Source organism: Salvelinus sp. IW2-2015, linkage group LG33 (genome assembly GCF_002910315.2).
Source record: "Salvelinus sp. IW2-2015 linkage group LG33, ASM291031v2, whole genome shotgun sequence".
In the NCBI taxonomy this organism is placed as follows: Eukaryota; Metazoa; Chordata; class Actinopteri; order Salmoniformes; family Salmonidae; genus Salvelinus; species Salvelinus sp. IW2-2015.
The window spans coordinates 31,664,694-31,736,366 of record NC_036872.1 but is presented as its reverse complement, the minus strand read 5'-3'; the positions used below and the strand labels follow the sequence as shown (position 1 = coordinate 31,736,366).

Sequence of the window (71,673 nt, the reverse complement as noted above, 5' to 3'; positions counted from 1 at the left end):
GGGTAACTACAGATCAGAGGCTTAGGTATGAACTTAACTAAACTTTATCATCAGATCCTCCTCTGTGAGAGAAAAAAAACTGAGAGAGAGAGAGAGAGAGAGAATAATAATAACAAGGTTATTAAACACCAGTGCATTAGATAAACACAATCATAACAGTGCTCAAATTAACCACACACTTTGGGACACCTATCCAATTGTGCAAGACCATTTTGAGCCAATCACATCTCTGTTACCAACAGCAAACAACCAGTGTTTGAGTTTGTCAGAGCCTGATTCTGTGATCTGATTGGCTGCTACCACTTCAGCACCTCCCCCTCTCTATCCTTCCCTACAGATTAAGTAACACCATCAAAACAAAAAGAGCTTATTTTGTTTTTCATTAGCAGCAGAGAAACCATAAACACCGGGCTTGTTTTGCTTGAACTAGCTGGGCTATCTGAAGCGCATGGGGGCGGGGAGGGGGGGGGGAGAGAGAGAGAGAGAGAGAGAAGAGGCAGATGAGAATGAGAAGAGAGAGAAGAGCGAGAGAGAGAGAAGAGAGAGAGAGAGTAGAGAGAGAGAGAGAGAGAGAGAGAGAGAGAGAGAGAGAGAGAGAGCCAGAGAGAGAGAGAGAGAGAGAGAGAGAAGAGAGAGAGAGAGAGAGAGAGAGAGACGAGAGACGAGAGAGAGAGAGAGAGAGGAAGAGAGAGAGAGAGGAGAAGAGAGGAGAGAGAGAAGAAGAGGGAAAGAGAGAGGAGAGAGAGAGAGAGAGAGAGAGAGAGAGAGAGAGAGAGAGAGAGAGAGAGAGAGAGAGAGAGAGAGAGAGAGAGATATGAAGCACTGTTGCTAGGGACACCTTGGTGTGTTACTAGGGCAAATGTGATGTGTTGCTATGGAAAAAGCACATGTGTAACCAAGAGGAGCAATTGCATCATTTCCTCCAAAAACCTGAAAAACATTTCTCCCATACTTTACCCTATAAGCAAAACACAAATGTTATCCTCAGTTTATCCTTTGGGGGATAATGGAATTCTAAATGTTTCACACGTCTTCATGCAGACTCTTAAAAACTTTGTTATTAAGTCATGCATGGGAGAAAATGATCAAATAAAAACACTTATTCTGTGTCTCTTGATATTGTCTTTGTCGCTAATACTAGTTTACTGTTATTGTTAAACGTCACTGTGCACATGCTCGTGGTGATAACTGTAGTCCACTGTTCTCCCGAGGGAAGGAGTGTGTGAGTATGAACACAGCTGCTGTTTGCTTGTCATCTCACAGTACTATGTGTAAGTCAACGGACTGTTCTGAAAGTTGATAGACCTGTAGAGATGATGTTGTTCACGTGGTCAGTGGGGCATAGCATCATTAATGTGATCATGTAATCATGGTTCAGGAGGGAATGTTTTCACCTCTTTGGTTATCTTCTGAAGATCATACACCCTTCCACACTTTATTAAACAACATGTGATGGCCCAGTGTTACATCAATCTATTTTGCATGCTTTCACAGTCCACACTTGTCACACTCTTGATGAAAAATAAGCTGTTTGTGTGAGGAGTCATCGCTCCCCTAATTGCCTATAGCAGGGATGGGCAACTCCAGTCCTCGGGGGCGGAGTGGTGTCACACTTTCTTCCCATCCCTAGTTAATACAGCTGATGAAACTAACTGCATTCTAACCTGAATATCGTGATTAGTTGATTGTTGGTGTCAGATGTGTTAGCTGGGGCTGGGGCAAAAGTGTGACACCAACCAGGCCCTAGAGGACTGGAATTGTCCATCCCTGGCTTACAATGTCACCTGAAATTACATTTTAGGAATGCCCATCTATGTGGTAGGCCTACCGTTAGTAAAACACAAAAAACAAAAGATGGCCGGTCCATACAGGACCAAAAAAAGACGTCCAAAAGACATCTGTGTTGATACGTCCTTACTGGGGTGTAGCCTGCCATGTTGGCCCGCAATAGAATTTTATGAATGCTTGTCCATGTGGTAAGCCCACTGCTTGTAAAACAGGCCGTTGCGTTGGCTTAATTAGTCCTGATTCCTGTGACTAATCAATTTCGCTATTTAAGCTCTGAATATAAGCTACCCAACTTTATCAGGAGGAGTTATCCTGAGCCTATTTGCAATGTGTTTGAACAGCGGGAAATGCAGAAGTATTTTCTCTTTCACAATTAAATTTACCGATAGACACTTAAAACTACTGATCACGAAACTCCTGGACAGCAGTTGTGAGTAGCATGATTGTCCATTCCATATTGTCCATTTTACTTTGACCTGTACTTTTTTTAGGATCTGTTGTTTTTTAACATGTCAGAGCGTTTTATATTTGATTGGGTGCCATTTACAGTGCATTCGGAAAGTATTGACCCCTTGACTTTTTCCACATTTTGTTAAGTTACAGCCTTATTATGAATTGGATTAAATAAAAAAACGTAGCAGCAATCTACACAATACCCCATGATGACAAAGCGAAAACAGCTTTTTAGCAATTTGTGCAAATTTCTTAAAAATAAAAACCAGAAATGCCTTATTCAGACCCTTTGCTATGAGACTCAACATTGAGGTGAGGGGCATCGTATTTCCATTGATCATCCTTGAGATGTTTCTACAACTTGATTGGAGTCCACCTGTGATAAATTCAATTGATTGGACATGATTTGGAAAGGCACAGACCTGTCTACATGTATATAAGGTCCCACAGTTGACAGTGCATGTCAGTGCAAAAATCAAGCCATGAGGTCGAAGAAATTGTCCGTAGAGCTCAGAGACTGGGGAAGGGTACCAAAACATTTCTGCAGCATTGAAGGTCCAGCAAGACTCTTCCTAGAGATGGCCAGCAGTCCAAACTGAGCAATTGGTGGAGAAGGGCCTTGGTCCTAGGGACGTGACCAAGTACCCGATGGTCACTCTGACAGAGCTCCAGAGTTCCTCTATGGAGATGGGAGAACCATTCAGGACAACCATGGTAGAGCGGCCAGACAGAAGCCCCGCCTCAGTAAAAGGCACATGACAGGCCACTTGGAGTTTGCCAAAAGGCACCTAAAGACTCAGACCATGAGAAACAAGAGTCTCTGGTCTGGTGAAACCAAGGTAGAACACATTTGGAGGTAACCTGGTACCATCCCTACGGTGAAGCATGGTGGTGGCAGCCTCATGCTATTGGTATGTTTTTCAGCAGCAGGGACTGGGAGAATAGTCGGGATCGAAGGAAAGATGAACGGAGCAAAGTACAGAGAGATCCTTGATGAAAACCTACTCCAGAGCGCTGAGGACCTCAGATTGGGGGTGAAGGTTCACCTTCCAACAGGACAACCCTAAGCATACAACCAAGACAACGCAGGAGTGGCTTCGGGACAGGTTTCTGAATTTCCCTGAGTTGCCCAGCCAGGGTCCAGACTTGAACCTGATGAACATTTCTGGAGAGACCTAAAAATAGCTGTTCATGCAATGCTCCCTATCCAACCTGACAGAGCTTGAAAGGATCTGCAGAGGAGAATAGAAGAAACTCCTGAAATACAGGTGTGCCAAGCTTATAGCGTCATACTCAAGGCTATAATTGCTGCCAAATATGCTTCAACAAAGTACTGAGTAAAGGGTCTGAATACTTATGTAAATGTAATATTTCAGTTTTAAATTTAAATAAATTAGCAAAATTGTCTAAAAAAACAGTTTTTGCTTTGTCATTATCGGGTAGATTGATAAGACGTAACAACGTAACAAAATGTGGAAAAAGTCAACAGATTTGAATAGTTTCCGAATGCAATGTATCTATCTATCCTTCCATCCATCCCACCAGTTTTTATACTAGCCAATCTGCCTGCCTGTAAGTCTGAATACCCAGACACCAGAACCTGTCATCAAATGAATATGCAAATGAAGCAACAGACTGCATCTGCAGGGCAGCTGTCTTCTACAGTATGTGGATGAGCCAATTTCATGGTCAACCGTTACAACAGCAGTCTATGGCATTACACCCCAGGACCTACACCTATGGCCATGACTGGCTGGGGACTGGGGATTCCTGGCATGTCCTAGAGACATGTGTTCCTGATGGGCTAGGGTCAACTATGTCAGTAATGTGTGAGGATTCATGCTAAGTGTTGCTCTGCATCCCATATCTGGGCGAATGCTTAGCATATCCCTGTCAAGGCATGACTGGCATCCACGATAAACTGGCAAATATGGGTTGCATGTGGGGAGAGGTGTAGGGTGGGGGTAAGGAAAGGGCTGCTGTTTTCTGCATTGTGGCTGGCACTTTCTCCTTCACAAAAATAACTGCTTGCCCCCAACTACGTGTTTGCACCACCCAACTCCATTAGCACCCATGAACATTATAAAACTCAGTTTGCAAAACTATACTGTATATCTCAGTTATGTATCCATTTTCCCGAATCTCTCCATGCTTCCGCTGCCAAGCTGTGTGCCCATACCAGGAGAGGCAGGCTAAACCTGGCTTGGCAGTGTGGCCTCCCTAGGATATTTAAGGAGTGCTCTCTCATTTACACTTATCTCATGTCAGCATACGTAAGGGGACAGGCCTGGACCCCCAGACTAATGTGATCAACAGGAGGGGAATGTGTTTTGCCTGACAGTACCTCAAGGTACTAGGACCTGGCCTACACTGGGTTGGGTTCACAGTAAGACATGTCTATCTCAATGCTTCACATTTTATTGTGTTTCATACCATTATGTTTTAGTTGTTTTAAATGTTTTAGATTTGTACAATTGTTAAATGGGTTGGGACCATGTATAAAATGCACTACGAATAAAAACAAACTTCAAATGTGAACGTGTACTGTTTAGTTGCTAGTGAGATTGTTTGAGGTTGTGTTATCATGTGTGCATTCTTCATGCATTTTGCTGTTTGCTTGTCCGCAGTTGGTGACCACTAATGAAGACTAGACCAAAGACCATGATCTAATACAAGACTTTCAGTATGTGTCATCCAGAGGAGGCTGGTGAGATGAGCTATAGGAGGATGGGCTCCTTGTAATGGCTGGAATGGCATCAATGGAACGGAACCAAACACATCAAACAGATAGAAACCACGTTTGCCTCCGTTTCATTAATTCCATTTCAGCCATTACAATGAGTCCATTTTCCTATAGCCCCCCCCTACCCCACACCCCCCTATACTATATATACCTCTAACTATACCCCTACCTCTATCTATACCTCTAACTATACCCCTACCACTATCTATACCTCTAACTATACCCCTACCTCTATCTATACCTCTAACTATACCCCTACCTCTATCTATAACTCTATCTAAACCTCTACCACTATACATTTAACTCTACCTCTACCTATACCTCTACCTTTAAATCTGACCAGCAGCATACCACCCTGCATACCACTCATGGTTTGCCTCTACAGCTAAACAGGGTTGCTCCTGGATGGGAGACCAGATGCTGCTAGAAGTGGTGCTGGAGGCCAGTATGAGGCACTCTTTCTTCTGGTGTTGGAGGGCAGTGAATGGGGACATTGCCTTGTGTAAAGAGCTGTCTGTTAAAATGGGTGTTCTGACACTCTGTGGTCACTGAAGAGCAAATGGCACTTATTGTAGGAGTGCTAACCCTGACATCCTGGCTAAAATCCCAATCTGGGCATCATCCACAGCTTCCAAATTGGCTATTCCCCAGGTTGTTGCTGTAAATGAGAATGTGTTCTCAGTAAATTTAACTGGTAAAAGAAGGATTAAATAAGAAAATATCTACTTAGAACCAGACAGTGAAAAGTAAGTAGAATCCCCAGTCCCCACCATGTTAACAGTGAAATCATTATTCCCTATCCAAAACAAGGAGCAGGGTAGTGAACCAGGGCCTGTACGTCAGTAAGCAGAGCTCCAGAGTACAGCCCCTTCTTTACAGTATGTGACACCTGCTTAGATTAGCAGCACATGAGCTCAGCCTCATGGCATTAAACCAGGGGACAGCTGGAATGCCACTGGCTTGGTGTTTAATGTCGGGAAGGAGGAGCAGGGAGTGGGAAGCCACTCTATTCCTCTAACCTGTCTGCCTACCTGCTCCCAGATGTCTATGTACTTTAGCCTAACCGATCTCACAAGAATGGCATGACAACAATAGTCAGTGAGGTTGGCTAAAGCACATATGAGAAGAACCAGGGTGCTCTACCTAGCCAAGAATACATACCAGTATTACAGTTGACCCCTGATATGTACAATGGTTTGGGGGTTTTCTGAATTCTAAACTGGAGCATGTTGTATATCCAGAGCATGCAGAATGAAGATAGATAGATAGATAGATAGATAGATAGATAGATAGATAGATAGATAGATAGATAGATAGATAGATAGATAGATAGATAGATAGATAGAAGATATGATAGATAGAGTGGGGAGAACAAGTATGATACACTGCCGATTTCAGGTTTCCTACTTACAAAGCATGTAGAGGTCTGTCATTTTTATCATAGGTACACTTCAACTGTGAGAGACGGAATCTAAAACAAAAGTCCAAAAATCACATGTATGATTTTAAGTAATTAATTTGCATTTTATTGCATGACATAAGTAGTTGATCACCTACCAACCAGTAAGAATTCCGGCTCTCACAGACCTGTTAGTTTTCTTTAAGAACCCTCCTGTTCTCACTCATTACCTGTATAACTGCACCTGGTTGAACTCGTTACCTGTATAAAGAACCCTGTCCACACACCTCAATCAAACAGACTCCAACCTCTCCACAATGGCCAAGACCAGAGAGCTGTGTAAGGACATCAGTAAATTGTAGACCTGTACAAGGCTGGGATGGGCTACAGACAATAGGCAAGCAGCTTGATGAGAAGGCAACAACTGTTGGCACAATTATTAGAAAATGGAAGAAGTTCAAGATGACGGTCATATCCCTCGGTCTGGCTCCATGCAAGATCTCACCCGTGGGGCATCAATGATCATGAGAATGTGAGGATCAGCCCCAGAACTACACGCGGCACTGGTCAATGACCTGAAGAAGCTGGGAGCCACAGTCTCAAAGAAAACCATTAGTAACACACTACGCCGTGATGGATTAAAAATCCTGCAGCGCACGCAAGGTCCCCCTGCTCAAGCCAGCGCATGTCCAGGCCCGTCTGAGAGTTTCCAATGACCATCGATGATCCAGAGGAGGAAATGGAAAGGTCATGTGGTCTGATGAGACAAAAATTAGAGCTTTTTTGCTCTAAACTCCCACTCGCGCGGTTGGAGAATAGAAGGTATGAGTACAACCCCAAGAACACCATCCCAACCGTGAAGGCAGGAGGTGGAAACATCATTCTTTGGGATGCTTTTTCTGCAAGGGGACGACGGACCTGCACCGTATTGAGGGGAGGATGGATGGGGCCATGTATCGCGAGATCTACACCAACAACCTCCTTCCCTCAGTAAGAGCATTGAAGATGGGTCGTGCTGGGTCTTCCAGCATGACAACGACCCGAAACACACAGCCAGGGCAACTAAGGAGTGGCACGTAAGAAGCATCTCAAGGTCCTGAGTGGCCTAGCCAGTCTCCAGACCGAACCCAATAGAAAATCTTTGGAGAGGCCGAAAGTCCGTATTGCCCAGCGACAGCCCCGAAACCTGAAGGATCTGGAGAAGGTCTGTGGATGAGAGTGGGCCAAAATCCCTGCTGCAGTGTGTGCAAACCTGGTCAAGAACTACAGGAAACGTATGATCTCTGTAATTGCAAACTAAGGTTTCTGTACCAAATATTAAGTTCTGCTTTTCTGATGTATCAAATACTATGTCATGCAATAAAAGCAAATATAATTACTAAAAATCATACAATGTGATTTTCTGGATTTTTGTTTTAGAATCCGTCTCTCACAGTTGAAGTGTACCTATGATAAAAATTACAGACCTCTACATGCTTTGTAAGTAGGAAAACCTGCAAAATCATCAGTGTATCAAATACTTTTCTCCCCACCGAGTAGAGTAGATAGATAGATAGATAGATAGATAGATAGATAGATAGATAGATAGATAGATAGATAGATAGATAGATAGATAGATAGATAGATAGATAGTACATCTTTAGATAGTTATTGTTTCGAGACCTTTAAGCTTTCACACAGGGAGGGAGAACAGTGTCTGGACTAACCAACTGGCTGATAACTCTCCATCTCTGTTTTACTTTCTCTCCCTCTCCATCTAGCACAGATCTCAGCATAGACAGTCAGTATGTGTCTATCTTAAAGGATGCCTGTTGCTGCAGGGGGTTTAGTGGAACAAAACGGAAAGCAGCACGAGGAGGGAACCTTTTAGTAAACCACAAAAACAGCCTGTCTGTCTGTTCTTCAGCTGGAGCTCTATATTCCAGCCAACAGACACTTCTTCCCCACACTGGCCACATGATGCACCTGTAAAGAGAGGAGCTGAACAGACACATTTTTTTTCTTGGCACAAAGGAGCCGTTTCTCCACTCAGCCAACAACAGTAGCAGTGATCCTTTGTTTTCATTTCACCTTGATAGGTCTTGTTAAGATACTATCTAATTTCCAAGGAAGGTAGCTTATTCTCCTAGGATCTAACATTTCATTAAAGGCAATCGTATACGGCCCCATCTAAACTGGGTCAGGGAGCTTTCCAACAATTATCAATGAAATGCTACTAGCCAAGGCCATTCTGTTTACCTAGAATATAATGCGAAATAGCCAGACTCTTTGATGTGGAACATTGTTTAGTGTCAGCTCAAGCCCACACCTCAACCTCCTTTCCTGTGACCGCCTGGCCCGCTTTCCAAGTAACATGCCCCAATCGTGACTCTAAAAACCATTTCCTGTCATGTCAAGGTGTGTGTTTTACTGGAACAATGTGCTGATTACTCAGAGCTACACTCACTTTCCCTCTTGAAAAAGTTTGAATCTTTCCTTGATTTCAGTTTTGTTTTACAATAGCTACAGCGTCTGTGAAATATGTCACTCAGGATGTACAAGTGTGCGTTGCTATTTCCTAAAAGCATTCAATCCCTATCAGTTATAGATAGTGTTTGCAAGTTAACTTCATGATTTCCTCACAAAATCCAGTTTGCACACTTTTCTGGACACACAATCCTCACCAGCCACACACACACGCACCACCAGCACCTCGCTGACAGTGCAGAAGCCATGCTCTGGAGACAAAAGAGAGGCCCGGGCCCAAGCCCCTTTCCCCCAGCCCTCTCATCCCCCCAGCCCGCTGGCCCACAGCCCTGGTTCCTGGCTCCGGCGGTCGTGCAAGCTGTCGCAGTAAGCAGCTGGTATATGGGATGGGAAAGGTCACTGTCTGTCTGAAAAAGCATGTATCTGAACTGCTATTGTGTTGCAACTTACTCCCTCCCTCTACCATTCTTACCCTCCCCTTCTGTTACTCGCTCTCTCTGTCACCCCACCCCCTTCCCCTCTCTCTCTATCTTGCTTTCTTTGCTGCAGCCTGGGGTTCTTTGTGCCACACTTCCTGCCTCAGCTATCTCTGTTCAATCAGAAGCCACTCTGCAGCAGGTTCATCCTATCAGATTCCACTCTATCAGAGACTGGGTCCAATGAGTGCAAACTGCTCATCCCTGGTGATGACTGCACAGGACAATAACTTTTGCACAGAACTTGAGTAAAGTTTAAAGCATTTATTAAGAAATTGTGTAAAATGCTTTTACAGTTTCATAACAAACAGAACAACGTTGCATGTGTTTTAGCATCATTTGACAGCAAACATAATAAAGAAAATAATAATGTTAAGAAAGTGAATGTTTGAGTTTCAATCCGTGCATTGCCCATTGGCTTTAGAAAAGTCCAATATTTTCCTTTCTCTTGTGTTATTCACCTTCTTTCACGTGTCTTTCTGCCACCACCTTACATCCAGCCATGTTACACATTTTCACTCATCCGTTTCTTCTCCCTTCTCCTTCTTTCTCTGACGATCTCCTCAGTTCACCCCTTACCATTCGCCCTTGTCAGGGCAGCTATAGGATCATGATCTATGTACTGCAGAGTCCAGTCCAGTTCAACTCCTCACCCTGGTCCGGGCTTTAATGACATGACATGGGCCCAGTCCACATACACCTGAGCCAGTCCACATGTGAGCCCTGACCCCTCCACAGGGTAATCCAAAACCTGCACTGCCATCCCAGACTGCACATTGAGTCCTGGGTTACAGCCACAGCCGTGTATTCCAATAGGCAGACTTCAAACCCTGAGGTTCCGGTCATTTTATGCTCTCTTCATCATCTTCATCATCAACAAATGAAGCATGCAGAGGGTTGGTTGTTCAGCGTTCAGGGAGAGTGATGGTGGGAACCCAGTCATATACACTGCGTCTCTCCTCACAAAACAGATGCAGTTTGTCCAGAGCAGGGTCTTTCCATGACTCAGCACCAGGGCTCTGTGAGAAAGAGAGGGAGAGATGATTAGAATCATGACAATGACATCAGATAGACAGCTAAACTATATAATATCGAATTAGATTGAATGATTGACATTCTGATTGCATTGACAGATTGCTTTGACAGCGCACATGGCGACTGTTATACGCAATAACTATGCGCACGGGGAAAATATGCTGACTGGATGACTCGTGTTCAAACCGGTAGATCAGGACGTACCGTGACAAGAATGCAATGTGCGTCCTTGGGTTCGCCGGCCTCTTCTGTGCCCACGAGGTCAGCCAGGCGCTCGATATCGTTAACGCGTACCACGTTTATGTCGTTATCGAAGCAGAAAGCCTGGATGAGGGTGAAGTGGATCTGGAGAGCGATGTCGCATTCGTACTCCTCGTCTGTCGCCAGAACGCAGAATGCCACATTGTCTGGATCACTGTTGGCATGAACAATAGTAGCTGTTTAGAAGCCGGTCCTATGCAATTGTAGACTTGGCTATGTAGCATATCTGTGCATGAATAATTATTCTGCATGACATATAAAACAATAGGAGTGTACTTACACATTCATAATTTTGGCAGACTCGTAGACTCCAACCGTAAGGTAGTCCTGCTTCTTTGCAGACACCAACAACTCCTCCAGGGCTGTGCCTGCACTTTGCACTCTGAAGACGAAAAAAAGACACCGGTATTATTATAAAGTCATTACATAGTAAGTAACACATTATCAAACATTTCCGACTACTGTAGCCTAGGTTTGCATTCGTATTAAGAATGTTAAAATGTGTATTTACCTATCAGTGGTGTCGAGTGCGCTCTCCTGTCCAAAGATCTCTTCCAGTTCCAGTGTCATGATTGTAATCCAAGTGTGTATCGGGATTGTTAAAGAATAGACAGATAGATACAGACAGATACAGATTCGGTGTTCACCAGTAGTTCTTGCGTTATTCTGAGGTATGGCAGTCCTTCAGTGCTTATATATCAGGACAGCGGAGTTTCTCGGCAAGAGGCGTGGTTTCCCCTCCTGACTGTGGTGATGTGCTTTGGGTATGTGACGACTCCAACGTGTTACAGTAGCGTTTCTTGACGACCCCAAGTGTGGGTAGGATTACAATGTTACAAGAAATCTCCCCCACCTCACTCTTGGCTTGTTGTCAACATCAGTACTGTGAAAAACTAAAAGTCCCCCTTTCTGTCGATTTGAAAACATATCACCGCAAAGAGCAACGAGCCTTGATGAGCTGTAACTGAATCAAGCTTCTAACCTGTTATATTTTGTTGAGTTGTATAATTGTTATGCACTCCCTGAACATGTGTGCATTTTAGTGCCTCTTAGCCTCCACCTTGTTTTATATGTGCAATGCTTTTACTTATGCAAATGGTCATGGACGATTTTTTTTACGATTGCACTAAAACCAAACGTAAAAATGTTGATATAGGCTACTTACAGCAATGTCAAATATAAAACTTATGCCATATCTAGTTCCACAAAGTTGTTATTGGCTCCAATACTAATTTTAGCAGTGTCGCTTACTGAAAAATATACGTTTTTTTTCACGGGACAATGACAAGCGGAGGACAACAGCTTGCACCCGGCACACGCCTGTGTTTTGTTTCGCGTCTGAGGGAGCAAGCATATAATTGCCCTTGGCGCGTGGCGTTTTATCGCCAATACAAAAGCGGCTCTGTCAGAATAATAGGCGCGTGCCCCACCTGCCTCCTGTTCTTTCAAGATGAGGACGGGGGCTTGGTGGAGACAGTGTGTGTGTGTGTGTGTGTGTGTGTGTGTGTGTGTGTGTGGTGGGAGTCAACTGAAACCGATGCGGACAGATGCATGCGCTCATTCTGATTGATTGTTTGATTGATACGTTTTACCTATCCACTCTTTTCAGTAATCTGTCAGAGCATGAAAAAAGACTCGATAGGCCAATCTCATTGGCTCGCCAAAGTTCAGCACTAATAGCATGCTTGAAATTTAAAGGTAATTTCCGACATATGCAGCATTTACCGTGAATGCAGTCTCCGCTAATGCGGGAACATTTCCTGTAAATATCAATCGCGCTACAAAGCTGATATTCAGCATTATGGATTGAATCGATCCCTAACTATTAGCTCTGGCCTACCGCACACTGCAATTGGAATGCAATTTACGGCTAATCCTATAGGGACTCCACTAGGACTATTTTTATGTTTTCTTTATAAATATTAATTTAGCCTAACCTATTCATAGAGTGCATCGTCAGTTGTCTCTGTCTGCGATTGCCTCCAAACACTTAGTCTACTACAGGCTACAGGCCTACGCACATTTAGTCTGATTAGGCTTCTCAAACGCAAACCAATAGAAAGTTAGATAATACATAGAATTAAAGTGTTATTATAATACAGTGACTATTACTAGATCTGATATACAATATAAGCTAACATGGGCAGGCCACCCTTTACACGGTGTTGGGCATTAGTCAAAGGATGCATAATGGTAAAACTGTGCAGAAGTCGCCCCTTGGTGGTAGTACATGAGAATGACCATTCCCCTATAAAACCAGTCAAAGTTTGCTGAATAACAAAGATGATGACACTCCATTGTGAGTCATGTTCCTTACAGAAAGTGATAATCATGTGCTGTTATTCTCTCTTCTGGTATGAGTGTTGAATCAATGATGCTATCACACACTATCCTTAATTCCCTCCATCCACCATCATACATCCTTTCATCACTCCATCATCTTTCAAGTGAAGTAGCCTACAAATGTTGAAAATTGGGCCAGCTTTAATGGTCCCAAATCTGTTTGTGCTCTTGCAATCCCTTGCTGACATGGTCAAACCAACCTTGAAAATGTTTGGCATGATGAATGGCAGTTGACATGATAGCCTCAATATCATTCTATTTGTTCTAACAATTTCTACATGTATACTGTGTTTAAAAAATGGAATTGAATGTCTAACTTAAAAACATAGTTGGCCCAATAGCTCTTATTTCCCAATTGATTAAAACAAAAATGGAACCATCAAATAATAACAATTTGTCAATGTCAATTCAAAGCCCTCATATTTGAGATTAGCAGCCCAAAAAGCAAATAGGAGCCAGGTGGTGGTGATAGGTAGCCTAAAGGTTAAACATAACGTCTCCTCCTGCCTCCACACCTTCCAGGGCCGGTTCCAGGCATAAGCGGTCACTTATGGAGTTCCGTCTGGGTCTCAACTTACTATTGAGAGTAAGAAGAGTATACACCAGGTGCAATTTCAAAATGTGGTATTGCATCAGCAGTTATCTTATGTCAGTAACTGATAGTCAATTAGCCATTTCAGCTAATCATTTTTTTTGGATTGGTAGTTAGTCTAGCCAGCTATGTAAACTTGTAGTAATTATGGCCGCAGAGGGCCCTTATTGATTTTTTAAAACATTCTCACATATATATTGGCATGAGTCATTACAAAATGTGTAGAATTGAAGGAATCTGGCTTTAAAACCGCAAAGCTTTCTCTAAACCCTGTGTAGAATTACAGGAAATTAACTTTAAAATTCTTTCCACCGTTAAGGGGGCCACTACATTTTTTTACTGGGAGGTGGGCTGGGTGGCATCCAAAAGGCAAGAGCCGGGTCCTGGCGCCTTCCATGCAGACCTGCGCCTTCTGTGGACGGCACAGGCTGAGGAGCATCTCCGTTTGGGCATTTTCATAGACTATACCAAATGATTGGTGCGCTCACCTTTTAAAGCTTTCGGTGGGTGTGACATCGTAACATGTACATAACGCAATTATTGTAGCCACACTTTAACAAAGCTCTTCTTGGGGGGGGGGGGGGCTCCGGTACGTGTCCTCCTGTGCAGAAACCATAGCTCCTGAGGAAGAGATCCAACAGAATCAACTAGGCATTGGGGGAAGCCCCAAGTAAATTAAGACAAAATCTCTCTCTAACCTGTGGTAACCCATTTCTCCTGTACAAAACGGCACACACAGGCTAAACAACGTTGCAGCATCACAGACAGTAGGCCTACCTGATCGGCAGCTTCAGCACCACTGCCACTGAACAGCGACCTTCCATGCAACACACCCAACTCAGCATGAAACTGGAGATCATTTGAATTTAAAAAAAGGGACTTTTAATGACGATCAGTGTCAAACAATAAGAGTTGAAAACGCACATTACAATCATTCTGTCCGATTTACATTTCAAACCGGGATTAGTGATTTCTTTTAACCTGATTAAGCCAAATTAAATCTCTTTGATAGGTACAAAAATAACCAAATGTTCCAATACCATTTAGACTTCATAAATCACTGATAACCCAGAAAATACACAATGTACTCTAACACTAACAAAAATGCCTCACTGAATGGACTGACAGGTCATTACATTTGAGAATAGTTAAACTGCAACACTGAATTAACATATGTTAAATGTTCACCTCTCCATATGACACAGACTTTGAAAGGTATCCAGAGGTGTACAGGGGTAAAAACAGGTCCAGACTGAACCACTGGATAAAGGACTGAAACAGCTCTTAACTAAAAAGGTCTAAACTTGTGAAAATGGTTCTGCCACTGGCTCCTGAAAATGGGGATTAATTACAGAGCACTATTTGTCATATTTAAATTTGTACCAAAAGCAAAACAAATCAAAGAACGCACGAATACCCTTGTTACAAGGGAAATACATATATATATATATATTTTTTTTTTTACACAAAATCTAAAATGGCCAAATGTCCTGCAATGGCTAAAGCAGTGTATACAGATCAACAGTTTTGATCTAGAATCATGAGAATGTATTTATACTATGGATGTGTACTGTTCAAACTAACAGAGAACTTAACTATACACTATGAAAGGAACTGGTAAATCGCTAGCAAGGTACATATCAACACATGCTGGAGATGCACCACACAGGTGGACAGAATTAACTGTTGTCAGTTTGTTTTGTTTTTCAATAGAGAATTCAGGTTTTAGAAAGTCTTCAGCAATCATGGGATGTCAACACATTACTACTCATTTTCATAGTGCGCTTTTTCCCCTCGATGAGAGGATGATGACTATGCATAACAATGGAAATCTCAGCAGTCCATTCTAGCACTTGAACAAGGCATTAGAACAAAGTGCTCCAAGAAGAACAGTAGTATTACCAGGAAAAGGAGGACAATCAGGTAGACAGAGGATACTGTAATAACAAAACGTCCCAACACCCTTTTCTCTTCATCCACCAAGTTTCAATTAACATGATCAATAACGACTGAAACCTTTAATTAACCCTCTCCCACCATTCCCTTCTTTAGTTCATTCACCACCAGCTCTTCTGTTTACATCTCGTCCGAGCGGTGTTGCTGTATAATGATGGATGTAGGCTTCCTGTCAGTCCAGTTCTCCTTGGTCCCTGGAACCTCATAAGCCACAGCCGTTCCCACTGGATCCCTGGATCCCTCCTGCAGGCCCCCAGCCCCGGGTCCGGCCCCCGGCTTCAGCTCGGCCTGACCAGGACTGGGGAAGTCTGCAGATGAGTTGCTGTTGAACCCACTCTCAGATTCAGACTGCTCCACTTTCTGGTAGTCTGGTGTGTGGTTCTGCCCACCAGTGAACATGGCCTTGGTGTTCTCCACCTTGGCCACTAGGAGGAGACTGAGAGGGGGAGGCTCAGCATCATCTACTTCCTCCCCAGGCTCAGAGTAAGCCAGGGGCAGAGGGTCTGGGGTGTCATCAACAGCAACAGAGCGCAGGGTCCTGGAGACAACTACAAGAGAGGGGAAAGGTTTAACATCTGCTTGAATCTTAAATACAGCACTCGTCTTCTTATGGCTGCAGGGGCAGTATTGAGTAGCTTGGATGAAAGGTGCACAGAGGTGCCCAGAGTAAACGGCCTGCTCCTCAGTCATAGTTGCTAATATTTGCATAGTATTATTAGTATATGATAGAAAACACTCTGAAGTTTCTAAAACTGTTTGAATTATGTCTGTGAGTATAACAGAACTCATATGGCAGGCAAAAACCTGAGAAGTTCCACTTCCTGTTTGGATTTTTTCTGAGGGTGGCAGAGTTTCAACCAAGCTCTCATTGAAATTACAGCGAGATATGGATGAGGTTTCACTTCCTACGGCTTCCACTAGATGTCAACAGTCAATAGAACTTTGTCTGATGACTCTAATGTGAAGGGGGGCCGAAGGAGACAGGAATTAGTCACCACTGCCACGAGCTGACCATGCTTTGACCACGGGCTTTCACGTGATAGGCAGTTCCGTTCCATCGCTCAACAGAAGTCAATGTAATTCTCCGGTTGGAACGTTATTCAAGATGTTAACAACATTCTAAAGATTGATTCAGTACATCGTTTGACATGTTTCTACTGACTGTTATGGAACTTTTGGACATTTCGTCACGTTATAGTGGACGCGCTTTGTGACTTTGGAATTGTTTACCTAACACGCTAACCAAAGTAGCTAATTGGACATAAATAACGGACATTATCAAACAAAATCAAGCATTTATTGTGGACCTGGGATTCCTGGGAATGCATTCTGATGAATATCATCAAAGGTAAGGAAACATTTATCATGTATTTTCTGGTTTCTGTTGACTCCAACATGGCGGCTAATTTGGCTATTGTTCTGAGCGCCGTCTCAGATTATTGCATGGTTTACTTTTTCCGTAAAGTTTTTTTGAAATCTGACACAGCGGTTGCATTAAGGAGAGGTATATCTATAATTCCATGTGTATAACTTGTATTATCATCTACATTTATGATGAGTATTTCTGTTGAAACGATGTGGCTATGCAAAATCACTTGATGTTTTTGGAACTAGTGAATGTAACGTGCCAATGTAAACTCAGATTTTTTTATATAAATATGAACTTTATCAAACAAAACATACATGTATTGTGTAACATGAAGTCCTATGAGTGTCATCTGATGAAGATCATCAAAGGTTAGTGATTAATTTTATCTCTATTTCTGCTTTTTGTGAAAGCTATCTATCGCTGGCAAACTGGCTGTGCTTATTGTGGTTTGGTGGTGACCTAACATAATCGTTTGTAGTGCTTTTGCTGAAAAGCCTATTTGGAATCGGACATTGTGGTGGGATTAACAACAAGATTACCTTTAAAATGATATAAGACACATGTATGTTTGAGGAATTTTAATTATGAGATTTCTGCTTTGAATTTGGCGCCCTGCACTTCGACTGGCTGTTGTCATATCGATCCCGTTAGCGGGATTGCAGCCATATGAAGTCAATAACGGGAAGAGACAGGAAATATTTGTTAAGAATTTTAGATGTTATTTATTGTTGTATACATAACATTACTTTAACCTCTCTGGGATATGTGGGACGCTAGAGTCCCAACTGGCCAACATCCAGTGAAAATGCAGAGCGCCAAATTCAAATAAATGACTATAAAAAATTTACTTTCATAAAATCACACATGCAATACACCAAATTAAAGCTACACTTGTTGTGAATCCAGCCAACGTGTCAGATTTCAAAAAGGCTTTACGGCGAAAGCAACGATGCTATTATCTGAGGACAGCACCCCAGCAAACAAACACAGACCATAATATATCAACCCTCCAGGCACAAAACGCAGAATTAAAGATATTTGCGCAACATGACTACAAAAGTTACCTGTAAGCTTTGTCCAAACATTTCAAACTACTTCCTAATACAACTTTACAACAAAATTTAAGACTGGATATACTGTGTTCAATACCGGAGGAAAACAATGTGTAACGCGCCTCTAACAAAGATTACACTTCCCTCTAGCCTTGTTCTGAACAGTGCTACTTTTTCATTTCTCAAAGGAAAAACCTCAACCAATTTCTAAAGACTGTTGACATCCAGTGGAAGCGATAGGAACTGAAAGAAACTGAAAGTCGATTAGAAATCTGGATTCCCAAAGAAAACTCATTGAAAAGAGTGACCTCAAAAATAAAATCTGAATGATTTGTCCTCGGGGTTTCGCCTGCCAAATAAGTTCTGATATACTCACAGACATGATTCAAAGACATGATTCAAACAGTTTTAGAAACTTCAGAGTGTTTTCTATCCAAATCTACTAATAATATGCATATCTTAGCTTCTGGGCCTGAGTAGCAGGCAGTTTAATTTGGGCATGCTTTTCATCCAAAATTCCAAATGCTGCCCCCTATCCTAGAGAAGTTAAAGAATAAAGAAGAGCTATTTTGAACAGAATAACATTTTATTCATATTATTTTTTAAACATAGCTTTAGCATTTCAGACCATCCTCGTTTTTTTAACTTACCGGAGGAGGGGGTGTATATCTCCTTCTGTCCAGGGCTGCGGCCAAACGGGTTGACAGAGGGGAAGACGATGAGGCAGAAAGACAGCAGGAACACCTGAGCAGAGAGAAGAGAAAACTGTAAGAAAGCTGACAAATGTGTGCAACCTAGGCTTACAAACCCAATACATGAGGTACATCTGTCTACAAAGAATTATGCAATAAGTATTTGTGTAATTTAAAAATATATATCTTCCATTAGTTTTTCTATGCTAAAATAAAATAGTCTTGTATAAGAATATCATTCTTCTCATTACAGACCCAAGCAAGGCTCCAGTCTTTATTAACTAAAGCGTAAGTACTTGTTGGTTTATTGTTCCAACATACCATTATTTGGCAGTGGGACAATATAATGGCTTTAGCCTCAATAGTACACTAGTACAGTACATCCACTCCTGGTCCTTAAGTGGGAGACACTTAAAACCAATGAGCTAAATCTGGAGCACCATATGAAAAACATAATCAAGCCTCAATCTGGGTTGATATTACTATAATGTCCCAACCATTTATAATAATGTCAACATACAGGCTGAGCTGGCACCCTGAAAGAACAGGATGTAGCAAGTCACCTCAGCACACACCGTGTTAACAAAGTTTAACTTCAGTTTGGAAAGGATTGACAACCAAACTGTCAACCAAATACATCTGCAGACAAACTTGTGTGAGATTCTTTCAGTACCAGTAAATTACTACAAGCTCTAATTCCCAGCATGCCAAACAGAGGCCATGAAGTGGTGTGAGGGTTAAGCTCTACTCTGTGTGTTAGTCCTCTTACCATGACACATGTGCTGGTGGTGGTTGTCTTCATGGTAGACATCTTCATCATGCCCTGCAGCTTCCTCAGCTGCTCTATTAGAGACCTAGACGGGGAGGAATAATAATAACCATCAGAAACATTTTTCTCAATGAACAATACTAGTCTACAAACGTCATTCATTCATTCTCAGATGCGCATCATACATAAGAACAGTTGTTCCATAATCATGGTAATGGCAATAGTGGCGTCTTACATGTTTTGCTTCTGCAGCAGTTGGACCTTCTTCTGCAGATCCTGGTTGTGAGCAGTGCAGATGGAAACCCTAGGGACCAATCAGCAATACACTCAGTCAACCAACCAAACTTTATTTAAAACAAACACCTTTTGACCCAATGAAGACACAGCAGGCTAAACGTTGGTGAAGTGAAATAGTCTAAATCATATAATGACTAATGTGTGTGTGCCTCTGATTTCATTTTCAGAAATCTCTCCATCCATTCCCTCTCTCACCTGTTCTCCAGGCCATCCACATACACCTTCTTCTTCTTCCTACTCTCCTGGGCCGACTGCTTGTTGCGGATCTTTCTCCTTACCCTCTTCAGTGTCCTCTCCTCAGTCTGAGACAGCAAAAGACAGACTACTCACTTGACATGGTAATGTACACAGTGCTGAGGAGCAGTCTGTGGTCTCACTGCTAGAGACAAACAAGCTGTCTGGGAAGTTCTCATTTAGTGTGATTGGAATTGTTTCTGCAGGAGACAGGAGTAATTTAATAGACATCTTCTGTTCACTAGTCATTGGCTATCCCTTGATATTAGCAGCCTCAATACTAAGGCAGCTACAAAGTACCTAGTGTCACATCTCCCTTGTGAAACTCATTAGCCATTGTCTGCCTGTCCTTGGATAACACCATCATCTGGCTTTGTCATTCTTAAGGAGTGTATGGCATTTGGACCAAAGTTCACAATGGTTTCGGTGGTCTCCACAGTGTCAACAAACACTTGTAATAACTGGAGGAAATGACCTTAGTAAGAGGCATGCAAGACGGTATGGCTGCTCCTTCTTTAACAAGAAGTCTCTTTTCCTCATCGGTCAGGATGATCTCCTTGAACTGGAACTGAAGGGAAGAAAACAGACATTTTTAAGAGATGAGGCCTTCAACAGATCTTCAGCAGTTACATAACTTTGCCACGGGGTGGCGACAAAACTGTAAGATTATGTCTTGTGAAATTTACATTTTTCATGAACTCAAGTACAGTTAATGCCATTCTTATTAAAACAATGGGAATAAGTTTGACAAGCATATTAAATTTGGGTTTGATCTTTGGGTTTGACAATAGTGCTTCTGCTTTTCTCGTCTATAATACCCATTTGATGATGTGAAACTAAGTGAAGCTCACCAGATCCGCTTGGTTGTCCTGTGTAGAGTCCTCTATGGAAAAAGTGCAGGGTAGTTCTTCACTGGAATAATCCTGTTCCATTTCCATCCCCTCACTGTCCAGGTCGTCTGATTAACACGAGAGAACACCAGATCTTTATTGTCTCACATGAACAGTAAAGTTATGGAACCTTACAAGGATATTTCTGTGAAATGTTCTAATCCAAGGATGAGTCAAGTGACTCTGAACTCAAATCGGCTGAAATTAATCTCAAAAGCATGCGAAAAAGAAAGACCGGCACCACCTAATTCCACCTAACTGATCATCTGATTGCTGATTGGCTGGCGTACTACATTCTTCAGGATTCATGACCAGCTGGGCTGGGGGCAGTATGGTTACACACCTGGGAACCCCTTCATGTGTAGCCCCCTAGAGTTAGTCTGCAGATGCTCAAACTACCAACAAACTATTCAATTAATTGAACTGTCAACGGCCATTGTTGTCATGCAACTACTCCTTCATACCACCCAAAGCTATGAACCTGTTAGCCAAGTATAAAGGTCTAGATCAACACTTACCCAGATCAATAAAGACATCCATATCCAGCTTCTCTGCCCTCACGCTCTGTAGAGCATCCATGTCCTCTTCCTGGAGCAGATAGTAGCTGTGGTCTGTCTGCACGGTCAGGGCTTGAGGGTTCTCAGCCTGGAGCTCCAGGGCAATCAGGCGATTGTTGGCGTAGTCTGGGCTGGACTGGGAGTACCCTGGGCTGGGCGCAGGGTCACCGTCACTCCCCTGGGAACTGGTGAAGGCCAGGAAATTCTGTCCGACTATGCCGCCAGTGCTGCTGTCTTCAGAGATGCCGCTATCGCTGCCCTGTGGAGAGTGGGAGAGACAGGAGGTGGCCATGTTGTTTTCTCCCTCAAGCAAGCTGGACAGGAAGTCCTCAGTGTCCATGCCTGTCAGCATCTACAATACAGCAGGAAGTTAGTGTCCATTCTATTCAACATGACTCGTTTATCTCACAAAGAACAATTATTGTAAAATAGAGTTCCTCTGCTTTAAAATAAGGAAGTATGTCACATTTTGATGTAATTCAATAACAAACTACTTCTGCTTTACTAGTACGACATGCCATTAAATGAAAGGTTTGTTTCCTGTCAATCAAACTATTATCGGTTAGTAAACATAAAACAGTGTTATTCCTGAGTGGGAGACATACATCTTGCTCAGAGAGCCAGTTTTCTAGCCCACTTCCATATGGGAAGAAGGGGTCGTTAACTCCCGTATCTCCCCCCTGGAACAGGATCCCCAGAAGATCCGCCCCATCCATATCAGGAACATCCTCAGTGACTGACATCTGGCAAACACAATCAGCAATAAATAAATACATTCTGGAAAAACAATGTGAGACAGAACTAATTGATTTGTTAAAGTAATAGGTAAATAGGAATATCCTACAATATATAACTGAATTATAACTATCGTTAACATGTCATTTCTGGACAGGAGGTTTTCTTAAGAGAGACTGCATTGAGAGTTGCCACGTCCTAGTGTTTGGCAGCTACCACACAGTACACAGCAGATGCATGAATAGGTCATGTCTAGATGATGCAGGTTTTGTCAAATTTTATGTCAAAAGTTGTTTTTATATATTTTAGCTAACTCCTTACCCTTTTCCTAACCTGCTGCGTAAATTCTCCTAAACCTGCTACGAAAAGTAAATTTTGACAAAAGCTGTATCCCTTCTAGACATCACTCCATGAACGTGCGCATTCCTATACTTCGCCCCGCCCACTTTCCCCTTTTGTCACACGAGAATCAACAAAACAAGCCGGAGTGAGCCCACAAATGTTAGTATAGAAGACACAAACATTGCACTTCAAATATGGATAAAGTAGTTTCATTTCAAGTTAATTAGCTACATACCATAATGCTGTCAATCGAGCTAGTAAACTATTTTAACACCAGTTTCTATGCTCAGTAGGCTGGAGGTTAGCAAGTTAGCTAGCAGGGTAGCCAGTTTACGTTACATTGTCAATGTCCTGGTAGTTTATCTTGCTAACGTTACCTAGCTAGCTACAAGAGCATTGTTTGCATAGACACGATGCACTGACAGTGACAGGCACAAGGATGAGTAGTTAGCTAGTAGGTAGGCACTGGGCAATCAGATTAGCTAGCAAGATAGCTAATCAAGAGTTTGTTTGAAAAAATATGATTTTCTGCATAGCTGACCAGCCAATGCAATGCACGCTCCATGGCCAACCAATTTGATAAATTACATCTCCATTAAATATGAAGAATCGATGGTCATAATTAACTGCACACGTCGGCCACAGATAGAACAATGAGCTGGTTTGTTTGAAAAAAAAGCAAACACGATAGATTCCTATGAGCAAATGTTGCTGAGAGGGCGTGGTCTTTGTATGTTTTCATTTACGAATCAAATAAAAAGCATCCATTTCTCATGCCTCAAATGTTCTTACCTTTCTCAGTATACAGCCTGATAAGGTAGGATAGCATTCGTGTGAGTCAGTGCAATTATTTTTCTTGTTGTCTCTTCGAAGTTTCTGTCTGGTACACAGATTAAATCACCTTCCAACAAGACAGATATTGCGTCATCAGTAAAGACAAGTGTAAAATTTCGCCCTTGTCCTTATGGGAAATGTAGTATGGTGTGTGCTGCTGGGACGAGATGTGCTGCTAATGAAGTGGATGTTGATATGACACAATGCCATTTCTCATGTTTGATATTTTAGTTTCTTCAAAAAAATATTGAGATGTGTGAAGAGAGCATACAAATTAGGCTTACGCTTCATGTCCTCCTCAGTTAAAGTGAAAGTAAGACAAGGGTCGTTTCTTATCACAGTACCTTCAGCATCTTTATTTTCCATAATATAAACTCATTAACCACAGAGGAACTTTACAAAAAGTTTAGTAAAAAACACAAGTCAAGTTTATCAAAACATTACAAGAGAACAAACGTAGCATTTCATAATTGTATTTAATATTTTAACAAGACATATAGGGCAATAATATGGCATCATAACAATCAAAACATCGAATCCTTGGAGTTGAGAGGTATGGTGTACAAAGTAACTTTCAACCCAACCAGCCCAATAGGCCAATGTGTTCATTTCAACCATTGACCTGGAGTTGTCTAGCCTGGTCCCAGATCTGTTTGTGCTCTTGGCAACTCCATTGTTCATCGTCAAGCCAAAGCATTTTAGCGCAAACAGACCGGCACTCAGGCTATATCATGATTCCTGGAAAACGAGTGCAAAGCATTACATTGACATGCATTTATGAAATAGAAGATCACATTTTCTATTGAGTCGTGGTGTTGGCCTAATGTAACTGGAAAGAAAAGCGAAGGCATGGAAAAGTGCAATAGAACATTCAAGACAGAAATCATCACATTCTTCATTCTCATTAGCTGAGACTCTTTCTGCATTCAACAATGCTACATCTGGGTTACCAAGGCTCAGTCACTTCATGTAGTGATTGGGCTCCCGATTGGCACAGTGGTCTTAGGCACTGCATCTCAGTGCAAGAGGTGTCACTACAGTCCCTAGTTTAAATCCAGGCTGTATGCCATCTGTCTGGGTTTGGCTTGGATAGGCCGTCATTGTAAATAAGAGTTGGTTCTTAACTGACTTGCCTAGGTAAGTAAAAAATATATATTTATGAAATTGCAGCATCAGATTTATGGGGTTGATTGCTGCATCATTGTCAGTATCCTTTTTTAGCATTATATGATATACGTAACATCCACAACAGGTGTGGATGTGATGAATATTGATGTACATTGTCTTAGCTTCAGAAGCTTGTGCATATCCCACATTTTGTGTGCTTGTTCTAAGATGTATTCTTCAGATTTTTACTGAAGCAATTGTTGTCGAAAATTATCTTCAAAATGATGTGTTCTAGCTAAGATTCTCTCAGAAAATATATTCTGAAGTGCATTTCTCATACATTTCAGTACTGTTTTATAGATAGAAAGATGAGAAGTATTTAGCAAAAATCTATGAATAGTCTTGAAGTGTCTTTTTCAAATGAAAGCCACCCAAAAATACTGACTTCATCAAGTGTTCAGAAAAGTGGATTGGCACATGTATATTGTTAAATTTGCATATTATATTGCAATATTTCAGAAAATATTCTACATTCAACTGGTAAAGGTTACTTTTGATATGCACTACCGGTCAAAAACACCTACTCAATCAAGGGATTTTCTTTATTTTTACTATTTTCTACATTGTTGAATAATAGTGAAGACATCAAAACTATGAAATAACACATATGGAATTATGTAGTAACCTAAAGTAGGTGTTCTAAAACTTTTGATCAGTAGTGTGTGTATATAAATATATATATCATACCAGTCAAAAGTTTGGACACATATGGAATCACGTAGTAACCAACAAAGTGTTAAACAAATCAAAATATATTTTCTATTTGAAATTCTTCAATGTAGCCACCCTTTGCCTTGTTGACAGCTTTGCACACTCTTGGCATTCTCTCAACCAGCTTCACCTGGAATGCTTTTTCAAAAGTCTTGAAGGAGTTCCCACATATGCTGAGCACTTATTGGTTGTTTTTCCTTCACTCTGTGGTCCAACTCATCCTAAACCATCTCAATTGGGTTGAGGTCAGGTGATTGTGGAGGCCAGGTCATCTGATGCAGCACTCCATCACTCTCCTTCTTGGTCAAATAGCCCTTACTCAGCCTGGAGGTGTGTTGGGTCATTGTCCTGTTGAAAAACAAATGGTAGTCCCACTAAGCGCAAACCAGATATGGTGTATCGCTACAGAATGCTGTGGTAGCCATGTTGGTTAAGTGTGCCTTGAATTCTAAATAAATTACCGACAGTGTCACCAGCAAAGCACCCCCACATCATAACACCTCCTCCTCCATGCTTTACGGTGGGAACCACACATGCAGAGATCATCCGTTCACCTACTCAGAAAGACACGGCGGTTGGAACCAAAACTCTCAAATTTGGACTCATCAGACGAAAGGACATATTTCCACCGGTCTAATGTCCATTGCTCATGTTTCTTGGCCCAAGCAAGTCTCTTCTTCTTATTGGTGTCCTTTAGTAGTGGTTTCTTTGCATCAATTCAAGCATGAAGGCCTGATTCACGCAGTATCCTCTGAACAGTTGATGTTGAGATGTGTCTGTTACTTGAACTCCGTGAAGCATTTATTTGGGCTGCAATTTCTGAGGCTGGTAACTAGTGAACTTATCCTCTGCAGCAGAGGTAACTCTGGGTCTTCCTTTTCTGGGGTGGTCCTCATGAGATCCAGTTTCATCATAGCGCTTGATGGTTTTTGAGACTGCACTTGAAAAAACTTTCAACGTTTGACATTTCCCAGATTGACTGACCTTCATGTCTTAAAGTAATGATGGACTGTCGTTTCCCTTTGCTTATTTGAGCTGTTCTTGCCATAATGGACTTGGTATTTTACCAAATAGGGCTATCTTCTGTATACCACCTCTACCTTCTCACAACACAACTGATTGGCTCAAACACATTAAGAAGGAAAGATATTCCACAAATTAACTTCAAACAAGGCACAGCTGTTAATTGAAATGCATTCCAAGTGACTACCTCATGAAGCTAGTTGAGAGAATGCCAAGAGTGTGCAAAGCTGTCATCAAGGCAAAGGGTGGCTACTTTGAAGAATCTGAAATATAAAATACATTTTGATTTGTTAAAATGTTTTTAGTTACGACATGAGTCAAAGGTAATTATTTTAATCTATCTTAAAACAATTACCTTTAGGGTGTGGTGCTGCCTATACTATTCAAGCTACCTGTAATTACGCAATCCCAAGGTACTATGCCTTCTGCTGACATTTTAAAAACATTCCAAATGACAACAAATGTGTTAGGATAGATTTTGATCAAGAAATCTTTAAGATTTGAATGTCTACTTCAGACTCTGTAACATCCATAACGATAAGTTTTCCACCCTAAAATAATCATGGAATTTGCAATCTTTTCAAAACTAGCGTTTTTATGTTCAGCCAAGCCTTTCCTTCGAAATGGCTATCCATGTTTTGACCTAAGACTTACAAACTCACAGAATTTTGCTAATGTGTTTAATCTTTCCAAGAAGCTTACCACTGGGCACACACTGGTTGAATCAATGTTGTTTCCACATCATTTCAAATAAATAGTTTTGAACCAACATGGAATAAACGTTGATTTGATGTCTGTACCCAGTGGGTTGTGCATTTCATGTAACATCCAGAACACTTCTTATTTGCTTTATTTCTCCAACATGCTAATATTTAGAAGTCCATTTTTGGGGGATTACATGGTGGGTACTATAGATACACACATCAAAATTGTATTTATATTTTGTTTGTCCATTCTGTGAGACATTTAAGTTGTGATTTTGTGAGCAAATATTATGCTGGAATCGCCCAGGTTCCTTTGAAATGTCTGCTGGATAACCATATGTTACATGTTTGCCTTTTCTGGTGAGATAAAATAGGGAAAGACTGGCACCCAGGCTAAAGTATATTCTCACAAAGACAAATTCTCACCTGAATCCCAACTTGAAGACTTTTTTAGTCTTTCTTAGAGCATCTGCGATGAATGTTTTGCCGATCAACATTCAAGACCCCCTTGGGTTGTGCCGTGGCGGAAATCTTTGTGGGCTATACTCTGCCTTGTCTCAGAATGGTAAGTTGGTGGTTGAAGATATCCCTCTAGTGGTGTGGGGGCTGTGCTTTGGCAAAGTGGATGGGGTTATATCCTTCCTGTTTGGCCCTGTCCGGGGGTATCATCGGATGGGGCCACAGTGTCTCCTGACCCCTCCTGTCTCAGCCTCCAGTATTTATGCTGCAGTAGTTTATGTGTCGGGGGGCTAGGGTCAGTTTGTTATATCTGGAGTACTTCTCCTGTCTTATCCGGTGTCCTGTGTGAATTTAAGTATGCTCTCTCTAATTCTCTCTTTCTCTCTTTCTTTCTCTCTCGGAGCACCTGAGCCCTAGGACCATGCCTCAGGACGACCTGGCATGATGACTCCTTGCTGTCCCCAGTCCACCTGTTGCTGCTCCAGTTTCAACTGTTCTGCCTGCGGCTATGGAACCCTGACCTGTTCACCGGACGTGCTACCTGTCCCAGACCTGCTGTTTTCAACTCTCTAGAGACCGCAGGAGCGGTAGAGATACTCTTAATGATCGGCTATGAAAAGCCAACTGACATTTACTCCTGAGGTGCTGGCTTGCTGCACCCTCGACAACTACTGTGATTATTATTATTTGACCATGCTGGTCATTTATGAACATTTGAACATCTTGGCCATGTTCTGTTATAATCTCCACCCGGCACAGCCAGAAGAGGACTGGCCACCCCTCATAGCCTGGTTCCTCTCTAGGTTTCTTCCTAGGTTTTGGCCTTTCTAGGGAGTTTTTCCTAGCCACCGTGCTTCTACACCTGCATTGCTTGCTGTTAAGGGTTTTAGGCTGGGTTTCTGTACAGCACTTTGAGATATCAGCTGATGTACGAAGGGCTATATAAATACATTTGATTTGATTTGAAGACAGAAATCAAACTGATTTAAAATTCACCATCTCATTCGTCATTCACAGTAACATACATTCTAATCGTTTGAAAAAAAAATACAATAAAGTTCAACTATAGGAGTAAAGGCTTTTCATCACAGAATCACACAGAGCTTGGAGGTGTGCCGTAAGCTGCGGTACGCCTTTAGCCGGTCCTTTTTACTCACTCTGGCCCCGACCACATGCGTAACCGCAGGCATGCTATCCACTGCCCGCCTATTGTGAGCACGGTGCAACAGAATCCTATAAACACCTGTTATAGAACTCCTACAGTCCTTCCCCTGATTATTCAAGACATGCTCCGTGGTGATCCCTAGTGTCTCCAGTGCCCCCCTCACCTCCGCCTCGTCCTCCTCCAACTCTGAAGGTGTGCTCTCGGCCAGATAGGACGGGTCCAGTTTAAAGGGCTCCATGGCCCGGGGGAAGTCTACACTCAGCAGCCACTCACAGCCCATCATCTGCTCTACACTGCAGCGATCTGAGGGCTGGGGCTGGAGGATGCCTCTGATCAGCCTCTGGCAGGGCTCCAGTATCCAGGAGGGCAGCACATAGGCCCCCTCCAGGATACAGCGCTTCAACTTGGCAACCGTGTCCGCCCTAAAGGGCATGCTTCCTGTCACCATGAAGAACAGCATGACGCCCAGAGCCCAGATGTCTACGAAGACGCCCAGATAATTTTCATCCCGGAAGAGCTCTGGCGCGGCGTAGGGCGGGGAGCCGCAGAAGGTGTTTAGAGTCTCGTCGCGGCGGCTCAGCGTGCTGAATCCGAAGTCTCCCACCTTGACGCAGGTGCTGCAGGTGTAGAAGACGTTCTCTGCCTTCAAGTCACGGTGGATGATGCTGTTGTCATGCTGTGGGGCAGGTCAAAGATTATCTGGTTAATACACCGGTATATACTGTAAATACATCTCAGACTCTTTAAATTACATTCAATCACAGGATGTTGGTGGCACCTTAATTTGGGAGAACAGGTTCGTGGTAATGACTGGAGCGGAATCAGTGGGATGGTATCAAACACATGGTTTCCAGGTGTTTGATGCCGTTCCATTTGCGCCGTTCCAGCCATTATCATGAGCCGATCTCCCCTCAGCAGCCTCCACTGCATTCAATGTTGCAGCACAGAAAATAGACAATGTTTTTAAGCACTTTGCATCTACGGATGTGGAGTCTGAATTGTTCTTATGACCCCAGCATAATATTTATTTGGGAAACGATGACACAAGTTTCAAAGAAAGCAAATGAGGTCAGGAAGCCTTGTGATATTACTGACTCAAACACATACAGTATGGACACATAATAAGCTATATTAAAGTGTATGTGAGCAGGACTGTAGCCCTGGGCCAGGAAAATACCATGTGTTTGACAGCTGAGAGGATCTGAGAGAAGACGATCTTGCTGTCGATGTCGGACAGTTTCCCCTCTGTGCTGATCTTGGTGTAGAGCTCTCCTCCGCCTGCATACTCCATCACCAGATGTAACCGTGACAATGTCTCCACCACCTGCCACCCACCAGGAAGAAACAGAGAGGATGGTCAAGTCATCTACTGATAATTACACTACTCTGTTTAATTACACTACTCTGTTTAATGACACTACTCTGTTTAAAAGTGCACTGCACTGATGACATTAGTTTCTGACCATGCTTTGTGTAACTCATTACTTATCAGTAATAGATGTTTAACAAGGCCTGGGAGGCCGTGTGTGTGTGTGTGTGTGTGTGTGTGTGTGTGTGTGTGTTGTGTGTGTGTGTGTGTGTGTGTGTGTGTGTGTGTGTGTGTGTGTGTGTTCGTGCGTGCGTGCGTGCGTGCGTGTGACCCACCTCGTAAAAGGCGTATGATGTTGGGGTGTTGCAGTCTCTCCATGCTGGATATCTCTCTAGATAGTAACCTCTGGGTCTTTTGGTCCAGCTTGGTCTTATCCAGGATTTTAATGGCCACCTTGTTGAAGGAGAACAAAGGGACATGTTCATTTATTTATTAGGATTCCCATTAGCTGTTCCTGATGCAGCAGCTACTCTCCCTGGGGTCAGCTTTAAGCCTTTGTTATATACCTGAGGTCAACATAGAATGTAGAAATAAAAAGTAGACATTGAGAGAAGAGTTAGGCAAAAATAAAGAGATATTCCTGTTTTAGCTTTTGGTGTTTTATTCTCTATAGATAAAACGGTGCAATATTTTGTGGATGTTAATACACACTTCATATTTATATATCTCTATGCATTAGCAAGCTATGTGGCTGATAAAACATGTGCGTTCTATAACATTCCAAGCCAAACATAAATAAACACAACGCTAGGTGGCTTGCTCAATTATGATGTCATAATTTACTGTTGATGATATCTGGAAATGTGCATGTACACCCTGGCCCATCTACTGTTGTAGCCCAATCAGACTTGTGCTCTGATATCTGCTTCACTGATTTCTGCTCTCGTAAAAACCTGGGTTTTCTGCATGTTATCTAGAAGCTTATTACCTAAAATGCATCAATTGAAAGTGTGGGTTCACAGCTCCAATCCAGATGTGTTGGTCATTACTGAGACGTGGTGGAGTGTTTTGAATACTGATGTTAACCTTTCTGGTTATAAACTTTTTCGATAAGACAGATCTTCCAAAGGTGGCAATCTTTACCAAGGATCAGCTTCAGTGCTTGATTGTCTCACAAGTCTGTCCTTAAACAATTTGATTTGCTGTTTTTAAGCATTAAACTTTCAATAGCTCTTTGTTGACTGTTGCTGGGTGCTATCGTCCTCCATCGTTCCGGCCTGTACCCTACCTGCCTTAAGCTCTCTCCTGGCCCCTTACACTAAGTCTGAATTTGTCCTGCTAGGTGACCTAAACTGGGACATGCTTAAACCACCTGACCAAGTCCTAGAGCAATGGGACTCCCTAAATCTTTCTCAGATTATTACCAATCCCACAAAATATAACTCCAAACACCCAGAAAGGGATAATCTCCTTCTTTTTTTTTTTAACCAGGCAAGTCAGTTAAGAACTAATTCTTATTTACAATGACAGCCTACCCCAGCCAAACCCAGGCCAAGTGTGCACTGCCCTATGGGACTCCCAATCACAGCCAGATGTGATACAGTCTGGATTCAAACCAGGTACTGTAGTGACACCTCTATGTACTGAGATGCAGTGCCTCTGACCACTGCACCACTCGGGAGCTTGTGATGTTATCCTCACAAATAATCCTGATATGTATCAGTCTGGTGTTTTCTGTAATGACCATAGTGCTCACTGTTTTAGCTTGTGTTCGTAATGGCTGTTCAGTGAAACGACCTGTCCTGATTTGTTATAGACGCTTGCTAAAAAACTTGAATGAGCAAGCCTTCCTTCATGAACTGGCTTCTGTAAAATGGTATAGAATCAGCTTGATCCCCTCTGTCGAAGACGCTTGGCTCGGCACATGCATACTCTGGCTGACAGGCTCTCGTTCAGGCAAATTAGAAATAAGTGCACTCAGGCTATCCGGAAGGCCAAAGTTAGTTACTTTAAGGAGCAGTTCCCTCTCTGTGGGTCTAACCTCAAGAAGTTCAGGAAAACGGTTAAAGATCTGGAGAATAAACCCTCCTCCTCACAGCTGCCCATGTCCCTTAATGTTGATGATGTGGTTGTTACTGACAAGAAGCACATGGCTAAGCTCTTTAATCACCACTTCATTAAGTCAGGATTCCTATTTGACTCAGCCATGCCTCCTTGTCCATCCAACATTTCCTCATCTCCCACCCCTTCTACTGCGACTATCAACCGATGCTTCTCCCTCTTTTTCCCCTGCCTCGCTACAAAGTTTCTCCCTGCAGGCAGTCACTGAGTCCGAGGTGCTAAAGGAGCTCCTGAATCTTGACCCTAAAATACATCTGGGTCAGATGGTTTAGACCCTTTCTTCTTTAAGGTTGCTGCCCTTATCATCTCCAAGCCTATCTCCGACCTGTTTAACCTGTCTCTCCTTTATGGGGAGGCTCCCATTGCTTGGAAGGCAGCCACGGTTCATCTTTAATTTAAAGGGGGAGATCAAGCTGATCATAACTGTTATAGGCCTATTTCTATTTTGCCCTGTTTATCAAGTGTTGGAAAAACTTGTCAATAATCAACTGACTGGCTTTCTTGATGTCTATAGTATTCTCTCTGTAATGCAATCTGGTTTCTGTTCAGGTTATGGATGTGTCACTGCAACCTTAAAGGTCCTCAATGATGTCACCATTGCCCTTGATTCTAAACAATGTTGTGCTGCTATTTTTATTGACTTGGCCAAAACTTTTGATATGGTAGACCATTCCATTCTTGTGGGCTGGCTAAGGAGTATTGGTGTCTCTGAGGGGTCTTTGCTAACTATGTCTCTCAAAGAGTGCAGTGTATAAAGTCAGAAAATCTGCTGTCTCAGCTACTGTCTGTCACCAAGGGAGTAACCTAAGGCTCAAACCTAGGCCCCACGCTCTTCTCAATTTACATCAACAACATAGCTCAGGCAGTAAGAAGCTCTCTCATCCATATATATGTAGATGATACAGTCTTATACTCAGCTGGCCCCTCCCCGGATGTTGTGTTTTTTCCAACAAGCTTTCACTACCCTTAACCTTGTTCTGAACACCTCCAAAACAAAGGTAATGTGGTTTTGTAAGAAGAATGCCCCTCTCCCCACAGGTGTGACTACTACCTCTGAGGGTTTAGAGCTTGAGGTAGTCACCTCATACAAGTACTTGGGAGTATGGCTAGACGGTACAGCGTCCTTCTCTCAGCACATATCAAAGCTGCAGGCTAAAGTTACATCTAGACTTGATTTCCTCTATCGCAATTGCACCTTTTTCACCCCAGCTGCCAAACCCTGATTCAGATCAAATCAAATCAAAGTTTATTTGTCAAGTGCGCAGAATACAACAGGTGTAGTGAAATGCTTACTTACAAGCCCTAACCAACAGTGCAATTTTTAAGTAAAAAATAGGTATTACGTAAGCAATAGAGAAGTAAAGAAAACAACAACAAAAAAGTTTAAATGACAGTGAAAACAATAGCGAGGCGATAAACAGGTGGTACTGGTACAGAGTCAATGTGCAGGGGCACCCATGCCAAATCTTTTCAGTCTCCTGAGGGGGAATATATTTTGTTGTGCCCTCTTCACGACTGTCTTGGTGTGTTTGGACCATTCTAGTTGGTTGGTAATGTGGACACCAAGGAACTTGAAGCTCTCAACCTGCTCCACTACAGCCCCGTCGATAAGAATGGGGGCGTGCTCAGTCCTCCTTTTCCTGTAGTCCACAATCATATCATTTGTCTTGATTACGTTGAGGGAAAGGTTGTTATTCTGGCACCACCAGGCCAGGTCTACGACCTCCTCCCTATAGGCTGTCTCGTCATTGTCGGTGATCAGGCCTACCACTGTTGTGTCATCTGCAAACTTAATGATGGTGTTGGAGTCGTGCCTGGCCATGCAGTCATGGGTGAACAGAGAGTACAAGAGGGGACTGAGCACGCACCCCTGAGGGGCTCCAGTGTTGAGGATCAGCGTGGCAGATGTGTTGCTTCCTACCCTCATCACCTGAAAGTGGCTCGTCAGGAAGTCCAGTTGCAGAGGGAGGTGTTTAATCCCAGGGTCCTTAGCTTAGTGATGAGCTTTGAGGGCACTATAGTGTTGAACGCTGAGCTGTAGTCAATGAATAGCATTCTCACATAGGTGTTCCTTTTGTCCAGGTGGGAAAGGGCAGTGTGGAGTGCAATAGAGATTGCATCATCTGTGGAGCTGTTTGAACGGTATGCAAATTGGAGTGGGTCTAGGGTTTCTGGGATAATGGTGTTAATGTGGGCAATTACCTGCCTTTCAAAGCACTTCATGGCTATGGACGTGAGTGCTACGGATCTGTAGTCCTTCATGCAGGTTACCTTAGTGCTCTTGGGCACAGGGACTATGGTGGTCTGCCTGAAGTTTGTATTACAGATTCAATCAGGGACATGTTGAAAATGTCAGTGAAGACACTTGCCAGTTGGTCAGCACATGCCCGGAGCACACTTGGTTAAACGTCTGGCCCAGCGGCCTTGTGAATGTTGACTTGTTTAAAGGTTTTACTCACGTCGGTTACGGAGAGCGTGATCACACAGTCGTCCGGAACAGCTGATGCTCTCATGCATGCCTCAGTGTTGCTTGCCTCGAAGCGAGCATAGAAGTGATTTAGCTCATCTGTTAGACTCGTGTCACAGGGCAGCTCGCAGCTGTGCTTCCCTTTGTAGTCTGAAATAGTTTGCAGGCCCTGCCACATCCAACGAGCGTCGGGGCCGGTGTAGTACGATTCCATCTTAGTCCTGTATGGGCGCTTTGCCTGTTTGATGGTTCGTCGGAGGGTATAGCAGGATTTCTAATAAGCTTCCAGGTTAGAGTGACGCACCTTGAAAGTGGCAGCTATACCCTCTACCCTCTACCCTGTAATCCATGGCTTCTGGTTGGGGTATGTACGTACAGTCACTGTGGGGACAACGTCCTCGATGGACTTATTGACAAAGCCAGTGACTGAGTGGTGTACTCCTCCATGCAATCGGACAAATCCTGTAACATATTCCAGTCTGTGCTAGCAAAACAGTCCTGTAGTTTAGCATCTGCTTTATCTGATCACTTTTTAATAGACCGAGTCACTAGTGCTTCCTGCTTTAATTTTTTTGCAGGAATCAGGAGGATAGAATTATGGTCAGATTTGCCAAATGGAGGGCGAGGGAGAGCTTTTTACGCGTCTTTGTGTGTGGAGTAAAGGTGATCTAGAATTTCTTTCCCTCTGGTTGCGCATTTAACATACTGATAGAAATTAGGCAAAACTGATTTAAGTTTCCCTGCATTAAAGTTCCCGGCCAAAAGGAGCGTCGCCTCTGGGTGAGCAGTTTCCTGTTTGCTTATTTCCTTATACAGCTGACTCAGTGCGGTCTTAGTGCCAGCGTCCATCTGTGGTAGTAAAAAAACAGTGACCAAAAAAATTTATGAAAACTCTTGGCAAATAGCGTGGTCTACAGCTTATCATGACATACTCTACTTCAGGCGAGCAAAATCTAGAGACTTCCTTAGATTTCGTTCACCAGCTGTTGTTTACAAATATGCACAGACCGCCCACCCTCGTCTTACCAGAGTGTGCTGTTTTGTCTAGCCGGTGCAGCGCATATCCCGCTAGCTGAATGTTTTCCATGTCGTCATTCAGCCATGATTCGGTGAAACATAAGATATCACAGTTGTTGATGTCCCGTTGGTAGCATATTCATGATCGTACCTCGTCTAATTTATTGTATTCAAACATTTAAATTGCCCAACAATTCCATGTGAATCTGATAACTCTAATGTGTAGACTTTCCACTGTAGAGTTTATGTCATCCTATCATTGATGAGAATGTCTCAGATGACAACAGAACTGACATCATATTCATTAAGTACCAACGCATATGTTCAACTGGTCGGATTACCAAAATATGGTTAATTTCCCTCCACTTTCTGATGTTCCCAGAATCTCTATGTTAACCAAGGGATTTTCAAATGTCACATCAGTAGGGTAGAGAGAGGAAAAAGGGGAGGATAGGTATTTATGACTGTCATAAACCTACCCCCAGGCCAACGTCATGACAATGAGATGACAGGAGAAAGCTGAAATAACCAACCGGAAATTATGACCAGACATAACCAACCTACACAATACTGTAGATCGATCTTCAATGAAGAAATATAACATGAACACATCCAATTCAACCCATTTAGGAGATGGGTGAAGTTGGTTATGGTTTGGCTTTGGGAACGGTAAACTGAGCCTAGATCTGTGCTTAAGGGAAACCTCTCCCATTACACCCATATACCTCATATCAATAGAACGAATAAACAAAGACCCTGTAACAGAGTATGGAAAAGTCTATTAAGTGGTGAGATGGTGCTGAGATATCTAACTTTATTTTGACATGCATTATTAATTAAGACTAGTATTAGTCTTCTCTTTCTGCCGCAGCTTTCAGTGACAGCCTTTAATGCCCTGGGGCTTCAATTTGCTTTGTAGTACTAAGCAAGTGATACCACACACACAAACACACATACACACTTCAGTCTTTGATGAAGCATGGAGGAATTCCACCCATCCCTAGGCAAACACAAGATCTCTAATGAATCCATATTTTCCAGGGCAGCAATCAGACAGGCTGTCTTTCTGTGGAAGATTCAGACTACAGGCTTAACCCACTGGGTCAAAAACTGGTTGAATAAAGTGTTTCCACATCATAAAAAAAAATCTATGTTATGACATGGAATCAATGTGGAAAACTGATTTTGTTTCCAAAAAGCCATCAACGTAAGGGAATTCAGTATTTTTGTTGTTGTTGATTTCACACTGAATACACGTTAGTAGACAACTCAACCAAAACTAAATCAAAACTAGATGTTGAAATGACATCTGTGCCCAGTGGCAAACCACTGGCTCAATAGCAAACAGCTATCTAAGGAAATGTATTATTAGCTCATTGATGAGAACAGCTTGAAAACATCACTGCGCTTTGAGATTTTGCTGGAGCAGAGGAGCTGGGTTTTCCAATAAATATTTAACTCAAGCCAGCATATTTAGTGAAGATTGGCCAGGCGGCCTACATACTGTATCTTTTCACTTTTTTATTGTCCATGAATGCATAATTCAAAGATGCAAAGGTTCGGTGAGCATCTACAGTAAAGCAGGGCTGTGTGTGTTATGTTAAATATCAGGTAATGTGTTTCCTGCCTGGCAGGTGTCTTCCTTACCTTTTGTGAGGGCGTGGATCCCCAGTTTGACGTGGGAAAAGTTTCCACAGCCGATCTCCCCACGGACCTTGTAGAAGCCGATACGCCGGCCCAAGGTGAGCTCACGGACCACCCTGTTAATAAAATAAACAGCACTTACAAATTATCCAGAATAATAATACATGTGATAATTCATCTTCTTTCATGTTTTTTTGTTAGATAGCATTGTCTTGCTCCTTCCTACCTGTCATCCTTCTCGTACCTGTCATTCTTCACCTACCTGTCATTCTTCACCTACCTGTCATTCCTCTCCTACCTGTCATCCTTCTCCTACCTATCATCCTTCTCCTACCTTACTGTATCCTGCTTCTACCCGTCATCCTTCCTCTACCTGTCATTCTTCACCTACCTGTCATTCTTCTCCTACCTGTCATCCTTCTCCCTACTATCATCCTTCTCCTACCTGTCATCCTGCTCTACTCGTCATCCTTCCTCTACCTGTCATTCTTCTCCTACCTGTCAATCCTTCTCCTACCTCTCATCCTTTTCCTACTGTCATCCTGCTTCTACCGTCATCCTTCCTCGCTACCTGTCATTCTCACCTACCTGTCATTCTTTCTCCTACCTGTCATCCTTCTCCTACTATCATCCCATTTTTAGTTCTGCCTACCTGTCCTCCTACCCGTCATCCTTCCTCTACCTGTCATTCTTCTCCTACCTGTCATCCTTCTCCTACCTATCATCCTTCTCCTACCTGTCATCCTTTTCCTACCTATCATCCTTCTCCTACCTGTCATCTTGCTCCTACCGGTCGTCCTGCTCCTACCGGTCGTCCTGGCCGTACCTGTCATCCTGGCCCTACCTGTCGTCCTGGCACATGTCCAGGTTTAGCCTCTCCAGGGGGGTGACGCGGTGGCCAGGGACCCCCTCGTCATCTGCAGTGATGTCCGAGCTCTCCAAGCGGCTCCAGCGTGCGTATCTCTTATCCTGACCCCCTGTACTCCCAGTCAAAACCCCAGCCCCAGACCCCCTGGAGCACCCCACTGTAGCCCCAGCAGGTCCCACCCCAGCAGGGCACACAGCCGTCATCCTACCCAGGATGCTTAGGATAGGGGGGGCTTAGCTCATGGCTGGAAGGGGTTCTGGTGCAAGGCACCACCTATGGATGAAAACACAGAGAATAACTTGTTGTGTTGTTGAGGGAAAAACCGAGAGCCCTGCTCAATTCATCCTGTCAAACCCATTATCTACACTGCAAAATGCAAATTTCTCGTATTGTATTCACGATCGCACCAAAAACATGTTAAATGTAGGAATCTCACCTTTATACATAGGGTCCATGTAGAGAGCTTTGCTGCTTCACCGAGTGTCCCGACAGATAAGAAATCATTTATAATAATTTGGCGCGTGCTTATATTTGTCCTATTTCATGCATGTGTGAATTGGAAATGTGTTTCTTGCATATCCCAACTCTCCCGAAGAAACCCTAGGGAGAATGGAATCACAGCCAGGGTCCAACCCAAAACAGAGGCTACTAGTCTATTTCTCCAGACCTTCGATGGACTGCAGTTTGAAAATACTGCCTTAACCAAGGCAGTTGATGTCGGTTTTTGATCCGTAGCTCAAGTATGTTCAAGGAAGGTATCTCCAGACCGTTTGTAAGCACAGCTTGTTCCTCAATATCATTCTGTTGGGGTTCGTTCCTTGTTCCTTGTCAATCATTGGCTCATTGGTGAAATTAGCATTCAGAAAATATCTTTAATTAAATCATTCAAAAACCTTTATTAATGCAATTGCAGACAGAAGTTGACAACAGGAACATAGCACACATGTTTCCGAGTAAGTTCTGCAAAATAGAAAAGGGTCTGAGTTATTTTATTATTCCTACAGTCATATATCTTAGTGATGTCACTGCCTACGTCATTACCTTCTACTCATGAGACCAAAATCATGCCTACACAGCTATATAAACGAGAGTTTGAGTGTTATCTAAAAGCTCAGCAGTAAATGTCCAAGTTGATTTATAGTGGAATGTCTGACTAGTATCTTGTATCTAGTATCTCCTACACTCCCCTGCAGAGTTCTGTTTCACAGTCACACATTTCTCAGGCAGTTTCTTTATAAGAGGCAGAGATTAGAAAAGACTGTGGAACAACATTAAACCTTTATAATGAATATATATATTGTTAATCTGTAGTCTAGGACCCTAGAAATGTAAGGAGGGAGGGGTCTTATAACCCCTTCCCTTCTATTAATACAACATAAGCATAATCAATTATTATAATACATCAAACATTTGGTACAACCCCTATAATGACCCCAAGGTGAACCCCTGACAGTTCCTTGAAACAGAGGATGGCTTAATAAAGACTGTTAGTTGTTCGAGAGCGAGCAACAGTTTATCTCAGTCTGCTGGCCCTCACATCAGTGCTGCTGTGTTTTAATTGGCTCTTTTATTCTACATATAGCCCACTTTTGGAGGAGTAAGGGGGGGATATGACTGACGTTAAGGTACTGTCATGGGGTACTGCCTTAAACGCCCCACGAAGTTGTTCCTCTCTTGAACAATGTCGAATAATCTCCTCTCTTCTCTCTGACACGCTTACTGTAGGGATTAAGGAAGACAGTTACTACATCTTTAAATCCCGGCTTCATTAATCATGTGTGTGAGCAGGGGTGGGGTGTTTGAGCAAACAAAACAGTATGACTGCATGTGCATAATTAGTTTGTTTAGGTGTACATAGAGTACTAGTCAAAAGTTTGGACTCACCTACTCATTCAAGGGTTTTTCTTTAATTTTACTATTTTCTGTAATAGTGAAGACATCAAAACTATGAAATAACACATGGAATGAATATCTATGTTGAATAATGATCTATGTTGGCCTGGTATGGTTCCCAATCAGAGGCAGCTGTTTATCGTTGTCTGATTGGGGATCATATTTAGGCAGCCATTTCCCCATTGTGCTTTGTGGGATCTTTACTTTGGATAGTTGCCTGTTAGCACTATTGTTAGCTTCACGTTTCATTTGAGATGTATTGTTTTGCTGTGAGTTTCACTTAGTAATAAAAATATGTGGAACACAGATCACGCTGCGCTTTGGTCCACTTATTATAACGAACGTGACAAAATGTCGAACCCAACAATGGCAATAATAAATAGATATGCTGACAGTGGACAAACTTGTTTTACTCCTCTTGACAGTTTAATACTTTTCTGAGAAGTAGACATTATATACTATTTTACACTTAGGGTTACTATATATAACTGTAAGGAGCTGCCCCTTTTTTTCCAAATTTTTGCAAAAAATGATAAACCCAAATCTAACTGCTTGTAGCTCAGGTCCTGAAGCAAGGATATGCATATTCTTGGTACCATTTGAAAGGGAACTCTTTTTGAAGTTTGTGGAAATGTGAAAGGAATGTAGGAGAATATAACACAATAGATCTGATAAAAGATAATACAGAGAAAAAAAAAAACAGTCTTTCTTATTAATTCTGTACCATCTTTGAATTGCAAAATAAATGCCATAATGTATTATTCCAGCCCAGGTGCAATTTAGATTTTTGCCACTAGATCTTTCACTGTAATAGCTAATGTAAATTGGACAGTGCAGTTGGATTAACAATAATGTAAGCTTTCTGCCAATATCAGGCATGTCTATGTCCTGGGAAATGTTCTTGTTACTTACAACCTCATGCTAATTGCATCAGCCTACGTTAGCTCAACCGTCCCGTGGATGGGACACCGATCCCGAATAAGTTTTTAACCCATTGAATAAGAGATTCTCCAAAATTAAAATAGTCCAGGCATTTATATATAAATTCCAGTCATTCTTTATCAAAGGCCTTTTCCAAGTCAGCTATGAATACCAGGCCTGGTTCCTAGTTTTTTCTATTGTTTTCAGTTCTTGTCTGGAAACATGGCAAGCGGTACCAGAGTGCCAATTCTGGGACTGCTGAACAGTTAGTCAAATGGCTACACAGACTATTTGCATTGATCCCCTTTTTCTGCACTGACTCTCTTGCACTGGCTCTATGCACACTCACCAGACTCTACCCACACAAACTACACTGACACTCCAACACATACATACAGTATGTGTATATATACAGTGTGCATGTATGTATGTATGTACAGTATATTATTTCACTGCTCTAGGGATGTAATATACTATTATGTATTGATTTTTACCTTACTTTTTCTTTATTTAATTTTTAAATGTTTTACTCTTTATGCGATGCGCAATGCAGAGAACACCAGAAGAAGATTATCACAGTGAATTATTCTAATGTTTGTTTATGTGTAAATTAATCCCATAAAGGATGGGTTGCCAATTGGAGATTTGACACGAAAATAAAATGTCATTAATTCAAAAATGTCATTCATTAAAATTTAATTCAGGTACATCTGATTAGCACTAGCTAACAATGCTTTGAAAAACATTTTTTTGATACATGGAGTCACAATATCAATATAATATTGTCCATAATAATATTGTGATATGTAATGGAATCAATTTTTCCCCCATCACTAACTATAACCCCTATAGCCTCTAAATGAGCAGAACTAATGCATCCTGAAGTAATGCAGCCTGATTCTCTCCACCATAGGAGGGGGTTAGTTCCTCTAGCATCAGCCTAAGCACCACACAACCAGACTGGTCGTCTCTAATACAACACTGATGTATCTCAGACATGACCAGCCATACACCTTCACAGACAAACAAACAAAGCGGAATCACTAAGTCAATAGATGAGGGATGCCTGTATATGAAGGTTTTCAGTACAATCCTCGGCATTCACTGTCTTAGTTTGAATTTCGAGGATATACAACTGTCGTACAATTCCGCAGCCATAACCAATCTAAATCTAAATAATAATGATCTTATATAAACAACTCATTATGATGAGTGATATCGCAATACAGGATATCACTTGTTTCTACTGAAGGGGAGCAGTGGAGGTGGAGCATAGCAAATCAAAGTGATTCCCTTTGTGAGCTCTCCCGTCTGCCCAACCTTCAAACACCTCCGTGCCTTCCTGTGTCTCTCTGGTATGAATATCTAGCCATTGATCTGAGGGAGGCTAAAAGGACTCGCCAAGAGAGAAGAGGCCTCCGCTTTTACAGCACAAAGCGAACACTGCTCTGCAAATTAGTCTTTTATGTGAGCGTGAAGACACGGCACATGTGGTGAAAAACATAGGCAGACACGCAAACACACACACACACCCACACACACACACTGAAAATGAGTTGTTTATGCATTTTATTTAGCAGCTAATACATCGGAGAGTACAGATTATATAAAAAGTAAACTCAGTAAATCAATTGGAAATGTTTGTGTTTAGGGTATGGTTGACAACTTCACTTGGTTGCCTGGCGATGGACAGTGAGCATGTTTGTCTCTATTCTGGATTAAGTTATTATATAAAGTCATTATTGCATGGAACTCCGTTCCATATCATATCGCTCAAATAAACAGCAAACCTGGTTTCAAAAAACAGATAAAGCAACACCTCACGGCACAACGCCTCTCCCCTTTTGGACCTAGATAGTTTGTGTGTATGTATTGAGATGTAGGCTACGTGTGCCTTTGAAAAACATTCCTCTGTTGAAGACATCCTTTCTGAGCAGAGATCAAAACGTACAGAACTCAACATCAAACTAGATGGCATTAACTCTCAGCTCAGTGCGATTGGGGGCAAGGTGACAACCCTGGAAAATGCCTTGCCTGACATCAACAACAAGATAACCATAAACGCGGGGTACCTGGATGAGGCTCACAGGCAGACGCCATGGAAACAATAGCAAATAGAGCATCTGGATGAGAAAACAGAGGACCTTGAAGATAGGAGCGAAGGAATAACTGTGTTCTATTAAACCATTGCTACCAAATTTCTGTGTTATTAAGTCCAAATGATTAGGCCTATATCCTTTGGGGGATGTATTTGTAGGCTGGACTATTGATTTTATTTACTTTATTCCTCGCTCTCTTTTTTCGTGTGGTCTGGACGGGGACTACATTGTCACTCATTTAATGGAGAGGATGAGACTTTTTTTCTCTCTCTCTCGGGAGACATTGTGCGTTGCGAACTGTTCCCATTTTTTGGAACACCGAATTGTGACTGAGTTGTTTGGAATTCGGCTGGGGTGTTCAGAGATTGCTATTTTATGTACACCATTTATTTTTATTTTATATGATTGCAGCCGTAACTATTATCCACCTATACGCAGAGCTGACTTGCACTAGAGTTTGAATACTGTACGATGACGTTGACTAGTACCTTAAATCTACTGACATGGAACTTCCACGGGCTCGGTCATGCAATTAAATGGAAAAATATAAAATATGCTCTCAAAAAGGAAAAATCTGACATTGCGCTATTTCAAGAGACACACATCTGTGATGCCAAACATGCTAGACTCCGCAGAGCTTGGGTGGGACAGGTGTATTTCTAATCTTTCAAATCTGACAGTAGAGGCACAGCTACACTTAATCATAAGCATGTTCCATTCAAAATTCACAAAAACAAATCTGATCCAGAGGGGGAGATTTACTCAAATAATAAATGACTATCTTAAATATATACGCCCCTAACACAGATACTCCTGCTTTCATGTCGAAAAAGATAACCCTGTGTGTTTCCTTTGGAGTGCTGGCTGAAGATTTTAATTGTACCTTCAACTCAACTCTGGACAAATTATCTCAATTCACCACCACAAACCCTAGATCAGCAAAGATGTTGAACTCTCTTACTAAAGAGATGGGACTGATAGATATCTGGAGAGAGACTAATGGCTTATCTATGGACTATACACACTACTCAAATATCCATAACACCTACTCTCGTATAGATTACACTTTCATCCCAAACATTTTAATAAATTCTGCCACTTGTACAATTGGACCCATAGCACTTTCAGAACATGCCTTTGTCCACTGTAAAAACAACCAAGGTCAAAGAGCTGGAAATTCAACACCTTCATCTTATCAAACGAAGCATTCCATACATTGGTCACTACATGGATAGACAACTACACACAAGACAACAAAGTTTCTTTGGCCACAATATGCTTCCTCTAAGAAAAAGCAATGGAAGCATCGGTTAGATCTTGAGAGGGAGCTGGAACGATGCAAAAAGTAAATAAACAATCCCCAGACAGCGCCTCCTGGAGTCAACTTAAAGCAGCCAGCCAAACTAAACTTGCACTATGCTCGAGACATAAAATAAAACGTTTTCTTTACGAAACAGAAATACCATAAGTATAGCAGTAGGCCTAGCAGATTGCTTGCATACCGTTTCAAAAAAGAGCAGTCAGTGCGTACAATCATGGGTAATCCAAACAGCAGATGACGAGGTCACATATGATCCAAATAAGATACATTTAACTTTTCATGATTTTTACTGCAAATTCTATACTTCTGAGAGAAGACATACAGATGCAGAACTCCATTCCTTGATAGAGGGAATCTCGCTACCAAAACTATCAGAGACCGACCAAGAAAATCTCAACTCCCCCTCCACACCGAGGAGGTCCTGGAGGCAATTACCTCCATGCCACCTAACAAGTCCCCAGGCCCAGATGGATTCCCCAGAGAGTTCTTTAAAGCTTTTTGGCCCCAGTTTAGCCCTATTGTCATGCCAATGCTGGATGATTTTTGCTAAAACTGAGTTCTCCCAGACTCTATGTACACAGCCCACATTACAGTGTTGCTCAAAAAAGACAAGGACCCTCTATCCTGCTTGTCCTTCCGGCCCATAAGCTTGTTGTATTTCAACTACAAAATAATTACCAAATTGCTTGCCAAAAGCCTAAACACTGTTCTTCCCAAAATAATAAAAGCGGACCAAACTGGATTTATTAGAAACAGGTACTCTTTTGATAACATTCACCGTCTTTTGGTATTATAGATCAAGTAAACGCACGGAAGACCTCTGTCCTGCTGTCTTCACTGGATGCTGGGAAAGCGTTCGACAGGATGGCGCTAAGCTTTCTGTCCTCAGTCTTAGAGAAGTTCAATATGGGCACAAACTTTATTAAATGGTTTAAGTACCTATATTCTCATCCAAATGCAATGGTGTCTACTAACGGTCTGAACTCTGACAGAAGATAAGTATGCTCGCTGTCCCCCCTGCTCTACTTGTTGGGGGCAGAGCCTTAAGCAGAGTTGAGAGGTTTCTGCAGGCGGCCTTCAGCACAAGATGTCACTCAACGCGGATGATGTCTTGCTCTACATATCCAACCCTGAGAAATCCCTTCCTCCCATTTCAGACACAATTGCTCAGATACATTTTAACAAGTCCATTGTTTGCCCTATCAATCTTCCACTCACCAGCTCTATGAAGACACTCTGTCTGTTCCAATGGAAGACACAGGGGTTTCAATACCTTGGAATTTTTGTAACACCAGATCTGAATTGGCTTTTCAAGAAAAATTATCTCTCACTCCTGGATCAAATCAAGAATGATCTCCGAACCTGGATCTCCCTCCCAATTAGCTTAGTCGGAAAGAATCAATGTTATCATATGAACATCCTGCCTAGATTTAGCTATTTATTTCAGATGCTCCCATGCTATCTCCCAGTTTCCTTTTTCAAAACAAACAACCAAAGTATCACCAAATTTATATGGGGCAAAAGAAAACCTAGGATCAAGTTCTCCACTCTATCGAAACCTGAATCTAAGGGTGGTCTTGCCATTCCCTCCCTTCAATTGTACTACAGGTCTGCTCAAATCCGCAACATGGATCACAAACAGACAAGGTTCAATGTGGTCATCAGAAAGAAAGGAGGACCAAAGCACTCTTCATATATTTAATTAACATGCCTTTATTTGTATGGCATGTTCAATGGAAACAATGTTTAAAACTCTGACGCGTTTCGGCTGCAAGATTCAAAGTAGATTCAGAACCCAATCCTGTGATTCATTGCCCCTATGCTCAATTATATTCATTAATAACTGAAGTGGGAAACATACCCAAAACCTTTGTGATTTACAAAACCCTAGTAGCATGGAAGGACTGTAGGAAATACCTTTGCATTTCCTCCCAGATATGCTCTCACTCGCCTATAGTATGCAACCCAGACTTGCCAAAAGCCCTGAGTGATGCCAACGTTCATCTTTGGCATCCTCTAGGTATCAGGACCTTTTCAGACCTGTTACATCAGAACACAACTACACTGAAATACTCTCAAGAGCTCTGCAGTGAATTCAATGTGCCAAGATACATTTTTTATATATATCTTCAAATTACACACGTAATTTCCTCATTCACTTCCAAGGGGAGGTTTAGAGCTCAGCTGAATGAAGTTGAGACCCTTCATGCTACAGCACAATCCATCAAAGGCAAATTCTCATATATCTACAGACTCCTTTCTGAGAATGTGGGCTACTCCTTTACTCCTTTGAAAGTAATCTGGGAAAAGGACCTTTGTCAGTGATGAGCTATGGGCGGATGTTTGCGACAGGGTATACTGCTCCTCTACTAATATAAAAATGAAAAATTATAATTACACATTTTTGTACAGATTTTATCATACCCCAGTGAGATTCCATAGAATGAATACAGATATTTATCCTGCTTGTAAAATATGTACCTCTGAAAGTGGAACCTATATGCATGTATTTTGGAGTTGTAGAGCGATTACCAGATTTTGGCAATCTATACATACTGCTGCACAGAAAATACTAGATGTACAGTTTGATATGACCCTGTGTATCTATCTTCATAATGCCCAGCAGGACTTTGTTCTTGATCCTGACAGAGAACATTTGTTTATGACTATCACATACTTCTAATTCCTCTCCTACATTTAAAATGTGGATTGAACAGATTGTTGACTTTATTCCATCTGAAAAGCTCATTTATGACCTCCACAACAGACATCCCAGGTTTGATAGACTCTGGTCTCCACTACTCAACTATATTTCAAATTGGACAGAGTGAATGGGGTGACTAAGGAAATATGTGTGTATATACATGTTGTGTATGGCGCTGTAAAACTAATTATTTGCTCGTTGTCTCAGCTAAAGCTGGACATAGCTAACATGATCACAGATAGTGCTGCAAGTTTGTTTGTTTGTTTGTTTTTTATTTTATTATATTATTTATGTCTGCCACCTCTGGGAATGTGGAATGTGTTTTGTTTGTTGATTGAAAAACAAGAAAACTGAATCAAACTTTAAATTGAAAATTCAAGATGGAAGGGAGTTCAATGTGATCATGGATCTGTATAATATTGTTCGTTGCCGTGAATTTGGACTTTGAAGAGACCCCTGGTGGCATGTCTGGTGGGGTATGTATGGGTGTCTGAGCTGTAAGTTGTTTGATTATGCAGACACTCTCATAAAAAATAGAAGAGAAGCAGTTTATCTCTTGTCAACCCTCAACCAGGAAATACTGGCCTGCATGTTGTTGATGTTAGTTCTGTATGTGCAGTTAAGGTCAAGGCGTGCTGCTCTGTGTTGAGCCAGGTGCAGCTTTGCTAGGTCTTTATTTGCTGCACTTGACCATATTACCAGACAGTAATCAAGATGGGACAAGACCAGAGCCTGAACAACAAAAACGCAGAACATCTTTTTATAACAGACATAGGCTACGCCTCCCCATCTTCACAACAACTTTGTTGACTTGACCATTGGATAAATTAACCATCTACTGTTATGTAGAGGAGGAAGAGAGAGAAAGAGAAAGAGAGAGAGAGAGGAAAGAGACGAGAGAGAGAGAGAGAGAGAGAGAGACGAGAGAGAGAGAGAGAGAGAGAGAGAGAGAAGAGAGAGAGAGGAGAGAGAGAGAGAGAGAGAGAGAGAGAGAGAGAGAGAGAGAGAGAGAGAGCAGAGCAGAGCACTGTCTAGCTAAATGATGCTACCTTTTTTATGGTACTAACTACATCGGATGAAATCAACACGGCAATAGTTATTCACAAGCCATGTGGAGAGGAGGCTACATGTCAACTCACCAGTCCAATAGCAGCAGACAGTGGCTAAGGATCCTTTTAAGGTGGTTAGTGGTGGAGAGCTGGTCCAACCTCTGCTGATCAGGCTCCTAGCATCACATCCTCTTCCTTTATTCTGCAATAACAATGATGATAACCATAACATAAGAATCGATACAGAGCACGTAACACAGATCTGAAGTGCACTGCACTCTACCTACATGTAGGCTACCAGTTGTATGAGAGGATGTCCTTTACTTGAGAGGGACACTGGTACTGCAGCTCACAACGCCAGGTAGCTATGGGGAAATGCTCTTTATGAAAGGGATCCTCCTCTTCCTCTGGGTAAAACTCTCTTCTCCCTCACTTTCTCTTTCTTTTTATCTCTCTCTCTCTCTGAGTTCTCTCTCTCACTCCCTCTCTCTGCATTCTTCTCTCTTGGTCTGCCTGTGTATGTCTGTAATTTTCACTGTCAATTTATCTCTTTCCACACACACACACACACATGCACGCACGCACGCACGCACGCACACACAAACACCACACTAACAGACACACACGCACACACACAGCACTCTGGCCACACAAAGCTCCCCTGTGTGTTAATTGAGACGCAAAGTAGTGGAGAATAAAGAGCTGAGCGGTGAAAGGACAGGGACAACAGGGGCTGTGGGCCTTAGGAACAGACAGACAGGCCTCTCTGGAATCTGTTGAAAACATTTCACATTTCCAAAAAGGACTGCCCCAATCCCCCTACTGCTATACCCCTTCTCTTGGGGTTATACACACATACAATGTTCTAATCCCACCCCTTTGCTCTGAGTCACAGAGTCCCGGCCAAAGCAACATTATATGGGCATTTCTACAGGCCTTGTGAGGTACACGAGGCCTGGGATGTTATCAGTGCTGTTTTTACTGTTTGTCAACAGAACAGACCATCCATAGGCTATGTAATGTGACCAAGTAAAGACAAATAGCATATACCTGGTATACATATTCAGAAACTAGATATTATTACTTTTATTATACTGGTACTGCCAGGCTTGAAGTAAGTCTCAGAAAGTATCCACAAAAATAATAAGGTAAATTCCATCTGAATCAGGACTGTAAAATAAAGCATTACTGACAAATGAACGTAGAGATGTAGACTAGACAGACACAAGTGGTCCTCCACACCATCAGAATGACCATATCTCTGTGAACATTCCAGATAAAGAACAGAGGATGTAAACAACAACCCAGCAGACTTGATTAGAACAATCATATAAACACCTTCAGAGGTTAGAGGAGTTAGGATCAGTTAGGATCAGTTAGGATCAGTTAGGATCAGTTAGGATCAGTTAGGATCAGTTAGGATCAGTTAGGATCAGTTAGGATTTTTGATCAGTTAGGATCAGAAAGACATGGACACTCTTACTGACAGTTGTGGCTGCTTTGCGTGATGTATTTTTGTCTCTACCTTCTTGTCCTTTGTGCTGTTGTCTGTGCCCAATAATGTCTGTACTATGTTTTGTGCTGCTACCATGTTGTGTTGCTACCATGTTGTTGTCATGTTGTGTTGCTACCATGCTGTGTTGTCATGTGTTGCTGCCTTGCTATGTTGTTGTCTTAGGTCTCTCTTTATGTAGTGGTGTGTTGTCTCTCTAGTCATGATGTGTGTTTTGTCCTATATTTATATATTATTTTTATTTTTAAACCCAGTCCCCGTCGCCGCAGGATGGGGTGTAGAGCTGATCAGAATAAGAATTGAACTTGAATCAAATCAAATCAAAAACTGACTTGCCTAGTTAAATAAAGGTTAAATAAACATTTTAATAAAATCTCATTTTATTTGTCACGCACTGAATAAAAGTGTAGACCTTACAGGGAAATGGTTACTTACAAGCCCTTAACCAACAATGCTTTAAGAAGTTTTAAGAAAAAAATAAGTTAAGTAAAAATAGATAAGTAAAACATTTTAAAATTAAAGTTACAAATAATTAAACATCAGCAGTAAAATAACAATAGCGAGGCTATATACAGGGGGTACCGGTACAGAGTCAATGTGCGGGGGCACCTGTTAGTCAAGGTAATTGAGGTAATATGTACATGTAGGTAGAGATAAAGTGACTATACATAGATAATAAACAGAGAATAGCAGCAGCGTAAAAGAGGGGTCTGGGTAGCCCTTTGATTAGCTGTTCAGGAGTCTTGTGGCTTGGGGGTAGAAGCTGTTAAGAAGCCTTTTCGACCTAGACTTGACGCTCCGGTATCGCTTGCTGTGCGGTAGCAGAGAGAACAGTCTATGACTAGGGTGGCTGGAGTCTTTAACAAGTTTTAGGTCCTTCTTCTGACACCGCCTGGTATAGAAGTCCACGGATGGCAGGAGGCTTGGCCACAGTGATGTACTGGGCCGTACGCACTACCCTCTGTAGTGCCTTGCGGTCGGAGGCCGAGCAGTTGCCATAGCAGGCAGTGATGCAACCAGTCAGGATGCTCTCAATGGTGCAGCTGTAAAACCTTTTGAGGATCTGAGGACCCATGCCAAATCTTTTCAGTCCCCTGAATAGGCTTTGTCGTGCCATCTTCACAACTGTCTTAGTGTGTTTGGACCACGATAGTTTGTTGGTGATGTGGACACCAAGGAACTTGAAGCTCTCAACCTGCTCCACTGTAGCCCCATCAATGAGAATGGGGGTGTGCTCGGTCCTCCTTTTCCTGTAGTCCACAATCATCTCCTTTGTCTTGATCACGTTGAGGGAGAGGTTGTACTCCCGGGTGGCGCAGTGGTCTAGGGCACTGCATCGCAGTGCTAGCTGCGCCACCAGAGTCTCTGGGTTCGCGCCCAGGCTGGGCTGGGTTCGCGCCCAGGCTCTGTTGCAGCCGGCCGCAACCGGGAGGTCCGTGGGGCGACGCACAATTGGCATAGCGTCGTCCGGGTTAGGGAGGGTTTGGCCGGTAGGGATATCCTTGTCTCAGTATGTAAAATGTAATAAAAATGTATGCACTCTACTGTAAGTCGCTCTGGATAAGGGCGGCTGCTAAATGACTAAAATGTAAAATGTAAAAAAATGTTGTTGTTCTGGCACCACACGACCAGGTCTCTGACCTCCTCCCTATAGGCTGTCTCATCGTTATTTGTGATCAGGCCTACCACTGTTGTGTCATTGGCAAAATTGATGATGGTGTTGGAGTCATGCAGTCATGAGTGAACAGGGAGTACAGGAGGTGGACTGAGCACGCACCCCTGAGGGTCTCCAGTGTTGAGGATCAGTGTGGCAAATGTGTTGCTACCCTCACCACCTGAGGGCAGGTTGTCAGGAAGTCCAGGATCCAGTTGCAGAGGGAGGTGTTTAGTCCCAGGATCCTTAGCTTAGTGATGAGCTTTGAGGGCACTATGGTGTTGAACGCTGAGCTGTATTCAATGAATAGCATTCTCACATAGGTGTTCCTTCTGCCCAGGTGAGAAAGGGCAGTGTTGAGAGCAATAGAGATTGCATCATCTGTGGATCTGTTGGGGCTGTATGCAAATTGGAGTGGGTCTAGGATTTCTGGGATAATGGTGTTGACGTGAGCCGTGACCAGCCTTTCAAAGCACTTCATGGCTACAGACGGGAGTGCAATGGGTTGGTAGTCATTTAGGCAGGTTACCCTAGTGTTACTGGGCACAGAGTCTATGGTGGTCTGCTTGTTGGTATTACAGACTCAGTCAGGGACAGGTTAAAAATGTCAGTGAAGACACTTGCCAGTTGGTCAGAGCATGCTCGGATTACACATCCTGGTAATCAGTTTGGCCCTGCGGCCTTGTGAATAATGACCTGTTTAAAGGTCTTACTCACATCGGCTATGGAGAGCGTTATCACACAGTCGTCTGGAACAGCTGATGCTCTCATGCATACAGTATTACTTGCCTCGATGCGAGCATAGAAGTAATTTAGCACGTCTGGTAGGCTTCTGTCACTGCGCAGCTCACAGCTGTGCTTCCCTTTGTAGTCTGTAAAAGTTTGCAAGCCCTGCCACATCCAACGAGCATCGGAGCCGGTTTAGTATGATTCTATCTTAGTCCTGTATTGACGCTTTGCCTGTTTGCTGGTTCATCGGGGGGCATAGTGGGATTTCTTATGAGCATCCGGATTAGAATCCCGCTCCTTGACAGCGGCAGCTCTACCCATTAGCTCAGTGCAGATGTTGCCTGTAATCCATGGCTTCTGGTTGGGTTATGCACGTACAGTCACTGTGGGTACGACATCATCGATGCACTTATTGATGAAGCCAGTGACTGATGTGGTGTACTCCTCAATACCATCAGAAGAATCCCGAGAACATATTCCAGTATGTGCTAGAAAAACAGTCCTGTAGCTTAGCATCTGCTGCATCTGACCACTTCTTTCTTATTGACCGAGTCACTGGTGCTTCCTGCTTTAGTTTTTGCTTGTAAGCAGGAATCAGGAGGAAAGAATTATGGTCAGATTTGCCAAATGGAGGGCGAGTGAGAGCGTGGTACGCGTCTTTGTGTGTGGAGTAAAGGTTGTCTGTAGTGAGCCCCTTGAGAGACCACTGCTGACCAAGAGGAAGTACGTCTGGAAACAGATCAAAGAGAATCTTCCTTTGACACTAGATCTGAATAGATCTACATTCTAGTATAATGTATGTTTCACAAACTCCTGTCATGAACTCGGATACCTGCTGCGCCTCAAACGGATGTTTCGGCTTGTTGTTTACAAAGTGTTATTTTGTTTTAATTTTGTGACAGGAGTGTTTGTGTCAACACCTGCTACCAACTAGTCAGCTAACTAGCTATGAGGTGGCTATCCTTAGCAAGTAAATTTCAATTTTGCGTAAATTTATGGGGAAAACACAAATTGGAACTTTTTTGTTCTCAACTCCTGTGACTGAACGCAGCTCGGGCCTGATGGATGTATCCCCGCCTTGTCATCTATCCCTATCCGAATGGCCTGTGCTACCTAGGACTTGCCTGCCAAGGAAGTCATCTCTTCTGCTTCTCCTCCTCCATCTTGTAGTAGAGTAGATGGAGAACAGCAAGAGGATTGTTCCAATCAGTGCAGGTCCCGTGTCACAAGTCGTGGAAACCGAAGGCTGCTAAGCAGACTGGAGTGTCTGTGAGAGGTTAGAAGCAGATTAACATAAGGAATAGCTTCGCCACACTGGTGCCTGATCTCCCTGCTCCTTCATCGCTGGGATTGCCTGTGTCCGGAACAGCTGTGCTGACTTCAGCAGCGAATTCGTTGTCTAGTTTGGCTCCTTTCCCTCTCTCTGGATCTGATGGGCACTGCCTGCTGTAGGAGCAGCGGGCGTATGCTGTCCTTCTTCTCGTTGGCCCGTGAAGGGTTCAACCAATTGTGTCAGGGATAGAAATGGGCGGATTTCTCCATTCTGTTCTCCGGCCATTGTATTGGGCAGTTCAATGGTGAGAAAAGCCTCAGTCACTGGAGCAAAAACTTTGTGCTATCCAGGAGCACGAGTACAGGATATCAATAAGCTGCTCCCAAACATTTTAGACCTGCAAAAGGAAATTGATTCTATCATAGTTCATGTGTAGAGGGACAATTGAATTGAATTTGCAGACGTGTTGATGTGCGTTTTGTTGCTGTGCGTTTTGTTGCCAACTTTACTTTGCTAGCTTTGCTTTGCTAGCTGACAACTTTACGTTTTTTTTCTTCTTTTTAATTACCGTTTATATTTTTAGTTTTTCCATCACAACTTTTTTTCTCTCATTCAACTTTTCCACTCCGGACGCCTTATCTGGACATGGTTCGTCAGCACCTTCAACAGCCGAAGCTAAGTAGTAACATTAACATGATGTCTTCTAATTGCATTCGCTGTACTCATAATATACAGGAGAATGATCGCCTTACGGCGACGATAGCTGTGCTGCAAGCCCAGCTTCAGACGCAATCGTTAGGCAAGGGTATTTCAGTGTAGGAAAGGAAGAAACAGCGTCTGTGCCATCAGACCTGAGCCCTAGGACCATACGTCAGGACTACCAGGCATGATGACTCCTTGCTGTCCCCAGTCCACCTGGCCTTGCTGCTATTCCAGTTTCAACTGTTCTGCCTGTGGTTATGGAACCGCCACCTGTCCCAGACCTGCTATTTTCAACTCTTAACGATCGGCTATGAAAAGCCAACTGAAAATTATTCATGATTATTATTTGACCATGCTTGTCACTTATGAATATTTTGAACATCTTGGCATAGTTCTGTTATAATCTCCACCCGGCACAGCCAGAAGAGGACTGGCCACCCTCATAGCCTGGTTCCTCTCTAGGTTTCTTCCTAGGTTTTGGCCTTTCTAGGGAGTTTTTCCTAGCCACCGTGCTTCTACACCTGCATTGCTTGCTGTTTGGGGTTTTAGGCTGGGTTTCTGTACAGCACTTCGAGATATTAGCTGATGTACGAAGGGCTATATAAAATAAACTTGATTGATTGATTGATGTGGAATTCAATGACATTATGAAGGGCAGCTCAGAACAGCTAAAGATGGATTTTAAATAACTGATTGGGTCTCTGCTTGACACCAACAAACGTGGCATTGAGTGTTTCATCAGACTTTTATCCCTCCATAACTGACTACAAGACTATTGCAGCTCTATGGGTGTAACATTTATTGACACTTTTGATATACCTTCTGGAAACAAAGCTTGTTTTATAAGGAGGATGGGATCCACCCAAAACATTTGGGTTCCTGTATCCTTTCAAAGCATTATAAGGCTGAGTTTATGAAGCCATTATGAAGCCCAGCTCAGTTAATCCCTACCATTGTGTCGCTGAGTTTTATAATGCTTCAGCAAATGTACATTATCCCAGGGGCGTTAAAAGACACAACATAAGTAACCTAATTTATGTCCCTCTAACTGCCCTGAATGCCTCTGCTGATCCTACAGCTATTGTACACAGTAATAATTTGCCTATGAACCAGAGTTATACTGTTAGCACTGAGGCGGTGTGCCTTAGTAGGAAGTCCACTGTGTGCAGCTCACCCCGCACTAACATAAAAAACATGAGCATGTCTACTTCTGCTAAGCTTCCCAGGAAAGCAATGAATACAATCAAGCATCCCAGAAAAGTGCTAAATATAGCCCACGTTAACATATGTAGCTTAAGAAACTAGGTTCATACAATTAATTATTTATTTGTAACAGATGACATTAATATTCTGAAAATCTCTGAAACTCACTTAGATAATACTTTTGATAATACAGTAGTATCAATACATGGTTATAACATCTACAGAAAAGTCAGAAATGCCAAAGGTGGAGGTGTTATCGTTTATATTCAGAACCACATTCCTGTAAAGCTTAGAGATGATTTAATGTTAAATACTGTTGAAGTAATATAGCTACAGGTTCATCTGCCTCACCTAAAGCCCATTCTGGTGGGATGCTGCTATAGACCACCAAGTGCTAACAGTCAGTATCTGGATAACACGTGTGAAATGCTTGATGATAATGTATGTGATATCAACAGAGAGGTATATTTCCTGGGTGATTTAAATAGCGACAGGATTTCATCAAGCTGCCCACTCAAGAAAAATCTTTAAACTGTAACTAGTGCTTGCAATCTGGTTCAGGTTATCAGTCATTCTACCAGGGTAGTTACAAACAGCCGAAGAATTAAATTATCAACATGTATTGATCATATCTTTACTAACGCTTCAGAAATTTGCTTGAAAGCAGTATCCAAATCCATCGGATGTAGTGATTACAATATAGTGGCCATATCTAGGAAAACCAAAGTTCCAAAGGCTGGGCCAAATATAGTGTATAAGAGGTCATACAAAAGGTTTTGTAATGATTCCTATGTTGTTGATGTAAATAATATTTGTTGGTTTGTGATGTGTAATGAGGCGCAACCAGATGCTGCACTTGACACATTTATGAAATTGTTTATTCCAGTTACTAGTAAGCAAGCACCCATTAAGAAAATTATTGTAAAACTGTTAAATCCCTGTAGATTGATGAGGAATTGAAAAATATTATGGTTGAGAGGGATGAGGCAAAAGGAATGGCAAATAAGTCTGGCTGCACAACCGATTGGCAAACGTACTGCAAATTGAGAAATCATGTGACTAAACTGAATAAAAAGAAGAATAACTATACTATGAAACAAATATAAATAAAGAATGATAATAAAAGGCTTTGGAGCACCTTAAATGACCTTTTGGGCAAAAAGGCAAACTCAGCTCCATCGTTCATTGAATCAGAAGGATCATTCATTACAAAACCCACTGATATTGCCAACTACTTTAATGATTTTTTCATTGGCAAGATAAGTAAACTTAGGCATGACATGCCAGCAACAAACGCTGGCACTACACATCCAAGTATAATTTATTAAATTATGAAAGACAAGCATTGTAATTTTGGATTTCGTGAAGTTATTGTGGAAGAAGTGAAAAACAAATAATTCCGCTACCCAAGAATAGTAAAGCCCCCTTTACTGGCTCAAATAGCTGATCAATCAGCCTGTTACCAACCCTTAGAAAATGTTTGGAAAAAATTGTGTTTAACCAGATACAATGCTGTTTTACTGTGAACAAGTTGACAACAGACTTTCAGCACACTTATAGGAAAGGGCATTCAACAAGCACGGCACTTCCACAAATTACTGATGATTGGCTGAGAGAAATGGATGATAAGAAGATTGTGGGAGCTGTTTTGTTAGACTTCAGTACGGCTTTTGACATTATCAATCATAGTCTGCTGATGGAAAAACGTATGTGTTATGGCTTTACACACCCTGCTATATTGTTATTAAAGTGTTACCTGTCCAACAGAACACAGAGGGTGTTCTTTAATAGAAGTCTCGCCAACATAATCCAAGTAGAATAAGGAATTCCCCAGGGCAGCGGTCTAGGCCACTTATTTAACTTATTTAAGTTGAGGTGACTAAACTGCTTGGAGTAACCCTGGATTGTAAACTGTCATGGACAAAACATGTTGATACAACAGTAGCTAAGATGGGGAGAAGTCTGTCCATATTAAAGTGCTCCTCTGCCTTTTAAACAACACTATCAACAAGGCAGGGGTCCCAAAGGCTCTAGTTTTGTCACACTTGGACTACTGTTCAGCCCTGTGGTCAGGTGCCACAAAGAGGGACCTCAGAAAATTACGATTGGCTCAGAACAGGGCAGCAGGGCTGGCACTTAAATGTACATGGAGAGCTAACATAAATAAAATGCATATAAATCTCGCATGGCTCAAAGTGGAGGAGAGATTGACTTCATCTATACTTGTTTTGTAGGAAGTGTTGACATGCTGAATGCATCGAGGTGTCTGTTTAAACAACTAGCACACAGCTCAGACACCTGTGCATACCCCACAAGACATGCCAGGGTCTCTTCGCAATCCCCAAGTCAAGAACAGTCTATGGGAGGCACACAGTATTACATAGAGCCATGGCTACATGGAACTCTATTCCACATCAGGTAACTGATGCAAGCAGTAGAATCAGATTTTTTAAAACGGATACAAATACACCTTATTTAAGGAACGGCGTTCAGTTGTAAATCATGCAGCACGTTAAATCAAGATCGCAGATCTTAGAGTAACAACAAATGTCGGTACATAGAAGTGTCTTATATCGGCTGAAAGCTTAAATTCTTGTTAATATAACTGCACTGTCCAATTTACAGTAGCTATTACTGCGAAAAAATGCCATGCTATTGTTTGAGGAGAGCTCCTAACAACAAAACATTTTTCAACGCGATAGGTTTGATAAAATCACCTCTGAAGATGAAATGTGTACTTACATTCTGAAATCTTGCTCTGATTTATAATCTAAAGAGTCCCAGAGATAACATGAAGTGTCGTTTTGTTATATAAAATCATTTTTCAAATCCTAAAAAGGTCCATATAGCACGTGAGATCGATTTTGTATTTCCACTCGTTCAATTTGCAAAGAAAGGAATCTGTGAAAATCTCACCCTAAACGTTATTTGAATGAGTCAAATCACATCCGTATGTATTCCTCAGAGATCCTAGAAGGTAACAAGACTTCACTATTTCATTAGGTTTGTAGTATATCCTATAAGACAACATATTTGGTCAGAGAGCGACGCCTTCATGGCACGCCGATGACGCGGGCAGCCATCCTTTGAAGGACTGTATCTTTGTCAAATAAGCACTAATTGGGGTCAAACAAAGCTAGCTAGATAGCCAATGAGCTGGGCTTTACAGGAGTATCCGGAAACCCTGTCTCAAAATGTAGGCGCAAACCTTTTGCGACAGCATGCCTTTTCCTTTTGGACACAACGTATACGAATATTCAGAGTTATGAAGTTATGAAAACTGTTTTTTTTGCAAATGTTGAACTTATAATATGGCTACTAATACTTGGAAAGCTAATTCAAAGTCCAAGTATACGGATTTGACGATATTCTTGCAGAAAAATGTAATATGAATGCGAATGTCTCATTCACGATTTTCCCAAATGTACCTGGGGACTTGACACTAAACGTCTTGCTGTTCAGTCATTTTTTATGTTATCTATCTAACACTTTGCACATACACTGCTGTCATCTTGTGGACACTATCGGAATTACAACCAGAGTGATGGCTATAAATATGACCTTTCTCTTGCATTTCAAAGATGGAGGTAGAAAAAGACAGGTTGGTTTTTTCTTTGTATTTTCTTCTACCAGATCTATTGTGTTATATTCTCCTACATTCATTTCACATTTCCACAAACTTCAAAGTGTTTCCTTTCAAATGGTACCAAGAACATGCATATCCTTGCTTCAGGGCCTGAGCTACAGGCAGTTAGATTTGGGTATGTCATTTAGGCAAGAATTGAAAAAAAAGGGGGCTATCCCTAATTCTGATTTTTGGAACAGCAGGTACTGCGAAGACACACACACATAGCTAATTTTCGCCCAACATCGGACACCCCTAACTTCAGACACTCTCTAGCGGTTAGAGGATTAAATCACCTCGAGTTCAACATTTAAATGGACTAGCAAGCTGACCCTCAATTTTTATTGCAAAATTAGGTTTTGAGAGTTTTCAAAAAAGTTATATATATACACATTTTGTGGGACACGCTCTATATTGTAATATTCGACTGTGCGACAGACCACACATCATTTAATATCCAACTTTTTACCTCTGAAATATAAGATTTCAGGCAAGTATTTTTTTTTTTACCAGAAGACGAGCCAACTAGTCAACTATCTAGTAAACACCTCGGATACGAGGTTGGTGCCTCCTTTTTTAACATAATTAAACGGATATATCTTGTAATTGAACAAAATAGTAAGGTGGCCAATAACTGGGGACCGTATGCCGATAATACGGGACTTATGTTTTTTGCTAAACCACTTATCAAAAAGCTGATAGTAGTAGTATTTCCACTGAAATGTCAAACATGCTAATTATGAACCCATTAGCTAACATTTTAACGACACCAATAATCACAAAACATTGATGGCTTGATCACAAGTTAACACTGTTGAAGGTAATATATTTCTTAAACAAATCAAATCAAATTGTAGTTGTCACATGCGCCGAATACAACAGGTATAGATAGACCTTACAGTGAAATGCTTATTTACAAGCCCTTAATCAACAATGTAGTTGAATATGCCGAATATGCCGATAATACGGGGTGCAGCGCTACACATGATAAGACACTAACTATTCACACACATATACATAAATGTTGTATTGTAAATATGTGATAGTGGAGTAGTGGCCTAAAGGAACATTCTAAATGTATTGGGTAAAGTTTTATGAATTGTAATGTCATGTAATATTTGAAGATGTATATAACTGCCTTAATGTTGGAAGAGTAGCTGCTAAAAGAAATCATTAATAAATACAAATACAAATGTTCTTTCAGTGTTTCCCAAATATACATTTAGTAGCTTAACTCTGCTACCACTGCTGGAAAGAAACTCCTAGGGGAAACACTGGTTTTGTGCTCTGTTCGTGATGGAAGAGACAGAAAAATTGAGACATCAAGTCTGTTATTCTGGCCTACATGTGTACACACACACACACACACACACACACACACACACACACACAGAACACACACACACACACACACACACACACACACACACACACACACACACACACACACACACACATATATCCCCAGGGCTCCGAATAAGTTACCATGACGCTGTACACATGGAGAGAGGTGTTTTCACACCGCTGTAATTACTCCGGGGAGCACACACATGCCAAATAAAATCACTTGGACGAGATATCACTAGTGACACATTCATTGTAATTCAAGTAAGTCCAATAATCAGTATCCTATCCATGATGCATCATCAAAGCATAAGTGGTAGGTAGTGAATTCCAGCCAGGGCAATGAAAACAGATTAAAGAAGATGATATTCTACATTACATTTAGCATACACATGTTCTATTCAACTCTATGGTCTCTACCTCATCATGAATCTCTTTGGGGCATCTTATTGAATAAATGCAATGATCTACAAAATAGAGAAAAAGAAAAAGGATTAAGAAGTTATAAAGTGCCTTGATTTCATAGTGCTTTGCGTATGGATAAAAGATGAATCCAGGACGAAGCCGACGTTTGGCCCATTACGTTCTTTGAACAGTGACAAGAGCCATTTCCGCTGCATTGTGTCTCCTCTATTATCTAATCTGAACACTTCAAAGCAGCTTTTATCCAAGACATGTCAGAGAAATGTTTAATGTGCTACGACTGATGAAGCATCAAAGGCAAAGGAAACAGCCGACAGTTTGCCTAACAGACACACAACAGTACACGCAGTCTGCTGGACCATTTCCCTCTACGTCACACAACAGTATAGGCTACCTACGTTTTAGTGTTTATAGTAGTCCTATTCACCGCAGTGGTTATGTATTTATAATGGGGTGGATCAGAAGCATCTTTTTAACCCCCAGACCAAACAACTAAGCTTTAGCTCAGGATGAAGAAGGCATTCTTAGATTTCTCAGACAACCCATGTTTGCTACCAGGGCAGTTGCACATTTTTGTTCACAAATCAGGTATAAAGACCACACAAATAATTTACCCCATCCTCATTCCTGATTCCACATTAGGTAGGTTTGAATCAAATATCCCCTTCATCATATTTTACACACACAGTCTCCCTCCACATTAGAGCATCAGTCTAATCAGTAATGCTCAGTTAATCTTCGTTATCTAAGGCACAGTGTGCCTCAAGTCAATGCTATTACATAGGCCTAACTTCTGGCTTTTGCTAAATTCCCAGTAGTGTATAAGCAACCAACCAGCCAGAAGCGGTGTCATCTAGACATAAGCATCGTGAGAATGCATTCCCCAGAATATTGCTATTCAATTTACGTAGGCTACATAAGCCTGTTGGACAACCTGTCATCTATGCACTTGCATAAGACACAACGAAACACCCATATCCCCTTACCTTTCTGACTGGACTACATGCAGACGGCGATTCAACGAGCGTATGGGCAAAATCGCCGAAATAATTAATTTCGGAGGACACCTCTTTTCCCCTGTAGCGTTGTCACAGATGACTATTGCCACTTCGCTTCCCCACCAGCCAGCTCGCAACATAGGAATCCCAATGAGTGACAGTTTCTGTTAAGAATTAGGTACGGCATGGGGTGTTACCTGTGCTCTCTTTAACCAATGGGAACTGTGCATAAAACACGATCGAGGAACATGAGTTGTCACTTGTTACCACAGCCACAAAGTCAAAATGGTCTAAATCCCAACAATTCATGAAAACAAAATTCATGAAATTCATGTAAATGTGCTTTTTTGGTCTTAATTAAAGGTTAAAATCTGATTTCAAGAAAATAAATTGTTGAAATAGGCGGGGTTTAGGCATTTGTGGTTGCAGTAACAAGTGATGACCAGGAAGCTGGCTGGAATGCAAGCTCATGGATAAATTAAGCACCACGGGAGCTCTCCATGGTACTACAGAACTTGCCCAAAGGAGCTAAAGTGTGATGGTAGGCTATAGATAGGTATTCACCACCAGGTTGGTTAGGCTACCATATCATAACACTTGTCTTTGCATTATTATTCACTATTATCTAATGTATGGCTTTTTGTTTTTCACCCCAATTTTTTTTCTCAAATAAAAAATATTGCAATTAAACTGTGTAAGGCCTCTCTCCTAGTTGTTTCATGTATCTGTTGGCAACCTGTCTGACAGAAGTGATTAGCTGAAAACAAACACACATATTGTAAACACTATTTAAGCAAATTCTCTTTGGTGTAACGCTTGTGGTTAGTTGTTCTTAAACGAAAACATATGTCAAATCAAATTGTATTAGTTACATGTGCCGAATACAACAGTTGTAGACCTTACAGTGAAATGCTTACTTACGAGCCCATAACCAACAATTCAGTTTAAAAAATATATAGATAAGAATAAGAGATAAAAGTAACAAGTAATTAAAGAGCAGCAGTAAAATAACTATAGGGAGACTATATACAGGGGGATACCGATACAGAGTCAATGTGCGGGGGCACATTGAGGTAGTATGTACATGTAGGTAGAGTTATTAAAGTGAGTATGCGTAGATGACATCAGAGAGTAGCAGTTTGTGGTGGGGGGGGGGGGGGGGCACTGCAAATAGTCTGGGTAGCCATTTGACTAGATGTTCAGGAGTCTTATGGCTTGGGGTAGAAGCCTCTTATTAGAAGCCTCTTGGACCTAGACTTGGCGCTCCGGTACGCTTGCCGTGCGGTAGCAAAGAGAACAGTCTATGACTAGGGTGGCTGGAGTCTTTGACACATTTGGGCCTTCCTCTGACATCGCCTGGTATAGAGGCCCTGGATGGCAGAAGCTTGGCCCCAGTGATGTACTGGGCCATTCCACTACCCTCTGTAGTGTCTTGCGGTCAAAGGCCGAGCAGTTGCCATACCAGGCAGTGATGCAACTAGTTAGGATGCTCTTGATGGTGCAGCTGCAGAACCTTTTGAGGATCTGAGGACCCATGCCAAATCTTTTCTGTCTCCTGCGGGGCAATAGTTTTGTCGTGCCCTCTTCACATTGCTTCATTGCTATGGATAATAATATATAGTTTTGTTGTAACAAACGGAGGATATTAAATCAGAAAGAGCAGCAGTGCCTTAACTTTATTAGATAGGCAATCATCAGTGCTTGACTTGGGCACCTCAAATGTCTTCTGCTTGAGTTCCAACACCTCTTATAAAATATTAGCTTTATAATATTGCTGGGTTCTGGGACCTAAAAATAATTCCTGTCCGTACCCAAAATGAATAGCCTAATGGCATCTATATCAGTCCACTATATCAAGCACGGGATATATCATGTTTGGTTTCACTGCTGAGGGATATGGTGTGTCTTTTAATGTTGTTTTCACTGCTGAGGGGATATGGTGTGTTTTTAAGTGTTTGGTTTCACTGCTGAGGGGATATGGTGTGTCTTTTTAAGTGTTTGGTTTCACTGCTGAGGGATATGGTGTGTCTTTAAGTGTTGGTTTCACTGCTGAGGGTTAATGGTGTGTCTTTTAAGTGTTTGGTTTCACTGCTGAGGGGATATGGTGTGTCTTTTAAGTGTTTGGTTTCACTGCTGAGGGGATATGGTGTGTATTTTAAGTGTTTGGACCGCAGCCCATGAGTTGTTTCTAACCATGTGACCTGACCAGGAAAAACATGTGACTCCAACTAGAGTTTTACTGACTGTGTGGTCAGGAAAAATGACTGGTTTAACCTATAGGCATATACAGATGTAGGTTCTTAATTTGAGAACAAAGTGTTTGGAGGGGACAGAGTTTTTGACACCATTATCACTGCTGTTGATATGGACAACTCAGCCCTGCTTGGGAGGATCCCATCTCTGACAGCAAAAAGATAACCAGCATTATGAAAACCATAACATCATCACTGGCAAGAAACAATGCATATCTGGCTATCCAGGTGACACCTCAGCCATACTCTACCACAGTAGAGCCGATAGGAAGCGTTGACCTTTCTGTAGAGAGCAGCTCCAGCTCCCTTAGCTGTGCAGCAGAGGCAGCAGTGGACCTGCCAATATTCCCAGACATGGAGGACTTCATCGCAGTGCAGGCTAAACCTAGATAGGTATGGGGTGAAGGCCCCAGGATCCAGCACACAGAGCGGATTAGAGAAGGACAGCTCCAGTGTCATGAATCAAGAGACTTTACGCAAGATCATTAGAAAGATCCTAATCCTAATTTTCAGCTCGAAGTTCCCCAGCCATATTCTGGTCTCGGTAACAATCTTTGATCAGTTGCTGCAGCATCTGGCCACATACAAGGAACTTACAGTCATCAGCTTTCATCAAGAAAGCAAAGTTTTCAGAGGGGAGAAAGTCCTGGGTGCCATAGTGATCGCTGTGTATAAAGACATCTCAGCCCTGCTGGATGTAGGGCTATCACAGCTGGAGGCTCCCATCACTGACAGCCAGAGCACAGCTTGCACCATCAAGGCTGTGACGTCATCGCTGGCAAGAAACGTAGCCTCTCTGGCTAGCCAGGCGACAGAAGTCCAGAAAGGGAACGAGAGCACGATGGCTCGGGAGACCAGCTCCTGGTGCACTGGAGAAATTGCAGAGGGCACCAGTACAGAGCCAAATGACACCCATTAAGATGTTTCATATTTTATAGATACATACAGTTGAAGTCAGAAGTTTACATACACCTTAGCCAAATACATTTAAACTCAGTTTTTCACAATTCCTGACATTTAATCCAAGTACAAATTCTGTGCCTTAGGTCAGTTAGAATCACCACTTTATTTTAAGAATGTGAAATGTCAGAATAATAGTAGAGATAATTATTTATTTATTTTTCTTCTGAATAATCTCAGACTGGCCAATAAAAATAAAAGATTAAGATGGGCAAAAGAACACAGACACTGGACAAAGATATGGCTTTTTCTTTGCAACTCTGCCTAGAAGGCCAGCATCCCGGAGTCGCCTCTTCACTGTTGATGTTGAGACTGGTGTTTTGCGGGTACTATTTAATGAAGCTGCCAGTTGAGGACTTGTGATGTGTCTGTTTCTCAAACTAGACACTCTAATGTACTTGTCCTCTTGCTCAGTTGTGCACCGGGGCCTCCAACTCCTCTTTCTATTCTGGTTAGAGACAGTTTGCGCTGTTCTGTGAAGGGAGTAGTACACAGCGTTGTACGAGATCTTCAGTTGCTTGGCAATTTCTCGCATGGAATAGCCTTAATTTCTCATAACAATAATAGCATGACGAGTTTCAGAAGAGAGGTCTTCGTTTCTGGCCATTTTGAGCCTGTAATCGAACCCACCTATGTAGATATTCCATTAAAACTCAGCCTTTTCCAGCTACAATAGTCATTTACAACATTAACAATGTCTACACTGTATTTCTGATCAATTTGATGTTATTTTAATGGACAAAAAAATTAGCTTTTCTTAAAAAAACAAGGACATTTCTAAATGACCCCAAACTTTTGAACGGTAGTGTATATTGACTGATATATACCGGCTGATATATCACATCCATATTTATGTAAGTACTGTATATTTAAGAGAGAAGCATTTTATTTCCTTTGTATTGATATACAAATCCATTACAGACAAGCACCGGAGACTAAATAATGTTGATTTACTTGCATCTTTATTGATTCAGTTTGATTTAGCCAGGAAAGACTTTGTCAAGCCGTTACAGTAACATAAATATAAAAAAATTTAAATAACAATTCGCTCTCTAAAACAATATATTAATTACACTGATATCAACAACATTAAAAGTCAACAAACAATGGCTTTGGAGATGGTTGATGTGGTTGTACCATGTAGTAGAGTCATATAGCATTAATGTATACAGTAAAAAACATTAAAGAAAAGCTTGTAACACTCTGCCGATTCACAAGAATAATAACGATGATAATAGTCACAATTAACTTTTAAAAAATATTCACACGTAGTGTCTTACTATCTTGGTATGCTGGAATAAACATGTCCACAATCTGTCTGACCTCCTCAGCAGGACATAGTGCAGTAGATCTGAACCATATCTAGGGAAGGCAATGTCTTTCTTTACCTGGCTCTCTAACTCTTTGAGCTGAATCCCACTTTGAAAACGTGCACCCAGCCTTGCTGATTTAAAAGGTCTGGACACAGTGCTCTCACTCGTCTATCTTTACATGTGAGGCAGTTTCACCTCTGTCCTTTCTCTTTATGCTCACTATTGTCACTTTCTCATCCCACTTTTGGTCATAAAAGCATTATCTGAAAGTATAAATAACAACAATATCAGAGTAAAGCCAGGGTGCTGCCATGTCTCTTTCCCAGACCATGGAATAAAGTCATTTTCAAGTCATTTTCTCTGCTGGTGGGGAGCCCTGACAAGAGCCCGACCAACATGTTTTTTGGGGGCCGCAAAACATACCGATACAACATATCCGCCGATATACTGTTTTACATCAGGGAAATGAAAAAATGACATTTTTCCACACTGAATTCTCATAAATAGCCATCCAAAACGGTCTAATAACTATGCTTCAAATGTTGATTTCATACATTGTGACAATAATGACACATCATGAGAATGGCTGCAAGTGTACAGATATGCATTAGATTCCCTTTTCTTTCACACTATTTCTTGAATATCGGTTATCGTTGGAGTTATCGGACGATACCAATATAGTGTTAAAAGGCCACTATTGGCAGATAATATCAGTGAACCTATATAATCGGTTGGGCTCCAGCCCTGACACAACTTAATGCTGACCCCTTGTGTTCATCTTTAGGCACCGCAGACGGTTTGCAGTGTCTTAGAGCCAGGCTTTCCAATTACCCCACACTAAGAACCATTCAGAGTCAACTACCTTTAATCTCAAGCCATTTGAGGAAATTTTCTGAAATGGAACCAACCAACTACCAATGAACTTTACCACTATTTTCCTAATTTCCTCATATTAAAAAACACTTGTGAGTCTTCATCCCCAATTTTAACCACTGTCTCCAAACCATCCCGTCACACACCTTCTGAGAGTAACATCACCCCAGAAATGCAAAAGACAAGCACATTCTCCAAAACATCACTCCTGATTATCATCTAAAATCTTCTTAAATATAATTTTGCTATCCCCCGACCTCATGTCTCATTACCATAGATATGCAATTTGGCAAACTACCCTCCAGGTTGGCACTAAACCTTCCAGAGGAATAACGTTATCAAACTACAATGTTATTGTCTTGAAACTTTTGGTGCCATCCTTGCTTCCCTGCTTCCCACCAAGACTTCCTGGATACTTTACATTAAAGGCAAAGAATTTCAATATTTAACCTAAACCATGTCAATGATAGTTTATATTGCATTCTACAGTGTAGCAGTTCAGCTTATGTTCTTTTGTACTTCTATGTTCTTTATAGTTTGTGTTCATAGTCTAAACTCTTTTGTATGGTTCTCTGCTGTTCAGTTTGCATTGGTTGTTTTCACTATATATTGTGCAGTTCTAACTGTGTTGTAGTTTATTCTGTCTTGTAGCCTATCCAATTGTGTAGTTTGTAATCAAGTTGATATTAAGTAAAATGGAGCCTCTCTAAATCTCAGTGGACTCTATCCTCTCTAGACGTGAGGGTCCGGCCCAGGGGGTGGGCAGCTGGAGGAGGGAAGGGGAACCTTTCACGTCCTCACAAGGTGGTGGGGAGAGGGTTAGGGCAATGGGAGCAGGGAGAGGGACTGAGGGCAGGGGAGGGAAGGTTGACAGGGTCGGTGGTGGGGGAGGGGAGCTGGAGGATGAGGGGGTGGGGGTGGGTTTGGACCCCAGCTGTCCCACCTGTTGCTCCAGAGCCTGGTTCTTCTGTAGAGTCTCCACATAGCTGACCTGAAGCTGTGCCTGATATTTCAGCACACGCTCCTTCTCGTCAATCCAGGTATGTCGTTCCTGGTCGAAACTAAGGGTCTGGCGCTCTCTCTGTTGACGTTCTAGACGTAAGGCCCCCTGGAGCTGATCCAGCTGCTCACGCAGGTTCCCTGATTCCACCTGGGCCTCTTGGCACTTAAGCTGGGCCTCCTGGTGGAAGTGGGCCTCCTGACACAAGTGGGCCCACTGATGAAGTCGAGGTTCCTTGCGCAGTTGGGCTTCCTGGTGGAGATGAGCCTCCTGATATAGATGGGCTTTCAGGCGCTGGTGGGCCTCCTGGCACTGCTGCATGTCACGCCACTGGGCCTCTTCACGCTGCTGCCTCTCTTGTCTCTGCACCTCTTGCCTCTGGGCTTTTGCCTCGTCACTCTGGAGGCTGAGCAGGGCATCTGAGGTGGGGGAGAGAGGGGTGGACGAGGGCTCTGGGGGGGTGTGGGGGCAGTAGAGAGCCCCCCAGGGTGGGAGTAGCCCCACAGCTCCTGGGGTTTGGGTTATGGCAGGATCAACCCCTCCGCCCATCTCCCACAGAGCTTGTTTAAGACCCAGCACCTCAGCCTCAAACACACCCAGCTTCTCCCTCAGGATAGACACCTGACAAAAGGAATGAGGAATAGTATGAGTCTGTCAATATGTGTGTGCGTGGTTCAGTTTCACTTCCATCCCTAACTCTGAACGGACAGGATAACTCTACTGTAGTGTACATATTAGTGTCATCAGATAGGTGACTTACAGGTTTCTATGTGTATGGGTTGTTGGAATCAGCTAAACTTTGAACATTGAGATATTAAATAAATTATAGAGAAGAAGCCTTGAATAGAAAGAGTGGAAGAGAATGGGTTTTATGTCAGAAGTTAAGGGTTCTCTGTAGAAAGCCAGAAGGCTTTGGAATATGTTTGATGGAGGAGAGGAGAGCGACGTGTTGATATAGGGAAGACAGATGGATATCTGTGGATTAGGTGAAGGAGGGGTTAAGGTCAGGAGGTGAGGGGTGAGGTCAGTTCCCCTTAAGGGAGTAATCAGGGTTTAGTATCTGGTTACCTTCTTCCTGTTGGGCATAAACTGTAAGGATTGGAAAGAGGGCGTGTCTTAAGTAGGATGTATATAACTGTGATGGAGAGAAATGTTTTGCTGTCTGATTACAGCTGTACAGCACCTTTGGGAAGAATGAAACTTTTTTAAAGCTTCTCTGGTGTCCGTGGGTTATTTACTGAAAAATAAGAACCTAACAGGGTGTAGGTACCTCGGTCAGCGTCCTCCTCAGCTCTCCCTGGCAGCGCTCCAGCTCCAGGCTCTTGGAGCTATATGAGTTCTTGAGGCCCAGCATGGCCTCCTCTCGGTCCCTAAGCTGGGCATTGGCCTCCTTCAGCTGGCCCCTGAGGGCCACCATCTCCCCCGCCCGCTGGGTCACCTCTGCCTGGCTCTCCCTCAGCTGCTGCTTCAGCAGGGAGATCTCCCCTGCTTTCTGACACACCTGGACCACACATAGTAGGTCAGTGTTATGGGGAGGCTGTTCACACAGTCGCACACACACACACACACACACACACACACCACACACACCACACACACACACACACACACACACACACACACACACACACACACACACACACACACACACACACACACACACACACACACACACACACACACACACACACACACACACACACACACACACACACACACACACACACACACACACACACAAAAACACATACAAACACACACAACACACACAAAAACACACACACAAACACACACACAAACACACACACCTCCCACTTGGTCTCATCCAGGCGTGGCAGTATGTCAGTCTGTTCCATCCTGAAGTGCAGACACTTCCTCTCCAGATCTTCTCTCTGGGCCAGCAGGGCAGCCATCTCCTCCTGCAGACGTCGCTTGTCCTGCGACAGATGGGTGATCTGGGCCTGCAGGGCATTCTGGGAGCGCTGGGCGCGACGGGTCATCTGCACACAGAGGAAGAGAGTATCAACATTTGGTAGACTGTTATTGGTTACCGCTGCTGTGGAATGTGTAGTCACCTGCTGCAGACGGGAGGCGTAGTTCTGCCCCAGCTCATCCATCTGTCTCTCCCACACACGCTGCTTCTCCTCAAACACCTGGACGATGGCGGCCTCGCTCTGCTCCAAGTTACGACGCATGTGCTGCACCTGGGAAAGGGGATGAGAGGGAGGAGAAAATAAAAAGAGGACAGAAGAGGAGGACAGGATTTTTGGGACTAACCCAAAGCAATGACAATTGCTACATTGATGAAATCTATGAAAATAAATCACGCATGAACATTGACCCCAAAATGATCTTTCAGCTCTCACCTCTTGCTGCTTCTCCCAGAGCCGGTTCTCCAGGTCTTGGATGACATCAGAGGAGGAAGGAGCGGGATGTTGGGGTGCTGGGGTGTCCCCCAGGTGGTTCAGCTGCTGATAGGACGAGGAGCTCTTTACTGAAGAGGAGCGGTCACTGTATGAGGCACTCAGCCCGTTCTGGAATAGTTGCATACATTTATATACAGTCCACTCCTGCTGTGGCTTTGGTATGATAGTGTACCAAACTGGATAGATGCAGATACCCAGAGAAAGTAAAACAAATGTACATGAATTGCTACTGGTGAGCTGCACTGCACTAAAAGGATGTTAGCACTCATCAGGAGTCGACTGCAGTTGCTTTCATTACGTTTACAAAATCCAATGCACCCACCTGGTAGCCTGGTTGCTCCAGCTTTTCCAAAGCCACTGCAGCTCCAGCTGTGGTCCCTAGTCTGTTGATATTGCTGGTAGAAGCACTGAGAGACCCCAGGGCCTCTTGAGGCCCATAGCCCAAACCAGAGCCTGCATACGTGGGCAGGCTGGTCAGGGAGTTCCTCCCCGAATCTGACATCCCTCCATGGATCCCTCCGTTACCCTTACCCCCTCCTGCTCCCTCTGCCAGGCATCTGCCCCTCCCTGGGCTGTCCTGGTCTAGGAGGAGGGCCTCTGGGACTGCCACTAGTTCTCCTCCCCCTGCTCCTCGTTCTCTCTGTCCCCCCCCACCCCTACCCTCACCTCCACTCCCACTGGTTGGGCCAAGGAGGTTCTGCATGGAATGAAAGCTCTTGGGAACCACTGGTTTGAAGGCAGAGGGACGAACCAGCCCCGAGTTGTTCTGGAGGGTTGAAGGCCAGGAAGAGGCAAAGAGATAAAGGGAGATAGAGGGGGAGAAAACGGTTTGCGTAGAGGGATATGAGTAAAGACAGTTCTAAAGAAACTGGAAAGGAAACTGTTAGCATAACACATTAAAGCCTTTACATTACTGTCTTAAATCAGTAGACAATAGAAATCATTATCAAATACTATGCCAATAATTATTTGTAAGACCTTTTCACCATTCTATTTCATTAGCTGTTATAAGAAAATAAAGTCTTTATGTAACTGTGTAATTATGAAGTCATAATGTAACTGCAATGATATAATGATACAGCAGCGTTTATGTGTTGCTGTGATCTAATTGTGAGCTAACCCAATATGCCAATAAGCCACAGGACCCTATAGCTACACACATACAGTACTTGTTTGAGAAGAGGAACATACCTGCTCTAGTTTGCCAGAGACAGGCAGGATTTTGGGTGGGTTGTGGGTTAGAGGGTTGTTGTGATTGTCGGTTTTGTTCTCTCCAGTTTCTCTGTGTTGGTGGGGAGTCATCCCAGTACCACTGTCATTCCCCCCCAGTCCCACCACGTTACTGCATACATCCAGACTCACAAAACCTCCTTGTGTCTTTCTTTCGCACTCCACCCTGTCTCTTTCCCTCTCTACCTCAACCCTCTCCCGCTCTCCATCCCTCTCTACCCTCTCTCTTT

At 42.5% G+C, this 71,673-nt stretch overlaps 4 protein-coding genes across 6 annotated transcripts in view; all 4 read right to left on the bottom strand.

The window, feature by feature from the left end:
• Window positions 1-9,574: 9,574 nt before the first annotated feature.
• Window positions 9,575-11,283, bottom strand: LOC111957399 (growth arrest and DNA damage-inducible protein GADD45 gamma). Its single transcript, XM_023978200.2, has 4 exons — window positions 11,133-11,283; window positions 10,902-11,003; window positions 10,565-10,775; window positions 9,575-10,344 (listed from the first exon to the last, which is right to left on the bottom strand). The coding sequence occupies exons 1-4, from the start codon at window positions 11,189-11,191 to the stop codon at window positions 10,231-10,233; spliced, it is 486 nt and encodes a 161-aa protein (XP_023833968.1). The 5' UTR covers window positions 11,192-11,283; the 3' UTR covers window positions 9,575-10,230.
• Window positions 11,284-15,323: 4,040 nt separating this feature from the next.
• LOC111957824 (cyclic AMP-responsive element-binding protein 3) lies at window positions 15,324-23,395 on the bottom strand. Of its 3 annotated transcripts, none has more exons than XM_023978844.2 (10): window positions 23,242-23,395; window positions 21,978-22,115; window positions 21,334-21,724; window positions 20,777-20,883; window positions 20,401-20,493; window positions 19,887-19,993; window positions 19,630-19,698; window positions 19,395-19,479; window positions 18,584-18,677; window positions 15,324-16,060 (listed from the first exon to the last, which is right to left on the bottom strand). In XM_023978844.2, exons 2-10 carry the CDS (start codon window positions 22,113-22,115, stop codon window positions 15,633-15,635), a joined length of 1,512 nt encoding a protein of 503 aa, XP_023834612.1. In that variant the 5' UTR covers window positions 23,242-23,395; the 3' UTR covers window positions 15,324-15,632. The 3 variants fall into 3 exon arrangements, with proteins under 3 accessions (XP_023834612.1, XP_023834613.1, XP_023834611.1); XM_023978845.3 differs by lacking the exon at window positions 23,242-23,395 and adding an exon at window positions 22,685-22,757 and having other exon boundaries at window positions 21,334-21,631; XM_023978843.2 differs by lacking the exon at window positions 23,242-23,395 and adding an exon at window positions 22,685-22,756.
• Window positions 23,396-23,633: 238 nt separating this feature from the next.
• On the bottom strand, window positions 23,634-38,141 carry LOC111957574 (serine/threonine-protein kinase NIM1-like). The gene is made up of 4 exons (XM_070437090.1): window positions 37,915-38,141; window positions 37,054-37,186; window positions 29,690-29,836; window positions 23,634-29,188 (listed from the first exon to the last, which is right to left on the bottom strand). Exons 1-4 carry the CDS (start codon window positions 38,139-38,141, stop codon window positions 28,433-28,435), a joined length of 1,263 nt encoding a protein of 420 aa, XP_070293191.1. The 3' UTR covers window positions 23,634-28,432.
• Window positions 38,142-67,493: 29,352 nt separating this feature from the next.
• Window positions 67,494-71,673, bottom strand: part of LOC111957573 (leucine zipper putative tumor suppressor 3-like) — a 5,911-nt gene continuing 1,731 nt past the window's right edge. Inside the window, exons 2-8 of the mRNA XM_023978430.2 lie at window positions 71,405-71,673; window positions 70,536-70,979; window positions 70,154-70,321; window positions 69,863-69,991; window positions 69,596-69,787; window positions 69,058-69,288; window positions 67,494-68,408 (exon numbers count right to left, since the gene is read on the bottom strand). The exon at window positions 71,405-71,673 is cut by the window's right edge and continues 560 nt beyond it. Of these exons, the coding sequence (XP_023834198.2) occupies window positions 67,494-68,408; window positions 69,058-69,288; window positions 69,596-69,787; window positions 69,863-69,991; window positions 70,154-70,321; window positions 70,536-70,979; window positions 71,405-71,673 (2,348 nt within the window). The remainder of the gene's footprint in view (window positions 68,409-69,057; window positions 69,289-69,595; window positions 69,788-69,862; window positions 69,992-70,153; window positions 70,322-70,535; window positions 70,980-71,404) is intronic.

What these genes read in the sequence shown, in the direction of transcription:
- LOC111957399 (XM_023978200.2), bottom strand. Translation starts at nt 11,191, where the DNA reads ATGACACTGGAACTGGAAGAGATCTTTGGACAGGAGAGCGCACTCGAC. An exon ending in GCACTCGACACCACTGATAG is followed by an intron (nt 11,004 to 11,132) that starts GTAAATACACAT and finishes TTTCGTCTTCAG; the next exon opens with AGTGCAAAGTGCAGGCACAG. An exon ending in TCTGCCAAAATTATGAATGT is followed by an intron (nt 10,776 to 10,901) that starts GTAAGTACACTC and finishes TCATGCCAACAG; the next exon opens with TGATCCAGACAATGTGGCAT.
- LOC111957824 (XM_023978843.2), bottom strand. An exon ending in CTTGCATGCCTCTTACTAAG is followed by an intron (nt 19,994 to 20,400) that starts GTCATTTCCTCC and finishes TTGCTGTCTCAG; the next exon opens with ACTGAGGAGAGGACACTGAA. An exon ending in CCACCAGCACATGTGTCATG is followed by an intron (nt 18,678 to 19,394) that starts GTAAGAGGACTA and finishes CTCTCTGCTCAG; the next exon opens with GTGTTCCTGCTGTCTTTCTG.
- LOC111957574 (XM_070437090.1), bottom strand. Translation starts at nt 38,141, where the DNA reads ATGACGGCTGTGTGCCCTGCTGGGGTGGGACCTGCTGGGGCTACAGTG. An exon ending in GACATGTGCCAGGACGACAG is followed by an intron (nt 37,187 to 37,914) that starts GTAGGGCCAGGA and finishes TTTTATTAACAG; the next exon opens with GGTGGTCCGTGAGCTCACCT. An exon ending in GTAAGGAAGACACCTGCCAG is followed by an intron (nt 29,837 to 37,053) that starts GCAGGAAACACA and finishes GGTGGGTGGCAG; the next exon opens with GTGGTGGAGACATTGTCACG.